The sequence below is a fragment of the Microcebus murinus genome, chromosome 18 (genome assembly GCF_040939455.1).
Source record: "Microcebus murinus isolate Inina chromosome 18, M.murinus_Inina_mat1.0, whole genome shotgun sequence".
Lineage (NCBI taxonomy): Eukaryota > Metazoa > Chordata > Mammalia > Primates > Cheirogaleidae > Microcebus > Microcebus murinus.
In genome coordinates this window covers 16,934,444-16,998,142 of record NC_134121.1, presented here as the reverse complement: position 1 = coordinate 16,998,142, position 63,699 = coordinate 16,934,444, and the positions used below count along the sequence as shown (strand labels likewise).

Genomic DNA, 63,699 nt, shown 5'->3' with positions numbered 1-63,699 from the left:
GTTTATGGCATTTTATTATAGCAGCCTAAACGGACTGACAGTGTACTTCCCAAAAGTTAAGCAACAAAATAACTCTAAAGACTGAGCAACAAATATTTGTCCAAGTCAGGTGATTTCCAATTTTTTGCTGCTAACAAAATCGGATGAGAACTTAACTAAGCTGGCAAGTGACACAACATTAAAAACAATATTCTATGATACAGCATTATGTGATTTTTGGTATATAACTTGGAAAACATTTGTAGAATTGAGAGATGCTGCTTTAAAAAAATCTTCTATTCCCATCTATTCATTTACATGAAGTTTCCCAAATTTTACATCTATAGCAGGAAATTGGGATAGAATCAATGCTGAGCTTACTTCCTCCCAGTAATAAGTAACATTCATCCAAATTCACAAAAGCCCTGTGAATCTTACTGAGTTGCCTTTCCAATCATATTTTACTTTTTACATATAATAATCATTTATAAATATCTATGTTACATTTATGTTGCTTTGGTCAAATGCATATTTAATAATAATTGTTATGATAACTTAGAGCAGGAGAAAATGTTAACATCTAGAGCCTTACTGTCTTAAGAAATCTTAAAACATTAATATTTCAATTTATACATAAGTTTTATTGCAGAAAAATATGATTGGAAAAATAGAAGACTTCAAATTAAAAAATATGTTAACAGAGGTTTTATACGTTAAGAAGAATGGAAATACAAGATAAATGTGAAAAAAATAACTACATAAAATTTTGGTCAGGGAAGAGTCTGTATTTCTTTTTTTTTTTTTTTGAGACAGTATCATTCTGTTGCCCGGGCTAGAGTGCCGTGGCCTCAGCCTAGCTCACAGCAACCTCAAACTGCTGGGCTCAAGCGATCCTCCTGCCTCAGCCTCCCAAGTAGCTGGGACTACAGGAATGCACCACCATGCCCAGCTAATTTTTTCTATTTTTGGTAGAGACGGGGTCTTGCTCTTATTCAGGCTGGTTTTGAACTCCTGAGCTCAAACAATCCACTCGCCTCGGCCTCCCAGAGTGCTAGGATTACAGGCATGAGCCACCTCGCCCGGCCCAAGTCTGTATATTTTTAAAGTGGATAATGACAAGTGTCAAATTACTGGATACATTTTGAAAAGTGAAGTGTTATTTTTTCATTTAAATTATATTATTTACAATAATCAGACGTGACACTCCTTTTAACTAATTAGTTTGAATCACATAAAATTGTCAATATTCAACTATTTTCAAACTTCGACTATGGCAATTTCCTATGTTTCAAATTAATGTTGAAATTTAAAATAAAAATTTTAGGTGCTAATTTTAAAATGTAGAAAGGGGCACATAATTTTTCCAAAATAATATTAGGGGAATATATGATCAAGGAAGTCCCAAGATCATTGTCCTAGAAAAAAAAATCTTTTCTTGCACATATGTACAAAGAGACATATGAAAGAAAGTTTATAGGAATTGTATTGGCAAGCACAAAAATATTGAAACATCCAATAAGAGGAGAATAGCTAAAGTGGAGTATTTTTATGCCAAATTTTTTCTAGCAGTAAAAATGAAGGAGTTAGAGGTGTGCACATAAATATGGACGAAGCTTTATAAATATTTGGTAATAGCTTTTTAATGTTTGGTGAAAGGGCAAGTTACAAAATAATACTTACAGCATGATAATGTTTCTGAAATTTAAAACATGCAACATAATACTCTATTTTGCTTAGGGTTACAAACACAAGTTGTGAAACTCTAAAGAATACGAGGATAAATAAACCCCAAATTGAATTTTAACCTTGTGGGGAGAGGCATGTGATTAGAGAGAGGGGGAGGGGTCCTTCAACTGTACCTGAAATGTTTTATTATTTTTAGCTGGGTATGATGCAGAGATGTTTATCATATTATGCTTCATCCCTTTAAAACATATATTAAATATCGCACAATAAATGTTCCTAACATTTTAAAGTCTCGCATACATTTGACACTAGAAAAGCATTAACAAGGCTCGAGATATAAGATGAAGGAAAACTGTCTCAGACAAAATAAGAAGAGCAAATGTCCCCCTTACTGCAAATTTAGCGCCCTCCAAAACCATCTATTTTTTTTTTTCCAGTCGGGAGAGTTGTTAAGTAAGAGAGAGGGCAGCTCAGGGATGAAAAGGCTATACTGTGTATTTTGAAGTTACGAAAGTTTCTTTTTATCACTGTGTATATAAATGACATCTCAATTAAAATGTTAAACTTTATTCTCTTTTCCAAATCAATGCTGGGTCCAAAGTTTTGTGTCACTAAATAGTATTAGCAGCCTTGACTGGCGAATCTGAAACCACAGATTCCTTTGAACTCAGTGAGGTTTCACATTTTCCCCTTTGCTCTGAATTATGTGGTTCCCGCCTTGCTGAATGGCACGTCGTTCTTAAGTCCCTTTTTCTCTAGATGCATCCATCAGTAGAAAAAACTGAAAATATTTGTGTGTGGGGGGGGATATCTTCCTATTAGTGAAATGTATACATTTTTATGGCACATTTTGCATATCATTGTTAAAGATGTCATATAAAGTTATCACCTTCTGAATTTAGATACAATTTTTAGGTACATATTTTTTTTAGATATTTTTAGATAATTTCTTAAATAAAGAAAGTTGTCAGAATCCCAAATCGGACATCTGTATTAGGAATGGAAGGAGGGGATTGGTGGGATCTATTTAAAAGAAAGACTCCCTAGGACTAATTTTCCCTCTTTACTGGAAGATTCTCAATAGTGCATAAACGCTCAGTAACACCTATCTCATCAAAACTCCTCTCTTCCTTACACTCCATCCCATGCCAGTCAAAGAAAGCCCTTAGTAGCTTTGCTCACGGCCTTAGTAGCAAAACTCCTAGAAAGAGCTGTCTGCACTCTTTCCTCTCATTCTCCCTGAAACCCATCCAATCAGGATTTTGTGACTCCATCCAGACTCTCTGTTAAGGTCACCAAATCACTGATTCAATGACCAACTCTCAACCCACCCTTGGCAGCATCTGGCACTACTGAACATCCTCTTTCTCACAACACTTTATCCACGTGCCTACCAAACACCACACTCCCTGGTTTTCCTCCCACCTTCCTGGCGGCTTCTTCTTAGTTTCCTTTGCTAGTCCTTTCCAAACTCCAAACATGGCAGTGTTCCAGAGCTCACTCAGTTCCTCCCCAATTGTATCCAGTCTCGTGGCTTTAAATACCATCACACGTAGACAGCTACCAGATTTATGTCTCTGGGCCAGTCCCAGCCTCTCTCCTGAACTCCAGATTTGCATCTCTAATGGCCTACTTGATAGCTCTACCTGGATTTCTAATGGACACCTCATACTCCTCCAGAATTCCCTTCCCAAACATAAACAACTCCTCTGCAGTCTTTCCCAGCTTAGTAAGTAGCACATTCATTGTTCCGGTTGCTTAGGCCAAAATACGTGGAGTTAGTCTTGACTTTCTTTCACACCCAGACTTCCAACCCATTGGCAATCCTCAGGACTCTAACTACTAAATATATCCATAATCCAATTAGTTTTATCACCTACATGGGAACCAACCAGTTCCAGCCCGACCTTGGATTTCTAGCTGGTCTCCCTGCATCCACATCTATCTCTCTTCAGTGTATTCTCAGCACAGTCCCCAAGAGATAACCTTTAAACCCATAAGTTGGATCATGTCACTTCTCTGCTCAAGACCCTTCGCTGACTTTCCACCTCACTCACCATAGAGTCAGGTCACAGCATCACATGATGTGGCCTCCCATTGCCTCCGTCCTGCGCCTTACCTCTGTGCTACCCTCCCCACCCTACTCCAGCTGCTCCTCGCTCCTCCTGGAGCCACTGTGCCTGCTTTGCAAATGCTGTTCCTTCTGTTCCTTGTGCTTTTCCCACAGATATCCACGTGGTCGGCTCCCTTACTTCTTTCAGATCTCGGAATAATTCCAGCATATGAAAAAACCTTTTCTGCCCACCCGGCACAAACAGCATCCCCAAGCATAATTCACAACCGCCTCCATGCTTTATTTCTGTAACTCTTACCACCACCTGACAAAGCAGAACTGCATTTTTGTTACAGTCTTCTCTCCCCTACTAGAATATGAGCTCTATTAGAACAGAGAGCATTTTGTCCAGTGCCATGTCACACCCATCAGCTGGAATTGTGTGTCGTACATAGTAGATGCTCAACAAACACTCGTTTGAATAACTGAAGGTGGGAGGAAGAGGGACGAGCCAGTGTCCAGTGTGACTTCCAAGTTTCTGGCTTGAATGGCTGGTGGTGTCATTTACTAAGACAGGGATATATGAGAGGGCTGGGGGTAGGAAGGGGTGGGGGAGTAAGCTGGTGATGTTTCATTTTTGATTGGTTGTATGGAGTCCACCTACTGTCTAGAAGGCAGAGAGTTAATTTAATCTAAAGTTCAGGAGAGTGGCCCTGCTGGAAACGGAGGGTCAGAAGTCACCTGACGATGACTCCTCCAGAGAAGATATACTCTGACAAGAGAAGGGGTTCTCTGGCAGAGCCCTGGGAAACAGCAACCTGTAGCAGGTGGAAGGAGGAATGGATGCTGATGGCAAAGACAAAAAGGTGCACGGATGGAAGAAGGAAGAAAGCAAAGGCAGAAGAAATTGATGGAAACCAAGGACTGGAAGGGTCAGCATGGAGGGAGAGTTGTGCAGTTCTGACTGTCAAGTGCACGAGGACTGGGCAACAGGGTTACTGACAGGGTGTGGCGTTCTGGGGCGTGGTAAAAGAAGGGGCCAGACTGCTGCAGGGTGCGGGCAGAAAGTGAGGGGATGTGCAGAAACAACAGCAGGTTAGATCGCCCCTTTCAGAAGACTGACTGTGAAGAGACAAATAAAAACTGAGGTGTAGGGCCGGGCGCGGTGGCTCACGCCTGTAATCCTAGCACTCTGGGAGGCCGAGGCGGGCGGATTGCTCAAGGTCAGGAGTTCAAAACCAGCCTGAGCAAGACCCCGTCTCTACCATAAAAATAGAAAGAAATTAATTGGCCAACTAATATATATAATATAAAAATCAGCCGGGCATGGCGGCTCATGCCTGTAGTCCCAGCTACTTGGGAGGCTGAGGCAGGAGGATTGCTTGAGCCCAGGAGTTTGAGGTTGCTGTGAGCTAGGCTGACGCCATGGCACTCACTCTAGCCTAGGCAAGAAAGCGAGACTCTGTCTCAAAAAAAAAAAAAAAAAAAAAAAAAAAAAAAAAAAACTGAGGTGTACTTGAAAAGGCTAGAGGGTCAAAGGAGATTTTCTGTTTATTTGCCTCTATAATGGGAGAGGTGTGTACATTTTTACATGCAGGGAAGGAGTGGAGAGGGAAGAGGCAATGGGAAGTAAAAAATAAACACTGAAGATAAGTAAGAAATAGGAATGGGAATGCGATGAAGGAAAGCCATGCAGGGTTGGACGGAATCGCCTTTGTTTTCTTTTTTTGAGACAAGGTCTCGCTTTCTTGCCCTGGTTGGAGTGCAGTGGTGTCATTGTAGCTCACTGCAACCTCACACTCCTGGGCTCAAGTGATCCTCCCACCTGGGCCTCCCAAAGTGCTGGGATTACAGACAGATGTGAGCCAATGAGCCCTGCCCGCCTTTCTTACAAATCTCTTGCAATGCATCGGATTGTCTACGTGAGACTCACATCTGAAACCCCCCGCTGCAAGGGGAACCACAGCGTGGGGCACCACGCCAGGAAGAGGGTGGGATGGATATTAAGTCTCAGTTTTCCATATCCGATCACCTCTGTTTTATTTATATATAGCTTATATAATTATATTCTACATAAAATAAAAGTTGTAAAATAGTATATAAAATATGCAAATATAAATGTTTAACATATATAAATATTTATATATAATTATTATTTTATTATAGAATTATAGCTTATATAACAATTATATAAGCTTTATTGAGTATATATCAGCTTCATTGAGTTTATATTTATATATTTTTATACATAAAAATTATATATTTATATATATATCAGCCTTTTTGAGATATAATTTGCATCTCATACAATCCACCCATTTAAAGGGTACAATCAATAGTTTTTAGTATATTCACAGAATTGTGCATCTACTCCCACAATCAATTTTAGAAAATTTTTTTTTTTTTTGAGACAGAGTCTCGCTTTGCTGCCCAGGCTAGAGTGAGTGCCGTGGCGTCAGCCTGGCTCACAGCAACCTCAAACTCCTGGACTCAAGCAATCTTCCTGCCTCAGCCTCCCGAGTAGCTGGGACTACAGGCATGTGCCACCATGCCCGGCTAATTTTTTCTATATATATTAGCTGGCCAATTAATTTCTTTCTATTTATAGTAGAGACAGGGTCTCGCTCTTGCTCAGGCTGGTTTTGAACTCCTGGCCTTGAGCAATCCGCCCACCTCGGCCTCCCAGAGTGCTAGGATTACAGGCGTGAGCCACCACGCCCGGCCAGAAAATTTTTATCACCTCCACAAAGAAACCTTGTACCCATTGGCAGCCACTGCCTGATCTCTTCCACCCTACTAACCCTGGGCAACCACTAACCTACTTTCTGTCTCTGTGGATTTGGCTATTCTAGACATTTCATATAAATGGCACCATACAATAGGTGGTATTTCGTGACTGGCTTCTTTCACTGAGCGTACTGTTTTCAAAGCTCACCTGTATTGTAGAATCTATCAGTACTTGAATTCTTTTTGTTGCCAGATATTTCATTACATAGAGAAACCACGTTTTATGTATCCGTTCGTCAGTTAACGGACAGTAGGGTTGTTTGCACCTTTTGGCTGTTATGAATAACGCCGCCGTGAACATTCATGGCACTAGTTTTAGTGTGGACATGTGTCTTCATTTTTCTCGTGTATATACCTATGTGAGAAATTGCTGGATCACATGGTAGCTCTATGTTTGACCTTTGGAGGAACTACCGGATTGTTTTCCAAAGTAGCTGCTCCATTTTCTACCCCCACCAGCTGTACACAAAGGTTCTCATTTCTCCACATTCTCACCCACACTTAGTATCTGTCGTTTTGATTCCAGCCATCCTAGTGGGTGCGAAGTGGCATCTCACTGTGGTTTGGGTTTGCATTTGCCTGAGAGCTCATGTCGTGGAGCATCTTTTTGTGTGCTTATTGGCCATTTCTATACCTCCTCTGGAGAAACGTGTATTTAGATCATTTGCTCATTTTCTAGGTGGGCTTTATCATCTATTAAATCCTCATTTGGAAAGATTTATTCCTGCACTCTCTAGTTTTATCCTATTTTTTTTTATTTCTAAACCAACACTATTCTGATTTGATTACAGTGTTCCCTTTACTGTTCATTCTTATACATGGTAAGACAAATCCCCCATCACTGTTCTTTTCCACATATTTCTTTGCAATTCTTGGGTATTTATTCTTTCACAGCACATCTCTGTACCATTAAAAAACTTTTGTAAAAATTTTCATTGATATTGCTATATATATAGAGAGAAAGAGACGTATCTGCACATGTATACATACCTGGCAAGAAATGACCTTTTCATGTTCAGGTCATGTGTTACAATATTGGGTAAGCTTTTGGGGTCCTTTCCAGGTAGCCACCATGCAGGTGAAGAGCACCAGCAGCACCCAGAAGCCTCCTTCGTGCGTGTTCCACCTAAGATAACCACAATACTGACTTCTATCACCGTAGATTAGTTTTTTTCCCCATCATCTTATTGTGAAACTTTTCAAACAAATGGAAACACTGAAAGAATTTTAAGTCAGCTCTTACATAACCACTACCTAGATTCCACTTGCTTTATCACGAATCTATCCAACTATCCATGCCTTTCTCTTTCTATCCACTTATCAATCTCCTTTGGTTGGCTGGTTGTTTGAGTTGAGGTATTTTGTTTTGTTTTGTGTTCTTCTTTTAAGCCTTTCAAAGTAAATTGTGTATCAGTAACTAGAGTTCAATATTTGTCAATAGCATTTCTTCTTGGGGGATACAATTTACATTCAGTAAAATAAAAATAATCTTGAGTATAGTCGACTGTTAATTAATGGCAGGATACGCTCTGAGAAATGCATTATTAGGAAATTTCGTCACTGTGTGAACATCCCGGATCATACTTACACAAACCTAGATGTATGGCCATGATGTACCTAGTGCTCCTGGGCTACAAACCTGTACAGCTTGTTACTGTACTGAATCCTGTAGGTAACTGTAACACAATGGTAATTGTTTATATATCTAAACATAGAAAAGGTATGGTAAAAATACAGTGTTATAATCTTACGGGGCCACCATCATGTTATATGGTACATGAGTGTATACATTCACTAAGTTTTTTTATTTATTTATTTTTTTTTTTTTTGAGACAGAGTCTCACTTTATTGCCCAGGCTAGTGAGTGCCGTGGCGTCAGCCTAGCTCACAGCAACCTCAAACTCCTGGGCTCAAGCAATCCTCCTGCCTCAGCCTCCCAAGTGGCTGGGACTACAGGCATGCGCCACCATGCCCGGCTAATTTTTTCTATATATATTAGTTGGCCAATTAATTTCTTTCTATTTATAGTAGAGACGGGGTCTCGCTCTTGCTCAGGCTGGTTTCGAACTCCTGACATTGAGCAATCCGCCCGCCTCGGCCTCCTAGAGTGCTAGGATTACAGGCGTGAGCCACAGCGCCCGGCCCATTCACTAAGTTTTGACAAATGTATACAGTTGTGTAACTCAAACACCTATCAAGAATTGAAACATTACCACTACCTGCAGAAAGTTTCTTCACGTCCCTTCCCAGTCAACACTTGTATCCCACTCTCCCCCCAAAGGCAATCATTGCTCTGATATTTCCACCATAGATTAGTTTTGCTTGTTTTTGAACTTAACATAAAGACAATCACACAGTATGTACTCTTTTTTTGCACGTGGCTTCTTTTTGCAGGTGGCTTCTTTTGCTTAACAAAATGTTTCTGAAATCCATCCACTCTGTTGCATGTAACAATACCTCATTCCTTTTTATTGTTGTGTACGTTTCCATTAAAGAATCACACCACAATTTATTTACCAGTTCTGCTGTTAATGGACATTTGGATGATTTTCCTTTGGGGGCGTTTATAAAGAATATTGCTATGAACATTCCTGTATATCCTTTTGGGGGCCATGCATATATGTTTCTGTCAGGTGTGTGCTTGGGCATGGAACTGCTAAGTCAAAGGTTTTTATAGGGCTCTTACGCAGATATTTTTAAAATGCATATTCTCTATTTGAGTGATACACAGTTCTAAATGTTTGTATATTAAATCAAGTTTATTGACTTAATATTCAATTCCTACTAGATCTTTCCTAGTCTGAAAGAAATGCACTGAAATGTCCCACTACACTTGCATTTTTCAGTCTAATGCTTTCCCAACTGAGCTGTTTCAGCCAGTGCTACATGTGCATTTTTATCAAGTTCTTGCATTTGTATTAGTTTTTTTCTTTATGTGCTTTATATTTTGCTGCATAATAGCTACTATGCATAGGCTCAACTGTCTAAATAATAATAATATTTCAATAATATATGCATATAATATATCATCTAATATCTAAATAATATCATCTTTCTAAATATGACTTTAACCATTGCATAATGACCCCCATCATTCTATTTCATGCTTTAAATCTCAAATTTTAACCTTAAATTCTATCTTGCCTGAAATATTGTCACTCCTTTTTCTTTTTGTTTGCATGTGGCCAACTCTATGCTGACCCTTTAATTTTAATTTTTCAAAACTATTTTAAAGCATTTCACCTGCATGGGCATATGGCAGAATTTACTTTATTTTATCTTGCTTTTTATTAAAGTATAACACCCACACAGATATGGGCCAAGTCATAACTGTGCAGCTTGATGAATTTTCATAAAGTGAACACACAGGGTAACTACCACGCTGGTCAAGAAACAGAACATAATCAGCTTTCTGGAAGCCCCATCTTATGCCCCTTGCCATTCATGTTTGACCTCTAACAAAAGAGAATGTTTGGCCTATTTGTTGACCTTGCATCCAGAAATTGCTAAGCTCATTTAAATTTTTAACAATTTAACTATAGATTTTTTTGTGATTATTTAAGCACATAATCACATCACCTGCAGATTATAACAGTTCATTGTTTCCTTTCGTTTATACCTCAGGGCTATGGTCTTAATGTATGAGTCTCTCCAAAATTCATGTGTTGGAATCTAATATCCAATGTGACAGTATTAAGAGGTTGGGCTTGGCCGGGCGCCGTGGCTCACACCTGTAATCCTAGCACTCTGGGAGGCCAAGGCGGGTGGATCGCTCAAGGTTAGGAGTTCAAAACCAGCCTGAGCAAGAGTGAGACCCCCTTCTCTACTAAAAATAGAAAGAAATTAATTGGCCAACCAAAAATACATAGAAAAAAATTAGCCAGGCATGGCGGCACATGCCTGTAGTCCCAGCTACTCGGGAGGCTGAGGCAGGAGGATTGCTTGAGCCCAGGAGTCTGATGTTGCCGTGAGCTAGGTTGACACCATGGAACTCTAGCCCAGGCAACAGAGTGAGACTTTGCCTCAAAAAAAAAAAAATGTTGGGCCTTTGCAAGTGATTAAGTCACGAGGACTTTGTCTAGTAATTCCAACGTCTGTGCTTCCTCAGAGAATGTGATGGTTGATTTTATGTGCCAATTTGGTGAGGTTATGGTGCCCAGGTGTTTGTTGAAATACCAGTCTCAACATAGCTATCAAAGTATCTTCTAGATGTGATAAACATTTATATCAGTAGACTTTGAGTAAAGCACATTACCCTCCATAATGTGGGTTGGTCTCATTCAATATTGGAGGCCTTAAGAGAAAAGACTGAGGTTTCCTGAAGAGAGAGGAATTCTGCCTCCAGATTGCCTTCAGATGCAAGACTGCGACATCAACTTCAGCTGGAATCTCCAGGTTGCCCGCAAGTCTTGGACTTCCCAGCCCCGACAATAACATAAGCCAATTCCTTAAAATCAGTATCTGTCTCTCTCTCTCCTCCTTGAATTGAAGGCTTAGGGTCTTCTAAGGTCTTTTCTGCATATGCACCCTGCCCAGGACACGCTTGTGGTTTTCTAGATGCCTCTGGTATAGGAAGGAACTTCTCAAAATCCTTATCTCTCAAAGTACCTCTCTCAACTTTATCCTCAGCATGACAATTTGTTCAAGTCTCTCCCACGTTTAAAAATCCTGCTTGATCTGGCCCCACAAGTCCACTAATGGCCATGCTACCTTTCTCCCACTCTCCAAAGTCAAGCTCCTCTTGAGAAGTGTCCTCAAGAGTTTCTCATCTCCAAGTTGCGTCCCAACTCATTGTCATCATACTGACATTTCCATAAAGAATAACTCTAAATTCTGGGAAAAGCACAAAAACTCTATACCTGAAGCCACTGGAGGGGGAAAAAAAAAAAAAACATATTCTGGAGGGAGTCAACACTTTAAAAAAGGGAATAGCACTACCAACACTTGGAAAAAGCCCAGCATTATTTGACACTTAGAAGAGCACCGGGTAAGTTTCCATTTGCACAGCTTCTAGTCTAAGGGCAGACCACACAGGCTACCTGAAGCTCCAATAGAAAAGTGACAGTCTTTCTAGACTGAAGGACCTGAGCACAAGCACAGCAGCTGGAAAGCTGTGGGGAAATCTCAGAAAGGACAGGGCAGAGAGGGGGAGCCTTAAATTCTATGTATAAACTCTTCCCAAATCCCTGGTTGATCCCTGAATAATACATGCATGAGGCAGATTTTAAGTAATGTAGCTAAGAATGAACTGCGATTGTAGATTCCAAGTTTTTATTTGTATCCAGTTATTTGTCTACTAAAATAAAAAATATTAAAAAAAACTCAATGCTTTTTAAAGGAATATAACAGAAGGAAGCACCTCTGCAACATAATATCCACAATGTCCAGAATTGAATTCAAAATTACTTGACAAGCAAAAACAAAAAAATTAAAAGCCAGGTAAATGTGATTCCTTCGTCCTTTCTCACAATCAACAGACCCCAGCCCTAGATGGCCCATATGCTGTAATTAGTAGACAGGGATTCTAAAATAGCTATTGTAACCATGCTCAATGACATAAAGAAAAAAATTATCTATAATTAATAAACAAATAAGAAATCTCAGCAGATAAATAAAAACTATATAAATAAACCAAATGGAAATTCTAAAGTTGCAAAACGAATACCTTAAATTAAAAATTGACAGCAGATAGAAGACAACAGAAGAGTCAGTGAATCTGAAGCTAGATTATAGAAATTATCTAATCTGAAGAAAAAAATTAAAAAATTAAACAAAATCTCAGGGATTTATAAGGAAATATGAAAATGTTTAACATACATTTAATCAGAATCCCAGAAGAAGAAAGAAAGAATGGGCAGAAAAAAATTTGCAAAATAATGACTGAAATTTCCCCAAATTTGGCAAAAGACATTAATTTACAGCCACAAAAAATTCAGCAAATCCCAATCAGGATAAATATGGAAAAAATAAACATGCTAGGCAAATTATTATCAAATTGCTGAAAATCAAAGATGCAATAAAAATAAAACCTGACAGAAGCCAGAGAAAAATGATAAATTACATATACATGGGAATTACAACTCAAATGACCAAGTACTTCTCAGATACTAAGGAGGCCAGACAACATTTTTAATGTATTAAAAGAAAAATAAATTGTCAACCCAGAATTTTATATCCAATGAAAATATCCTTCAAGAACTGATGTAAAATAAACACATGCTCAGATCAAAGAAAACTATAAGGATTCATTGCTAAAAGACCTATAACACTACAAAATAAATAAAGTACTTTAGGCTGAAGGAAAATTAAAGTATGTAGAGACTCAGATCTTCAATAAAACTATGGACACCGAGGCTCAGATGAGCTGCCTGATTAGTGAGCACACATCAATGTTCTGGGAAAGTGACAGATCCCTAATGATAAATTAAAATGGAATTCTAAAAAATATTCAAACAATCCAAAAGAGGATAAGAAAGGAGGAACAAAGGAACAAGAAACAGAGGACCTACAGGAAAAATGATAATAATATGGCAGACCTAAATTAAACCTTATCAATATTATATTAAATATTAATGCACTATATGCTCCAATTAAAATATGAAATTGGAAGCAGCTCCCTCAACTTCTTGCTTTCTCCGGGAAAAGGAATAGATCATCCATTCCCATTGCTTGCTATATCCATATAAAATAATTAGTGTGTATCTACCCAAACATAATGGGTTACTTCACTCCCATACACCCTACCGTTAGCCTACAATGTCCTTCCTATGTCACCCCACCTTTACCCCCAACATGAAACACACATACACATACCATACTCCCTCATGTCTTGCCTTTCCATGGAGATGATCTGATCTGACCACTCCCCCTACTCCAATTAAAATAGATCATATATATGCATAGGTCAGATTGTATCTTAGTATGTGAGCTCACTAAGAGCTGAGACTATTTTGTTTGTAATTGTAGCCCCTGATCCAGGTGTCTGTCAAATACATTAATCAATAAACAAAATTAAGTGGTGGATATGTAGACTATATCTTCCCTACTATAATTGGTAATAGCAAACTTGGATAGGGGAATAATTCAACCCAGACCATATTCTCTGCTTTGTAAATTAATATCCTGCCAAGTTGGCATGGCGCTGTATTGTTTTCCTGACCAATACTAACGTATTTGCTCAAATAAATTAATATTCCTTCCTTGATTTACTTTTTTGGAGAAGATAAATTCACATGCCAATGCAAAAGCTGACCCTTATAAACTCTCCTCCAAATACATTTTTACTTTTTTTGTTTTGTTTCATTTTTTGGAGACAAGGTCTCACGATATTGCCCAAGCTGGTCTCAAATTCCTGGCCTCAGGCAATCCACTCACCTCGACCTTCCAATTTTTTTTTTTTACATTTTCATGATAAATATTAATATTAAGGAACAATAAACTTTTCTTTAACTTTGTCTCTTCTTTCTCCAGTGACCTACCCCTGGCCTTCTGCACAGAACCTATTCTATGGAGATAGAAAAGCAATGGTGTGCTGCTAAATATTTAACAACCAACTCTGGGAGGTGGGGGGCAGGGGTGCCCTGATTTGTAGTAGTTGCCAATTTCCATGGTGCAAATACTTCCAACATGGCTGTTTTCAAGCGACCTACATGACCTCACGAATGGAATGTTGGGAAGACATGGGCACAGTACGATCTCAGAGCCCTGAGCTACTGTAGGGAAGACCATGGGATGCCAAGGACAGGGTAGGAAAAATGGTTCCTAGAGGCAAGGAATGGAAGAGGATGTTATTATTCAAGTTGTGAACACAAGCTTTCATTTTTAAAAATGAAAATGCTAATTATTCTCTAAAATGAGAGTCTGAGTGGCTGCGCATCACCACAACTTAACCATGCATGTTACGTTCACCCCAATTTCTGATCGTGAAAAGACCCTGAGGATCTGAATTATTTTTTCTTTCACCCCCCCCACTCCCAAAAGTAATAACAAAAACTTGATGCACATGGTCATTTATCCTGTGTCCCATGAGCCTTGGCAGCAATCAAGGGGGCCATACCATGATGGTGATCTACAAACAACACTGGGATGGGGGAGAAGGCCCTTCCCCTGACCCTGAAATGTCCTTGATCTTTGGGCTGTGATTGCAAATTGAATGGGGAAGAGGAGGTGGAGGGGAGCTACTTTAACCTCTACGAAGACTGCAAATGTATGCAAACAGACCCGTGACAGAAAGTCTGGGGAAGGTACTGGTCACCACCTACAGAGACAGAATGCCGCGGAGCTGCTGTTTCTTGCCCAAGAGTTTAATGACAAGGTCCCTTCACATGCCAACTAAGCAGGAGCCGGCAGGACATTCCCTGACTTTCCCACCCAGCCGGGCCTGAAGTCTGCCCCAAACACAATCACAGAAACCCCCAGGCTTGAATTGCATCCAGAGACTAGTCATCTGATGCAATTGCTTGTGGTCTGCAAAACAAACTCCCACCCAAACACGTTGTACTCAGGAAGGCTGCAATCTATGCGACCACGTCTCCCAGAGCTCAGGCCCACTCTGACCACAGGATCCTTCTGAAGGCACGACTGACAGAGGTGCGAGCGATTCCACTGTATAATTTCTGTCTGGGCAGTGAGATAACTCTGTTGTTACATCATTCTCCTTCGCATCCCTTGAAAGAGTAAAGTCTAAGTAAGATCCTTTCTCAAAGCCAACTATTAAAACAATCTTCTTTTAATATTCTCTCCTATTTTCATTTTATACAGATTTCAGTCAATGTTTCTCTTTTAGTTTAGCTCTCAGGACAATGCATGGAGGTATGGGTTATTGATGTCAGCCCTGCTTCCTGGGCCAGCCCGGAGTTCCTGCTCCCCCTCACCTCCTCCCAGTGAAGGTGACAGGGGCAGCCTGGCCAAATCACGTCTGAGGGATTGGCTCCCGGGGACAAACTTCAACACCCCCCCCCCCCCGCCCTGACCCACAGGCCTGACACAAGGGACTGCCGGAAACGCTTGACAACTGCCAGGCGGGTAGCCACAGTGTCCTGGAAAGGAATTCTAAGCCCACAACAGAGCGTTTCTCATCTAGATTTTTTTTTTTTTATGGGTTTGGGGTTGGGGAAGGGCTGGCGACCAGCCAGAGATGGGTGGCAGAATGATGAAATCATGCAAGCCCACAGCACTGATTCATGCTGTAGTGGGAATGGGGACGGGCTTTTGTGCTATCCAGAATGTTCCTGCATATACGCTCTGATTAAAAATAGTCATGGCTCAGGAACAGGCATGGCTGTATCTGGAATATATTTAAAAAAAAAAAAAGAAAAGAAAGCATATTTATGCATTAGTTGTGTCATCGTAAGTTATCTTGAAAACTCAAAAGAAAATGGCCATCATGGCTGCTTTGAGAGCCCTTGGGTTCTGGGGTGTTGTGTGTGTGTGTGGGGGGGGAGATTTCTAACATCCTGCTTAATTATCTCAAAACACATTGATTCATGTCCATTCGGGTCAGCTAGCATCCCACCGCCCAAGGTGCAAAACCCATACTCCACTCCCTGCTGGGCAGGAAGCAGGTGGAGTGATGGATCGGAAAGCGATTGCTTGCAAATCACCCACACCTGTGGTTTGGTGGGGACATCACCGGAGATACAGGAGGTGGCTCCTGTATCAGCTGTAGCACAGGCGTTGGTCTTAAGGCACTGCTGGGATCTTGGTAGGGAAGGGCTGGGTGGTGTCGGGTAGGACAATCGGCAAGAAGAAACATCTTGGAAGAAAATCAGGACGTAGATGAAAAACAAGTCATGGTCACTTCTATAATAATTCCACCCCCATGCCCCTGTCCCAGATTCCTGTCCTCTAGGACGTCCCACCTATACACCCCTCTTTTGCATCTCCCACCACCCTGTCCCTGGGCATCTCAACAGGAGACGGTGTGTAAAGCTCTTTGCTTTTCACTATTGCTGATGCTCAGACCGCCGGAGAGAGACAAAAGTGGGAAGCAAAAAGGTCAGAGCCATTCAGGGGCCTGCCCAGCTGACAAAGGCGTGAATGAGGATGCCAACCCTCATCTCTCTGACTCCCGACCCAGTGCTCCCCCCACCCACCAGCTGTCAATGACGTGGGTGGGGTTGTGGGTAGGTACACAGGCACCTGAGTCAGATCCACCCGGTTTGAAGCCCGGCTCTGGCATTCACTGTGTGACCTGGAGCAACTGACTTAACCTCTCTGTGCCTCTTCTATAGCTGCAAACTGAAGCTAATAATCCTTCCACCAGAGCTGTTAGGCGGATTAAAACAAATATAATGCTTATGAAATGTTTGTATAATGCCAAGGATGTAGAATGTGTGGAACCAGATGCCCTCTCTTACCTCCTACCATTTTGGTCATTAGTATGACCACTCACTGTCCTCATTTGGTGTTTGAATTTTAGAGTTTGTGCAGAGGCTAGAGCCGCTGTCAGGTCATTTTCCTTAATCCTAGTATCCTGCTCGGAGAGGCTGCTCCCACCCACTGGCAGACTTCACAAGAACTCCCTGGGCTGCTTGTCCGGGCTGCAGGTGGCGGTGCAGAGTCCTGCTGCTAGCGCGGCTGTCTCCGGGGTCTGGAAACTCTCAGGCCCCCACAGGGATACACACTAGAGTGGGTCTCCCGAGCCAGAGGGGAAGGTAAGCAGCTTCCACACCCTGTTCCCATATCCCAGTGGCACCCCAGCCTGGCGGCCACCACCTCTTCTCCCCCTGTGTGCTGCCCTAGGTCAGCTCGGATCAAGAGCTCGTCTGCAGCTTGGCTTAGGTGGGCTTCCCGCAAGCTCACCCCGAGTCACGAGAGCTGGTGCTCCCCGCATCCCAGACCCGCCAGTCCCACTTCTGGGGCTGGCTCCGCTCCGTCCCTGCTAGGTCCATCCACAGACGGGATGGAAGGAAGCCCAGGGCCTCCTGCGACTCCCACATGCTGATCCTGGCTGTCGTCTCTACAGCAACACAGGCCCGGTCTTCCCGAGTACCAAGGACTGTCCCCATGTAACTCATCTCCACGTCCAGGACAAAACTCACCTACTCCCATCCCTTCATTCTTCAGATGCAAAGCCCAAGGCCAAAGGCTTGCGTCTTCCAGCACTGGCCCGGAACTCTGAACGCCCGACTTCCACAGTGGCATCCTCCTCCTGGACCAGGGGCTCCAACTTCCCTGCACATTAAAATCACCTGGGATCTTTTAAAAAACTCCAAAGCTCAGGCCACATGTGGGACCAGCAAAAGCGCACCCTCCGGGGGTGAGTAAGGATCCGCAGTTCTCTTTTAGTTCCCCAAATGATTCCTACATGAAGACAAGTTTGGAAACCACTGTGCTCCCACCACCAGCACCCGCAGCCCCGTAATGGCCGGGCTCCCTGCTCAGTGCTTCACATAATTCCTACCCAGTCCCACCACAGCCAGCCCTTTTGGATTTCTGGCATTCTGAACATCATTTGAGGTGCCTGGGCGTGGTGGCTCACGCCTGTAATCCTGGCATTCTGGGAGGCCAGGGCGGGAGGATAACTTGAGGTCAGGAGTTCAAGACCAGCCTGAGCAAGAGTGAGACCCCCATCTCTACTAAAATAGAAAAAATAAAAATTAGCCAGGCAACTAGAAATAGAAACAAGAAATTAGCCGTGCATGCTGGCACATGCCTGTAGTCCCAACTACTTGGGAGGCTGAGGTGGGAGGATCACTTGAGTCCAGGAGTTTGAGGTTGCTGTGAGCAACCTAGGCTGATGCCAAGCACTCTAGCCTGGGCAACAGAGCGAGTGTCTGTCTCAAGAAAAAAGAAAAAGAAAATGAACATCATTCAAAGTTCTTCGTGCATTAGTGATAAGCTGCTATGTATTTGTCGACTATTGTAAAGCTGTGTACACAGTGTGCTTGCTGAAGTTGAGATGCATATGTACAAAACCACAATCAAAATTCTCCAAGTATACACTAACATCTTAATTGTGTCTATAAACAATAAAGGTGAATATATTTTTAGAGACACAATCTCACTCTTTGTCCAGGGTAGAGTGCCATGGCATCAGCCTAGCTCACGGCAACCTCAAATTCCTGGGCTCAAGCGATCCTCCTGCCTCAGCCTCCCAAGTAGCTGAGACTACAGGCATGTGCCACCGGCTAATTTTTTCTATATATTTTTAGTTGACCAATTAATTTCTTTCTATTCTTTTTAGTAGAGACGGGGTCTTGCTCTTGCTCAGACTGGTTTTGAACTCCTGACCTTGATCGATCCGCCCACCTCGGCCTCTCAGAGTGCTAGGATCACAGGCGTGAGCCACCGCGCCTGGCCAATAAAGGTGAATATTAAAGCTGATTAAAAACTGGCTTGATTTTTTTATGGATAAAATTTGGGGAAGCAGAAATATATATTAAACTCCCTTTTAAATATATATTAAATGTATATTAAATGTATTTAAATGTATATTAAATGTAAATGTATATTAAACTCCCTTTTAAAAAATTCAGCATGGAGTATGTATTATCAAAGTGTTCCTAATAGGGTTACAATTATTAGCAAATTTTTCCAATTCTCACTGAGCTGTTAGACACGCTGTTTTGTCACTTTTATCTATCTAGCTCATAACACCACGCTTCTTCCTGTGAAACAAAATGAACACAAGTAGACAAACTTGCAAATGTCTTAGATTCACTCGATTCAAGTATGCATGTATAATTTTGGACATATGTTGCCTTTAACAGAACTTGGTTTCTTTGGATCTCAAGGAACCAAAGACTTTAGGCCAACTGGTCTCTGTTCATAACTGTCTGGGGTCGTGGACCCCTTTTCGAGAGTCTGATGAAAACATTGGTGTCTCCTCAGGAAAAGGCACATCTTCACATGAAGGCAATTTCGCAGGCAATTTCTAGAAACCACTGGACTCCTAAAGTCCCCCAGGTCCCCAGTGTAGTCTCACGAGTGAGAAAGCCCAGAGAAGCCCAGAAAAGCCAAGAGGACTGAATCTGCCAGCTGATGACACTGTCAGGATTCGAACTCAGATCTCCTGACTGTGTGCCCATTCCAGGGGAGACACCAAGTGGATGTGAAACCGGATTCTGCTGCCCATTGGCTGTGTAGCTTTGCAAATTGCACAGCCCCTTCGTGCCTCAGTTTCTTCATCTGGAGGCGGAGTGATGATAATAGAACCTCCTCACAGTGCCTGTCACCTTAGCTTCATATTAGTATTTGTTGCAATTAATATTTTACAAATGAAAGAGGAACAGCTCGGGGAGATTGGCAATTGTCCCGGGCCACCGAGCTGCCACGTGGTATGTGACCCCACTCCCAGGATGCGACTCCAAGGCTGATAGTCTGGGCTCACACCACCCTGCATCTCTAGTTCCTCTGAGGACCCTGTTTTCAAAGTCATCACCGACTGGGACAGAGCAGGGTGCAAGAGGTCCAGGAGCTGCTTTTAGAGAGCAGCCCTCAAGTTCAAGGTGGCGAGTTCCCTGTTTCCTGCAGGGGAAGGACCAGGCAGGAGCAGGGGAGCAGGGACAGGGAGGTCTGTGGTTTGGGAAACAGGATGGAGACCCAGGCAGGGAGAAGCCAGCTGGGTGAGGGGACCGGCTGCTGCCCTGGGTAGGTCTAGCCTCTGGCTCCCAGCCTCAGGGTGGTAGAAACTGCCTGTGACAGCAGCACGGGGTGACAGCACAGGCCGAGGGAGATGGCAGGGCCTGGCGTGCTGCAGAGGGACTTCCTGGAAGTGTCCAGCCACCACGGGAAGCTTGCAGCAGTTTTGCGCTGAGCTTTCTGAGACTCTCCTCCCTCCCCGAGGCTGTGGGCCGGCCCACTGGGACACTTTCAGTTTTGTTTCCTTGTCTGCAAGAAACGAAACTCCACAGAACTACTCCAGAGACCAGAACATGGAAGGAGCCTTCCAGGTGTGCAGGAACTGGTAAGAAGGCGCTTTCTCCCCAGCGGCCAACAGTGAGAGGGCAGGCAGGGCAGGGCTGGTGGGACCCGGGAGCCCCTGGGGTAGGTGGCCAGCATTACCTTCCCCTCACTGCATCCTCCCCCCTTCCCCAGAAATCTCAGACTTTCTGGGACAGTCCTGAAGCCCAGTAGCCAGGCCAACTGTCCCTACTGGGCTACTCGCACTTGTCACATCTTGGGTCCTAATTTGGGGTTCTGATGATGCGGCCTTCGCACCAGTCTCTGAAAGGAAGGGGCTGACAGACCGCTCCCATCCTCAGCTGGAAGGGAGCACAGGGCTGGGCAGGGGGCACAGGACAGGGAGGGCAGGGTAGGGGCCGGGGTCACACCTCTGACTGGGGGGGACCTGGCCCCGTGAAGAGCCCCCTCTCAAAGCCCCTACCTGTGGCAAGAGTTAGAGGGGACCCTCCGCAGGGAACTTTGCTCCACCCAGACCCTTCTTGCCCCTGCGGCTCTCCCCAGCCCAGGAAGAAGGGCAGAGGAGGGAAGGGGCCAGGCCCAGCAGGGGGGAAAGAGCAGGGGGAGTGAGGGAGAAGCTGCCTGCACAGAGCAAGAGAAGCGAAGCTTTGACTGTCCCTCTCTGGCTGCGTCCCACGTGCCAGGGACTTGGGCATGCAACCCCCCAAAGGTCCTTTGTGCCTTCACGGCTGCAGCCACTGAGCCTCCTCTCTCCCAAGCACGAGCTGATGGAAAGGGAAGGAGGCATTTCTCAGTGAGGAGGATTTTTAGAGAAAACCGCCCTGCCCCAGGAAGTGGAAGACTCAGAAGCCTTCATTTATCGGGGTCGCCCAGAAGAGACTTGGGGCCTCTCTGCGGGTTAGCACAGGTGATCCTGAGGCAGGGGAGAGGTGGACATCCCCTTGCTCTCGGAGACTTGAGAAGTTCGTGCAGGAAGATTCTGGAAGTTGGCATTGCCCTGGCTGGCGGGAAGCCCGGGCAGGGTGGGGCTGTGTTGCCAACCAGCTGTGGGCCACGCAGGGGTGCCAGAAAACAGGAGAAAAGATTGGAAAGAATTCAATACTTGTTATTTCATTTCTAAAACTGCTCGACTGTTGTATAATTGACATAGAATAAACTGTATGTTTTTAAAGTGCACCATTTGATGAGTTTTGACATGTTACATGCACCCTTAAGACCATCTGCATGATCCAGATAACGAAGCCATACATCTCCTCTAGAAGTTTCCTTGTGTTCTTTCTAACCCCTCCCTCCTTCTCCCTGGGCACAGAGCAAGACCTTTGCAGAGAGTCCTTACACCTATTATGCAGTGTCGCATTGTCCCGATCTTGGATCAGCACAGGGAGCATCCGGGGGCAGCTGATGTCACCAGCACCATATTTTCAGTGCTGAAGGCTCTGTGGACCTAGCCCCGGTGTGAAATGTGGCTCCCTGTTTTACACCATGAAAATAAGTCCATTTTTCTTCCCCACTCTCAATCCTCCAGCAAAAGAAAGGTGGCCTCTGCTCACTTCACCCTCCATGAGGCCCACTGCCTGCGGTTCCTTGTCCCCTGCCCAGAGTGTGAGGAGGCCGTGCCAGGGGCGAAGATGGAGGAGCACTGCAAGAACAGCCACCAGCAGGTGAGGGGGAGGCAGGAGGGACGGGGCCTGGGGGGTGGGCGAGGGTCCAGTCCTCTCTGCAGCGACTCAGGGTGCTGGTGTGGGGAAGTCGTTTAGCCCCTCCATGCACAGCCTGGTCTGGGAAGAGGAGATGGTAATCCCATCCTTCTCATGCTAAACTGTGTCACCCCCCAGTGTCCCTATGTCCAGTTCTCTCCCTACAGGCTTATGGGGCTGGCCAAGGCAAGGGGTCCCTGTTTCAGGAAAGGTTGGATGTTCTTTGGAGATCTGTGAAGAGGAAAAGTGGAAAGGAGGGTTCTAGAAGGCAGTCAGGTTGAGCTGACTCTTTTGCCTAATTTTTCATCTCCATCCGTCCTGGGCCCCTTCTTCTGTCTTTCTGGAGATCCCCAAGCTCAGGCATCCATTTCAGCTCAACCTGGTCCAGCGAACACTTCTTGAGCACTGGGCTGGGTGCTAGAGGGAGGCTGAGGCAGCCGCACCTGATCCCTGTCCCCTAGGAGCCCACAGACTCAGACCCGGAACACCATCACCAAGGTGGACATGGAGAAAGAAAGGCCTTGGGTGCTGGGTGGAACCATGTCTCTCCTGTGTTTAGGTCGCGGGTGCCATGTGTCAGCAGAGAGTGCAGAAGGCCCTGCTGGAATTCCATGAGGTGAGAGTCACGTGTGAGTTCTCCTTTAGAGCCAAGCAAGCCAAGCTGGGAGGAGGAGAGGGACAGGGGAGGGGGGGTTTCCACCTGACCACTCTCTTCTCACCCCAGTAGGCTGGGAGAGTGGTGGAGAACTAGCCCACCACAGGGACACAGGTCCTCCTGTCCCCGGATGCTGGTCGGTTGGGCTGTCCCTGGACCACGAGCCCGAGCCCGAGAGAGTTTGGATTCCCCAGGGCAGTCCCCCACTCTGGCCCTTCCCACCTGCTTTCTCTTATTGGCTTCCGATCCCTGGGGGGATGGGCACCTGTCCCTGATCGGCCTACAGTCACTGGGGCCGGTGATCACGCCCTTCCTGCTGCCCCCCACAGGCCGAGGAATGCCAGGAGCGCCCCGTCCAGTGTAAGTTCTGCCAGCTGGCCATGGGGCTCAGCAAGCTGGAGGTCCACGAGGTCCACTGTGGCAAGCGGACAGAGCTGTGCCCAGACTGCGGCTGGTCCGTCACGCTCCGAGTGCTGGCCCAGCACAGAGACGTCTGTCGGGGCGAACAGGCCCCGCTCAGGAAAGGCGAACACACAGGCCCCCGTGGGAGAGGGACACTCCAAGGACCAGAGCCTCTCCCGGATGGGATGCGAGGAACGGAAACTCTCAGGAGGATGGATGACAAGGGTACGTGTTTTGAAGGCCGTGATTCATCTGGCTACTCCAGCTCTGAGCCATGTGTTAGAGTGGCCTTCTTGTGTGTCTGCCTTGGTCTTTCAAACGACTGGTGCAGGGGGACCAGGAGGCCAGGGGTGGGGCCTGGCAGCTGCACAGACAAGAAGGCCATGTAGGGGGCCCTAGAAAACAGGAGGCTTCTTTGAACTCCTCCAGCACAAGCCCAGCTTGGCGAAGTCCCCCTGCATCCTTTCACAGATGAGAAACCTACGCACAGCATGAAGCAGGGGTTTGCGGGAGGCAGAAATAAGAACGGACACCCAAGTTTCCTGGCGCCAAATCTAGAGCTTTTTCCTCTATCAGCAAGGGACAGAAAGGGAGCTAGCTGCAGCCCCTGGCCTTCCGCCTATGTGTTGGCTCCCTGGTACCATTTCACGTTCTTGTGACCCAATTACCTCTTTACGATGTGCATTTACTGAGGACACAGCCATCAAAGTGACAGATCTTTTGTTTGACTTCACTGGTTGTTTTGGGAACGTGGTAACATGGGAGAGAGACTAAAACCCCTGGGACAGTAACTCTCTCCTGGTAAACAATCTACCCAAGGTCTAAGTGGCCAGTGAAACACTGGGGAGTGAGTGATTCACGTACACTCCCCTCATTCTAGCATGGCTGGGCTTCAACACAACCAACACCGTCTTCAACACAACTTCATCAACACAGCATAACACGGCACTGACACCATCAACAAGGACGTGTGCAACCAACACCTGGTCTGATCACAGACCTTGGAAACCGGGCGGGTGAAGGAGCAGTCAGAAGGGGTAGGATTGGCATCCATGGCTGCGGCTCCCTGCATCTCTTTAGCGACCAGTCCTGCTTTAGGAATGCATCTCTCCATCAGGGCTGCTGCAGCCCTGAGTGCTCGTCTGTGGCCATGAAGGGAATGACGTGGGCGACTCAGCCAAGGGTTGCCTGTGTGGTCGGGGACGCTGGCAGTGCAGGGGACTCAAGGCCAGGCAGGCCTGGGGGCAGTTCATACTCATGAGCACAGGCCCTGCAGGCAGCTGTGGGAGAACTGGGCTAGCCATTGTCAAGGGCAATCATTTATGGTGTTGTTTCTGTGCTTATCCAGGGGAAGGAACTTCAGCTCCTGAAAGGGAAATCTCCTGTCATTACTGCGACCAGATGATTCCAGAAAATGAGTATTTGCACCATACGGTGAGTAGCAATTAGTCATTTTCTAACGGTGCCAGTAGCTAGACCACATTTCAAAAGGGCGATAGGGAAGGCAGATGCAGGGCCCGGTTTTACACAGCACAGATGTTAGAGGTTCCCATATTTATCATCTGCTTTGCTCGAAAAAGGGTTTTAGTGAGTTGCTTCCGGCTGATTTAGCATGGATAATCGATCTTCATTTGTGCTCACCCCTTCAAGGGGCCTGATCACCCCTGATCACCTCGGGCCATCTACGACCCTCTGGGCCAGGACGTTGCAACTTGGTCCTCAACAGGGCCTGTCTTTCCATCCCAGGCCCGTCCTGCAGTCTCCCTTGTTAGACTGTGAGCTCCCCGGCAAAAGTGAACGACTTGTTCCGTCTTCCTGATACCAGCGCTGGGTACAAAAAAAAGACTCTATAGAGATCCAGTGATGTGACTGATTGCTCCATTTTGCCTGGGGACATTCACAGAGTCTTCTCTTCACGGCCCTGAGCACCTTTCAGTGTGAGGCTGTGCCCAGCGGCCCCCTCTTTGCACAGGAGGGAGCATGTCCCCTCGGGAAACTTGCCAAGGCTTCTCTCCAGGGAATTCACCTCCTTTTGCCTTGAGCAGAGAGGTGTTTACCTTTCTTAACCCTTTAATTCCTAGAACTATAGAATATCAAAGCTAAAGAGATCCCAGCGATGATCCAGCTTTGTGGGGTTTTTTTTTAATTATTATTATTGAGGTGAAATGCGTATAACATAAAATTGACCATTACTGTAGTGGCAGTACATTCACAGTGTCGGGGCAATCTAGGTCCAGACATGTTCATCATCCTCAAAAGAAATCCCATGCCCCTTAGTAACTACTACGCACTCCCCCCTCTTCCCCGCCCCTGGCAACCAGACTCTGCTTTCTGTCTCGGCGGATTTGCCTATTCTGAACATTTCACATAAATGGAATCGTATAGTAGGTGGCCTTTTGTATCTGGCTTCTTTCACTTAGCGTAATGTTTTCAAGGTTCACCCATGTTGGAGTTGCACTTTCTTCCTTTTCTGGCCTTTTGATGGTCAGACCGCATTTTGCTTTCCCATCAATCTGCTGACAAACATTGGGATCGTTTCCACCTCTCGGCTTCTTGCTTTCTCGCGTGTCGTCTGTGGTTCAGCGGCAGGAGCAACCCCTGGCAGCCGGTTAGAGAAGCAGACTCCCAGGCCCTCCCTTTAGACATGCTCGATCGGAATGTTCAGGGTCCCGAGGTTTCCCAGATGTCTCAAGTCTGAGAAGTGCTGCACCAACCACGTGATTCTCATCCTCAGCCACACAATGAAATCACCTGTGAACTCGTTTTCCCTCCTTCCCATGCTTATTCTATTATATGCGTGGCCCCCGTGTCTTCTGATTGAATCAGAAGACACTTGATGAGCACCAAAACAAGAGTGAAGCTGACCACCCCCCTTCAAAAAATTGTCCAGACCAGCAACTAAGGTCACCAACACATTTATCTGAATTCAGGCTTCAAGCAGGCGGGGAGCTCTGATAAATATGGAACTGAATTTGTGGTCAGAAACCCTGAACTTTAGCTCTGCTCTGCCACTTACTGGCTGTGTAATCCCCTTGAGCTTCTTTCTTCTTTCGAGGACAATGGGGATAATGATTTATCTACTTCTTCATGAAAAGAAGGCACGCAACCCCAGGTCTACCCCCCCACCGACGTGCACGCTCACACTCACACACTCTGCCTTCCCCCCATTGCCACAGAGGAGCTTCCTACGTTCCTATCTTAAACCTGTCCCTCCCCGCCACTGGGGCACTACATCCCTTCTTTTTGCCTACACAAGGTCACACAAGGTCACTGCTGCATTGCTCCAGCAATTCTCCCCCCTCTCTCCTACAACAGGGATATGTTAAATGAGCTGTACGCGTAGACAACAAAAACGTCTCAAAACTGTTCACTTTGGGATGTTCTAACGTTTATTATTGATATCGTTTTCTAAGGAGTAATACTTCCAGATACTTATATCGATGGTACGACAGACACAGGAAAGTCATTCCTGATGCTGGGAATCGCTTAAAGTCCAAGTGGGTCCTTGGCTTAGCGCAAGAAAGAATTCGGGAGCAAGCCAGTGGTTTAACGTGAAAGCAAGTTTTATTCAAGAAATACAGAAGATCTACTCCACAGACAGAGTAGAGGCTAATTGTCCCTGCTGAGGAGGACAGCACCTGTGGGGTTTTTTAATTTCTTTATTTAAGCAATGGCTTAATCATAAGCTAAGCAGGGGGGGGAATATTCATATTCTTTCTTACAAAGGGGGTGTGATTTCCTAGAACTGGGACCCTTTTTATAAGGTCCCTCCTAGAACTGTCATGGTGTCATGCTTTCTTCTAGCAGCTCATAACGTATTATAATGAAGGCATAAAAAGCTGCAAGGTCAAGAAATGACCTATTTTTTTTTTTTTTTTTTTTGAGACAGAGTCTTGCTTTGTTTGTTGTCCAGGCTAGAGTGAGTACCGTGGCATCAGCCTAGCTCACAGCAACTTCAAACTCCTGGGCTCAAGCGATCCTGCTGCCTCAGCCTCCCGAGTAGCTGGGACTACAGGCATGCACCACCATGCCCGGATAATTTTTTCTATATATTAGTTGGCCAATTAATTTCTTTCTATTTATAGTAGAGACGGGATCTCGCTCTTGCTCAGGCTGGTTTCGAACTCCTGACCTCCAGCAATCCGCCCTCCTCGGCCTCCCAGAGTGCTAGGATTACAGGCGTGAGCCACCGCGCCTGTAATGACCTATTTCTTTGCCATCGTGGTTCCAATCATTGTTAACTTGTTCTGTTGCCACATCTTGTTTTGGGTTTTTGTTTTTGTTTTGTATATCAGGGTGATTAGGGGCTTTTTGATTCTGCATTAAGCAATGCCTACTAATGGTTCCCTATCTCAGTACTATCTTTGGACTTAGATGAAAAGAATTCTATTTCTTTATTTGAAAATTAGGGACTAAAATCATGTATACTAGGTGGTTTTATGGTTCTCAGTCTTTAACTTTATGTTAACATGACCCCAAAACAGAAAAACAAAAAATAACTCTCCTAATCTATTTCCTTCCAGCTACCATCTTGTTTCTTTGTTCCCCTTTATAGCAATATGTTTGAACTAGTGGTACACAGTCACCATCTATTTTTTCTCCTGTCTTTATCGGCCAAAATTTTGTTTCATCTTTTCATACTACTACTCTTTAGTGATTATTATTATTATGGCTATTTATGCAATTCATACCTTTTTGGATATACTCACAAGTTTACCCTTCTCTTTTGGATACCAAGCTTTCTCTCTAGGTAAGATTTTTCTTTTCCTAAAACTAATATCGCAGTAATTCATTTTAACAAGCAACCTTGGTTGCCAGTCTGAACCTAAAGTAAATCTTTAGTTGCCTGAAAATGTGCCTTTTTTCTCCCCTGCATTCATTTTTTTTTTTTTTATGAGACAGAGTCTCACTCTGTTGCCTGAGCTAGAGTGTTACGGCATCAGCCTAGCTTACAGCAACCTCAAACTCCTGGGCTCAAGGGATCCTCCTGCCTCGGCACCATGCCCAGCTAATTTTTTATTTCTATTTTTAGTTTCTGGTCTAATTTTTTCTATTTTTAGTAGAGACAGGGTCTTGCTTTTGCTCAGGCTGGTCTTCAACTCCCAAGCTCAAGCTATCCTCCCACCTCGGCCTCCCAGAGTGCTAGGATTACAGGTGTGAGTCATCACACCCAGTCTATTCTTAAATAATGGTTTAACTGGATATCAAATTCTGAGATAGCAGCTGTTTTCTCTTAGCATTTTGAAGATTATTCCATTGTCTTCTCACCTCTATTATAGCTGTTGATAGGTCTCCTTTCAGTCTAATTACCATTCCTTGGTAGATAATCTTTTTCTCTAGTTGATTTCAAGATCCTGTTTGCCTTTTATCTGTGATGTGTCTAAGAGTAGATTTATTTGTATTCATCCTGCTCAGAACAACGTGCTTAGGTAGTTTTTTTTTTTTTTTTTTCTCCTGCTCAGGATTCCTCCTTTCTGAATAAAGAGATTCATGTCCTTAATCAGTTCTGAAATCCTCATCTGTTATTCTTTGAATTCCCAACATTCTCCAACTGTCCCACATTCTCCCAACCTTCGCTCTGGAATACAATGGATGTGTATTAGGCCTTCTCATTCCAGTTTCACATCTCTTAACCTTTCACATTTTCTCTCTTATATTCTGGGTAATTTCCTCAAATCTATCTTCAAGTTGATTCATTCTTTCTTGGTCAAATCTCATCTGCTGTTTTCAACCTATCCTTTGAGTTTCATCATCTTTATTTTTCATCTCTAGAAGTTCGACTTCAATTTCTTTCAAATCTGCCTATTCTGCTTTTGTGGGATTCTATTCTTGTCTTTGTTTTGATCACCTTTAATTAGTTTGTTTTACAGTTTCTATTCTATTATCTGAACTTCTTGGAAGCTAATCCTGCTACTGGTGATGGATGGCTGTGGCCCTTACCTGAGGTGGATCGTTTCCCTGTGTTTGTAATTTTGGATTGTGAATCTCTATTTGGTGGGACTCTGTGAAAATCCTCTATGACCTATTTTGAGGCTATGTAACCTCCAGAGGAATTTTGTCATTTTTTTCCTGCCAGATATCCTAATTTTTATGTTAATTCTTTTGCTTGGGGATGCCTAAACCATGAGGCTAACGTAAATCTGAACCCCAAACACAGGAATAATACAGACTTGTGATTTTGAGTTTTCTGGGGGCATGAGTTTTTTCTTCCCCACACCTAAATATCAGCTCAAGGCAGAAAAGCTTCCTTGCCACTTGCCCTTTCTAATTAGCTGATTCTTTTCTCTGAGCCACCATAATTTAGCCTTTAAAGTTCCCAGCTTTGTGCAGGAGAAGTGGCTTCTTACTTCTACTTTCCCACTTCTGCGGATGGGGCATTTCTGTCATCCAAGCCCCTAATCACAAAACTGACCCCACATTTCCCACAACCAGTGTCAGCTCATGTGCTTACCTGGTGTCTTAGGCCATTTGTGTTGTCATAACAGAATACGACGGACAGGGTAATTATAAAGAACAGACATTTATTTCTCGCAGTTCTGGAGGCCGGGAAGACCAAGGTGCCAGTTTGGTGTCTGGCGAGGGCCTTCTTGCTATATCTTAGTACGGCAGGCAGAAGAGCAAGCCAGCCAAATGCTGTATGAAGCTTCTTTTATAAGGTCCTAATCCCACTAACAAGAAAAGCGTCCTCATGGCCGGCCTAATCACCTTCTAAAGGCCCTACCTCTCAATACCATCACATTGGCAACACCCAAATTTTGGAGGGGACACATTCAAACCGTAGCAACCAACTAGGCCTTCATTCCTGGAATGCAAAGTTTTCTTTCTTTCCTGCAAAATCAGCTATGAACTTAAATGGAATGTTTGTCATATGTTGTCCAGCATCCCTAAGTGTTTATAGTGGGAAGTTTTTGTGTTACCTAGTCTACTGTATTGTCCAACCATTAAAGCTGAAGTCGTTTTTTAATTTGCAGGGAAAATGCTGTCCAAACTCAGAGTTTGAGAAACATTTTCCACTTGGAAAGCCCCAGATTCCTCCTCCATCTCTTCCAAGTCGGACTGCTGAACATCAAACTTCCACGGCACAGCAAGATGTCCGTCCAAAGACAAAAAATATAAACAGATTTCCTCTTCCTTCTGAAAGTTCATCAAAGCAAGCACCAAGAGGCAAAAACAAAACTGTGGATCTGCCTTCACAGTCCGAGTTCAAGACCAGGACCGCGTCTTCTATAGAAGATGAGGCAGCCTATGACATTCTGAGGAGATGTCTTCAGTGTGGCATCCTACTGCCCCTGCCGACCCTAAATCAGCATCAGGTACGCAGCCTCTCTGTTCTTGTCGTTGCTCTCCTGGACAGTGTCAAAGAAATCCAAGACCTGCAGGATATTTGCAGATGTTGTGGCTGGAAAAACCCTTCTCTGTCTCCCCTTCTCCGTGTGCCCAAATGCACCCCCTCTTAGCACCCACTACCTGGTTCATTTGCATCACCTTCCAGAGACTGGGTCACTTTGAAGGTAGAGCCAGATCTCTCATCTCTGTGTCTCCAGCTTCAAACCCAGGCATTGACACACAGCAAGTGTTTAAAAACTGCTGAGTAGGCCGGGCCCAGTGGCTCATGCCTGTAATTCTAGCACTCTGGGAGGCCAAGGCGGGTGGATCCCTCAAGGTCAGGAGTTCAAAACCACCTTGAGCAAGAGCGAGACCCCTTCTCTAATAAAAATAGAAAGAAATTAATTGGCCAACTAAAAATATATAGAAAAAATTAGCCAGGCATGGTGGCACATGCCTGTAGTCCCAGCTACTTGGGAGGCTGAGGCAGAAGGATTGCTTGAGCCCAGGAGTTTGAGGTTGCTGTGAGCTAGGCTGATGCCATGGCACTCTGGCCTGGGCAACAGAGTGAGATTCTGTCTCAAAAAAAAAAAAAAAACAAAAAAACTGTTGAGTGAATGAATGAAGCAGAGAGTACCCAGACTATCTCTCTCGTGGTATAGATCTGGCAACTGAGATATCAGAAGTGTCTTGGTCAAGATCCTAGGTCAGTTGGTGGCTTGCCTCCAGCAGATCAAGGTTTGCTTCAAGCAGATCCGGGTTTGCAGCCATCTCCCTGACTATCCTGACTTTTACATCTTAGATTATTTTCTAGTAATAATAAGAATTGCATTAAAGGTCGTTAATCATTGTGTGCCAATTGCAATGCAAAGCTCTTTACAAATGGTTAATCTTCATTGTAAACAATAGCCATGTGGCTGGGCGTAGTGGCTCACGCCTGTAATACTAACACTCTGGGAGACCAAGGAGGGCGGATTGCTCGAGGTCGGGAGTTGGAAACCAGCCTGAGCAAGAGGGAGACCCCGTCTCTACTATAAATAGAAAGAAATTGGTCAACTAAAAATATATATACAAAAATTAGCCGTGCATGGTGGCACATGCCTATAGTCCCAGCTACTCAGGTGGCTGAGGCAGTAGGATGACTTGAGCCCAGGAGTTTGAGGTTGCTGTGAGCTAGGCTGACGCCATGGCACTCACTCTAGCCTGGGCAACAAAGCGAGACTCTGTCTCAAAAAAAAAAAAAAAAAAAATAAGCATGCATTTTATCCCCACTTTACAGATGAGGAAAATGGACAGAAATAGTAGCTTCCCAAGAGTTACATAATTAGAGAGTAGCAGAATCTAGCCTGGCATCCACATGTACATAGCTGCAAAGTGTGTGCCTGTAATCTCCAGACAGGATGCCTCACTTAAAAAAAATTTTTTTTTCCTTGAAATCAGTCCCTATGGATGAGAAAAAAAAAAAAATTTAAAAAAAAAAAAATTTTTTTTCCACTCTTTGATGTTTTTCAAAATACAAAAGTACTAGATTTTGTTGTAACTAGTTGATATAATACCACAAAAGGAAGTACAAAAGCTAATCATCCCCCACTACCACCCCATGTTCCCCAATCCCATGCCCCAAGACACCAATTTCAACAGCCTCATGGGCACCTTTTCAAAACTTTGGCTTTGCTCCTGCAAACCTGAACAAACATAAACAGGGTTTGAATTATTTCTTTCCCCCACATACTACCTACCTATGCTCACTACTCTGCCATTTACCTTTTTCGCTTAATATATGATGCACACGCCTTACAAAATGGTAGGCCCAAATCTTCTTTACTAACTTCTTTATGCATTTATATATGCACAGAAGCTTATAATTTTACAAAAATGGACTAATTTCAGGCTTACCAGGGGTGCTATTCGTGCCATTTTCCCTTGCCTCCCACAATTGGGTGTGTTTCCTTCCACACCCTTCTCCATCCTTATATAGTAGGGTTGCCAGATTTAGCAAATGAAACTACAGGACACCTAGTCGAATTTGAATTTTAGAAAAACAAAGACATTTTTTTTTAGTGTAAGTATGTCCCATGCAATGATTCTCTGTTTCACTAAAATTAAAATTTAACGGGGCATCCTGTATTTTATTTGGCAACTTAATTAAATAACCACACACAACCCTGTTACATACGGTTCTTTACGTCTTAATGTTATGATTCAACGACATCCACAGAAATCCCTCCAAGTCAGACTATGTAGCTCTCTCTCTCTCTCTCTCTCTCTTTTTTTAAATAGCTGCATAAGAGTCCATGGTGTGGGAGTGTGGGATTCTCTTATCTGGCCCTCCACCCCCTGAAGGTGACAAGCCTCCCATCCCCCTCCTGGCTCAGTGGGCTCCATGTCTTTCCTAAGCCATCACCCCTGGTTGCTGGGGCCCTGTGGCTCAGGGGCTCTGCAACCGGGGACAGCAATATGCAGAGATATTCCAGGAGCCAGCACATTCCACTTTAAACATAACAAACTTTTAAAATATGTTTCTTTAGGAGAAATGCTGGTGGTTAGCCTCATCGAAAGGAAAACAAGTGAGAAATTCCAGCTAGACTTCAAAAAGAAAAGGTACTACCCATTTAGATTTCCTTCCCAAAGCTGGCTTTCCTGCCTGCTTTCTGTGGTCTTGTGAAAAGGCACGGGTTTATTCATTGGGATTTAAAAGAAAAGGTTTGGACTAACTATTTTCCTTCTTTTGAACAGAGATATTGGTTTGCCCAAGAGCTGCACATAAACCCAGCCAAAAAAAAAAAAAAAAAAGGTTCCAGTTCTTCTGCCTGAGACTTCGGGTTAAGCCTCGGGGCCTCACAGCCCAGACACCTTACAGAACCCAGCTTCGTCCCTGCAAAATAAAATCGCCTCCCTGAAAGTTTCTTGTTGGCCTTTATTTGGATTCCACACTGGTTTTCCAGGCCAAGGGAGGACAGCAGAGCGCAGGGAAGGGAGAGCGACAGAAGGCAGGGAAGGACGGAGGGACAGAGAAGAGAGACTGTGCGGTGGGCGAGGGCCAGGTGCGGTGCAAAGGGCGGCCTCGACGGCCTGGGGCAGGGAGGGCGGCCTGGGGGACCCTACCTGTCTGTCTGGGCTTTGGGGAGACCCCGTTTAGGGCGCTGGCCTCTGCCAGGGCAGGGAAGGGCCAAGGAAGATGGGTGCGCCCCACCCTCCCGGAACTGGAAAGGTGGCGCGGTTCTCACGCTCTGTCTGTCGCGGGGCGAGCGGGGTCTGCTGAGGCTGTCCTGCGGGACCTCGTCTAAGGAGACGAAACCGGAGCCCACGGGCTGACCGCGCAGCGGCGGCTTCCAAAGGAGAAGCCAGGAGCCCCCAGGCCTGGGTCAGGACGGGAAAGGCGGAGAACTGAACGGGCCTGACCCCACGTTCCGCGCTGAACCTCTTTGTCGCACGCAGGGGGCAGGGCGGGGGCCGTGCCCATCCTCGCCTGGAGCGCAGGGGGTCGCGCCTCCTGCCTCCCAGCCCCTGGCCGGGGCGCCGTCCCGGACGGTCTGCGCGGGGCCCGTCTCGCCCTCCACGCGCGCGATCGACTCATCTGGCAACTCCAGGTTTGCGCCCCGGCGGCCGGTGCGGACTAGCAGAGTCCCGCAGGGGGCGGCGCGTCACAAAGGCGGCCCGGCGCTTGGCATCGAGCCTGGGCGAGGTCCAGGCGCGGCCCCGGGCGCTGGCGGAGTTGGCGTCCGAGCAGCAGCGGCGCGGGCGGAGCAGGCAGGCGCGCCCCCGGTCCCTGCAGCCCAGACCCCGCGCGGCCAGCGGGGCGCAGCCAGCGGGTAACGCGCGGGCGCAGGACGGGGTGCGGCGGGACGCCCGGGGGAGGGGCGGGCTGCCCTCCTCACCCGCCTCCTCTCGGGAGCATCTTTGGCTACGGCAGTTTCCCAGCTCCCTCCCCTGCCCCAGGTGTAGGACATCCTTAGGGTTCCTTGCCTGGGTGGCAGCTGTGCGATGTGGCGGACCAAGCCTAGGGGTGGGAGTCCTAGCCTGGGTTCTGATCTCACCTCCCTGCCTACTTCACGGTCCCACCGGGAAACTTTGTGAACCTTCCAGCATTCCCCATTTGTAAAATGGGCGTATTCGCATCATCCTGACCCGGATCTCGCAGAACGTCCCTGGCACCAACTTGCTCACTACTGGCAGCCAGCGCGCGCCTAGCACTGACTATGCGCTAGGCACTGCTCTGCTGCTTCCGGTATATCAGCGCCTTTAATCCACCCAACACTAGGACACAGGCGCAGCCTTTACCCCTGTTACAGATGTGAGGACTGAGACACAAAGAAATCAGCTTGCCTAAGGTCACACAACAGCAGCTGACAGAGCTAGGATCCAACCGCCTAAGCTAAGCGGCCTCTGATGAGTTCTGGGGGTGGGTGGGATTCCTGGGAATTGTGCATGACTTGGGGGCTTCTTGCAACAACCTTTCCAGCCCACCAGACCTATTCTACACCCCCCCCCATCCTTCCCTTTCTGCTGATTCTTTTGACTTCCGACTTTGCTAGAGTGAGCAGCTTGGTGGCGCTTTGGAATTGGTACAGCTTTGCTGGAGCACCTTGCAGGAGCTGTTCTCAGAGCCGAGTGCTGTGGGGGCCCCTCTCCTTGGGCAGTTTACAAGTGACTGAAGAGACATTCCTATTTCTGCATTTGTGAATTTTCTCCATTATTTAATTAAGTGCCTTCTCTTTTTCAAAAGCAGAATGAGGATGTCACTAGCCTCAAGGTGTAGGTAGGTCCCTTGGGAGAGAGAGGCAAGGACCCAGATAATCTAAAGGGGCAGGCGCCGGCCCAGTGGGGACAGACAAGGGGGCAGGCTGAATATGGCAGGGACCCGACTAGGGCCCTGTGTCAGGGGTGGGGCAGGCTGCTGTGAAATCCGTATGGAAGTCTGTCCAGATCTGCAGGTGGGAGGGCTGCCTGGAGACAGGAGCCAAACTGTTCAGTGGGTGCTGAGGGAAAGTGAAGGGGTAGTGGGGACAAAGTCCCTGGAGAAATCTCTAGGAAGACCTGCACAGCTGCTCGCTTGAGGATGCTTGTCACCATTGCAGTGTTGCTGGGAGCAGCAGAGAGAGGATGGGGACAGGAAAGATGCCCGCCATGAGTTCTACTCAGCTAATAAATGCAATGGGTGGAAATGTACACAGCGCCACATGAAGGAATCTTAGGAACATTAACTATACATTTGCCAAGTGTCCTTCCTCTGCTTCCCCACAGTGTCCTTTCTACACCTCAAGACTGACCACATCACTTCTGGGGATGTGACTTTGCAGTCCCCATGGCTCTCCATGACCCCAGCTTGGGTTCCCCACCCGTGTTCTGCTGCTGCACCTCCTGGATATTAACACAACCTTCAGCTCCACAGCTCAGAACGTGCCTCCCATCCAGGGAAGGGGGCAGGCCGCGTCCGAATTCCCAGCTCTCGGGGAGAGGGGACAGTGGGAATCCCTGGCCTCCATGACATAGTCTTCATCACATCACTCAGGGCCCCTTAATCCAGCACCTCCCACTACTCCCCCTGGATCCAGTTCCTCCACCACCTGCCCACATAAAAGTTAAAGTCCAGATAACTAAACCGTTGTTAGTTCCCTGTATGTGAGCACATCACGTACACAGTTCTGTGGCTTTGCACATATTGTTCCTTCTGTCCAGAATGCACTGGTCCCTCCACTCCCACTCCTAGGCCAACCTGGTCTGCCTTGAAAATCCTGCTCACCCTTCAAAACCCAGCCTGGTCGGGAGGCTGAGGCAGGAGGATCACTTGAGCCCAGGAGTTAGAGGCTAAGTGAGCTATGATGACTCCACTGTACTCCAGCCCGGGCAACAGAGTGAGACCCTGTCTCAAATATAAAAATAAAAACAAAAACCCCCAGCTTGGATGTCACCTCCTCCAAGCCACCCTCTCTTCTTCCCTTACCCAGACAGAATGAGTCACCCTCTATTTGTGCCACCCTATACTGTGAGTCTGCCTGAACCTTTTTCACTTTTCTCACATGTTGTAATTGACTGCTGGTCTGTGTCCCTGAATAGACCGTGAAAGTCACACAGGTGTGGACTGTATCATGCATTTATCATGGAGCCACCTGCACCTGTCACCGTGCCTAATACATACAAGATCGCAGAGAAAGCTAGTCCAATTGAGTCTAATTTCTATTTGGCAGGTAATGGCTGTTCATTTTTACTCCCCACAGAAAACAAGTGATTGCTTTTCTTCCCTCCTTTCTGGAAGCCCTGCCTACCACACAGCTGCACCGTCCCTCCCAGTTCCTTCATGGATGAAGAAAGCGAGCTGATCCAGCCCCAAGACCAGAGCTGCTGGGCCACTCTGCCCGATGTGTGCCTGCGTCGTGTTTTCTGGTGGCTGGGAGACAGGGACAGGTCCAGGGCCGCCCTGGTCTGCAGAAAGTGGAACCAGATGATGTACTCGGCCGACCTGTGGCGATACCGGACCATCACCTTCAGCGGGAGACCTTCCAGGGTGCACGCATCCGAATTCGAGTCGGCTCTCTGGTACGTTAAGAAGTTTGGGCGATATCTGGAACACCTGGAGATCAAATTCCTGAATCCTTACAACACCGTCTTGACCAAGAAGTTCCAGGTCACCATGCGGGGCCTTCTCTCGTGCCTGGGCAAGAGTAACAACCGCCTGAAGTCCCTGTCCATACAGCACCTGGAGCTGGACCGCCTGGTGTGGAGAAACAGCATCAGGAGCTCATTCATCAAGAGCTTGAGCTTCTTCTTAAAGAAAATGGGCAAACACCTGGATTATCTCAACCTGAAAGGGGCCAGGCTGACCGTGGAGCAAGGCTGCCATGTTCTCAACTCCCTGAGCTACCTGAGGAACGAGAGCCTGGCCTCGGAGCTCAACATCGAGGACTACTTCAGCCACCACCTGGCCGTCTACAGCAGCCCCCAGTTCCACAAGACCATGGGCACGTTCCGCAACCTGGCGGCCCTGACCCTCAACTACAACTGTATCTCCGACGAGCTGCTCGAGAACTTGTGTGAGAACAACGCCAGCACCCTCTGGACCATAAACATCAAATGCCACATTCATGACCCCCACGGACAGGTCATCTGGGGCATGTCCTGGGCCAAGCTGGCCAGGCAGGCCACCAACCTGAAGGTGAACTTCTTCTTCGAGCGGGTGATGAAGTACGAGCGCTTGGCCCGGATCCTGCTGCAGGAGATCCCGGTCAGAAGCATCAGTCTGAGAAGCTGCTACTTCAGTGACCCGGACTGGTCCATGCGGCCCACTCTGACGGATCTCCTGCCCACCTTCCGGCACACTCTGCAGGTGGGTGGGAAGCGAGGGCAGGGAGACTTGTGTGGAGTGACCGCCGCTCAGGTCACTGCCCCCTCCCAGGTGGTGGAGGGAGGGGGAGCCGGCTGCTCCCCACTGTTGGCTGGGCTCCCACGGGCTCACTCAATCTCAAATTGAGGTTCTAGGAGATGTTACCACACTCAGCCCCCTCTCCTCCCCCTAAGACCACACAGTAGATGACAAAAGCTGCGGCTCACTTACTACATGTAGGACACAAGGACTTTTCTGGTTGCCTGTCAACCAAGGAATGTCCCTATGTCCCCACTCAGAGCTGGGAAGCCTGAGCCAGGAGGTGCTTTTCAGGTGAATCTCGGGCGGGCAGCCCCTGCCTACCTTCCCACCAGGTCACGGCAGTACACAGGACACCTGGTGCCTCCCGTGGTCAGCTCTCGGCGGGGACCTGTCTGGTTACAGCAGCGCCTGGTAATTGGGAAGGTAGCGTGGGGAGGACCAGACCAAACAAAAAGCCAAATGTGACTTAGGCCACCGAAGAGCTCAGAGGTTTGAGATGTTCCCTAATCTAGCAGCTTTCCCAGCTAGCAAGTCAGAGCCACTTTGCCCCTCCGGAGGCCCTCACAGCAGTCGTGACGATTGATATTAACAGGTGTATATATACCGCGACAAACATGGGTGGACTGCAAGGTGCTAATGCCGCATTTGACACCCACATGACCCTGGGGTGGGCGGGACAGACAGCATCCTGATCGTTCCGTTCCGTGCTGCAGAAGGACTTGTGGTTTGGCAGCTGGCCCACCGCCACCCACAGGGCTGGGACCTGCACCTTGGCCTCTGGACTCCAAGCACACCACCTCCAAATTCCACGCTTTGCAGACTTGAATGAGATCACCATCATTCGTGAATCTCTTCCTCTGAGAACCACAGGTCCAGTGTCCCTTATCTAAAAAGCCCCCCGACCCCCAGACCACCATGGAAACCAAGGGCAGGGAAATATTGTGGGCCGACCCAGCCGGTCACAGCGTCTCTGCTCACACACACCTCCCCCTTCGCTGCTCTTCCAGAAATTAACTTTCGAGTTCAACAACAACCACGAGTCCCTGGACGAGGAGCTGCACCTCCTCATCTTGTCCTGCAGGAAGTTGTTTTACTTCAAAATCTGGGCTTTCCTCGATGTTAAGTTCGTGGAGCGGATCCTGAAGAGTCAGCAGGAGGGGCAGTGCGCCCTGCGCACGCTCAAGGTGGGTGCTCCGTGGCATGGAGCAGGGTGGAGCAGGGCTGTCCGGGGCGCTGCTCCGGCCCCGGGACAGAGGCCCGAGATCTGTCCACTGGACAGATTAGCAATCTCACAGGAGGGAATCTGGAGCTCTCCTCCTTAGTAGTTGGGTTTGGGCTCTTCCCGATTCTGCTGACATCTGTTCTTGTAGGGCATTTGGATTACTGTCGCGGGTCCTGAATGACGTAGTCACCATGTGTGTTGGGGGTGGGGGTGTTTCTCCGTTGGGCACAGGTGAGAATTTACACAAACAGATATGAGACGAATGAAGAGGACAGGACCCTGCGGGACATTTACAGAAAGTACCGAAAGCTGATCGATTCAGAGCTTAACTATTTTGTCATCGCTTACCCCATGATGTAACGAGCGCCCTCCAGAGGAAGCAAGCCAGGAGCACTTTGAACTTGAAAACCGGGTTCTTGTAGAACCACACTTGGAGCATCCCCCAACCCCCACCCCTTTTCCTTCTCTCTCTCTCTCTCTCTCCTTTTTTGCCAGTTCCGTACCAACATGAACGGCCCAGCAAAGGCTGGGACTGCTGGTGATACGAAGGCCCCAGGTGACTTTAAAGTGCTATCTTTACCAACTATCCAGGGGTGATCTTTCTTTTTGTCATTTGGTTTTGCTTTTTGACACCCTCACCGTGCTACAGAATTAAAAACTCAGACTAGCTTCTTGCTGGAGGATCCCGACTCCTGCTAGCCTGTGCATAACACCGAACAGGTGTGTGTCACTAGCCATTGAAGCACATAGAATCGAGAGTCTACTGACATTGTCGATTTGGAAATACTTTATACCCTGGCTGGCCTTGGAGTCAGAGCCTGCTGACGTTAACCTTGGCCTGTCCTGATCTCAGATGCATAGAAATCCACCAGCCTGTCCACGGGTGGGGCAGGAAAATCCTCACTTTTAGAAGGGTCCTGCTCAGAGAGGGCTCTCCCTCTCACAAAAGGAACCCAGGACGTATGGGCCTAGTGGATCCAGATCTCCTGCCTCTGCTTTCCTTGGGTCCCTTTTATTTTTCCATCCAGGCAGCATCGCACGCAGCCTGCTGGGACGACTCAGTCCTCAGGTGCGGGGCTGAACCGGAAGTGGCCGTGACAGTCACATTTACAAAGAATTTGTAATGTCGTGGGGAAATGTCCCTAATGCAAGGTTAAGTGAAAAAAGTAGGACACGAAACTGTATGTTGAGTATGATAGCGATCATGTAAAATGCACGCAGGGATTTTTTTCTAAGCATAGAAGACATGCACCCAAAATGTTAACCGTTACCTCTGGGTGGTAGAATTATGGGTGGTTTTTATTGACCTTTTTATGCTCCCCCATATTTTGCAACTTTTCTACAATGACAGTGTGTTATTTTTATAATTAGGAAAAAAAAATCTAGTGTGTTTTAAGTAAGGAGTAATTATACATTCCTGAGTCTGTTCCATAGCCATGTTTTGCTTCTGGCCCTTGGAGATTTTTGCACACAAAGTAGTGTATAGTTCTTTTTTTCAGTAGATATGAATTAATAAAATCCCAGAATACTTTCAACAAGTGACTCATTTCAGACTTTGTCTGCCTTGCTTTTTGCACGCTGCGTCCATATTTATGCTTAGCTTCGTGGCCCTTTGTTAAAAAGCCTAGTGCATTTATCTAGTGCTTTTCAATGTGCAAAGCACTTTCACATCCACTCTCTCATCTGAACCTCCCTACAGTGCTGTGTGGTGGATGTGGTTCCCATTTCACTACCTTTCAGGAAAGATCAGACTGGTGAAGGGAGGGGCCCCCACCTGCAAGGGAGCTTCCAGGTGTGATGGGAGAAGACACCTTAAAGTGTCACAATATGCTGGAAGCGGAAGGGCCCTTGGGAGCAATCTAGTGCTGTGTGGGCCAGAGAGGAGGTGACTTGCAGGGAGTGACAGGGGAGACTTGGCTGGCATCCAGACCGCTTGGCAGATGGGTTGATTGGTACAATGGTTTCTCTGTAATGTAGACTGGTGTAGATGACTCTTTCATGGAAAATACATTAACATAAATAAGTTTTTATGAAAATGCTTTCCATAAAAAAGTGAATGCACCTTACAGTTTTTTGCAAATCTGTGTCATGTCTGGCTCAAGAACAGATGGCTGAAGTCTCATCCTTGCTTCTGTATTCAGTCCGCTACAATGTCACCCACCACAGAGCCCCTGGGAAATGCCAGAAAGAATGAGAGCAAAAAAGGAGGTACATACCGTCTTGGTATTATTGTTAATATAGTTTTGACCTCATGGAGCCCTTGAAAACAGGGTCTCAGGGGCCCTCAGAGACCCCCTGACCACACAGAGAACTACTGCAAGGATATTCCAGTTCCCCCAAAGACCTGAAACAGGGTCAAGACCAGGGGAGTCCTAGTGAAAAAATGCAGAGCATGTCTCCAAAGCCACCTAATTTTAAACAAATATCATCCATTTTGTAAATTGCCACATTGAGAGACCCACTGGTAGATGGAGACGGCCAACAGACCTGTGACCTCTCTACTCCCCTCAAGTGACAGCTTCTTATTCATGCCTGTCCCCCTTCTCCCACACAAAGCAGGAGGATTGGGGGGCTGGCTCCCACAAGCCTCCCCAGGATGAGGGTCTGAAAAGAGCACCCAGCTCTTTCCAGAAACACACAGGTGCACCCCAGGGTTGTCCCTGTCCCGTGTTTATGAGCAGGAGATACATTTTGCTTCCCTGGGGCCTCCTCTCAGTTGTTGGCTAGAGCTGATGAAGCCCTGGTGACAAAGTGACTAGGGCCAAACCCCCTGAATGTCCAATTTGCAATGGACTGAAAGTTTATGTCCCCCCCCCCAATTCATATATTGATATCTAACCTCCAAAGCAATGCTATTCAGAGTTGGGGCCTTTAGGAGATGATTAGGTAATGAGGGTGGGGCCCTCATGAATGGGATTAGTGCCCTTATAAAAGAAACCCCTGAGAGCTCTCTCACCCTCTTTGTGCCATGTGAGGATACAAGGAGAAGATAGCAGTCTGCAACCTGGATGTGGCCTTCACCAGAACCCAACCGTGCTGGCACCCTGGCCTCGGACTTCCAGCTTCCAAAACTGAGAGAAATAAACTTCTGTTGTTTACAAGCCACCCAATCCATGGCATTTTTGTTAAAGCAGCCTGAATTAAGACACAAGTATGTAAGGAAAGTACGGCTATGACCAAACTAAGGTGTAAACCATACCTACCCACAGGCAACCTGACAATGCAAGTGCAGCTTTTTTGTTTTTGCAAAGACTCTCAGGGATGGACTGATGACTCTCTGAGCTAAAGGGGTCCTGAGGTCTGGGCTCTTGGTCCAGTTAGGCCACTAATTTGTATGACCCTGAACAATTTCCTTGTCTTGTTGAGGCCTTAGTTTCTGCTCTTTGCAAAATGGGCGGAGCTGAGCAGCCCCATATCACTGAGGTCCCTGAGACACAAATGTGTTGGGATGGGATCTTCAGTGCTGAACATAGATGTGAATGACCTCATTTCTTGGCCCTAAACCTCGCCTTTGTGGCCAGGCTGCCTGGGTTTGCATCCTGGCCTGCCACTTCTTACTGTATGCCCTCAGTTGAGTATTTAACATTTAGCTCATGCCAGACAGACAGTTAAAGTGATCACTGGTCAAGTGTTCACTGTGCTAGATATTAATTCACCTAGTTTCAAGGAATCCTCACACAGCTCTAGAAAGCAGAGACTACTGTTATCCCTCTTTGAGAGAAGAAGAAACTGAGACTTTGCAAGACTAACCTGCCCTGGTCACATGTGTAGGAAGTGCTGGAAGTGAGTGCCAAACCCAACCCAATGCCAGAGCTGTGTTCTTAGCTACTGCATGTCGTCTCCCACAGCGAGCAGATTTGGAGTCAATTGTACTGTAATTCCATTAAGCAAAAGAGTGAAAAAGAGATCAATGAAAACTTTTGTTTTACTATGTTTAGCTGAGAAATGCTGCTGTGTAAGAGGGCACTCTTAAGAACAAAGTATTTTGAGTAAAATAGAAAGATATGAATAAAATCTTTATGGTGTTTTTAGAATGACAGATGTCATTATTTCAGAAAAAGATGTCATCAACTGTAACTTGAAAGAAGCAATCTTTTATACAAACAAAATACCCTTCCTTTTTGACAGATATATACATATTACCCAAATATGTATAAATTACCCTTTATGCATATTACCCAAACACCAATTCCAAAGAGAGGACCCACAGGAATTTTTATTTGCAACTCAAAACCACAAAATCTTATTAGTTCATTGGCTGACTATCACACATGCAGAGAAATTGCGCTGTGACTTCCCTGGGTGGTGCCTAGAAAGTTAATGTGATTCCTGTTCCTCTATATTTGCAAAAGCACAGATTTTTTTTGCTTGTTTGTTTTGTTTTTTTCTTTTTTATTTATTATTTTTATTATTTTTTTAAAAAATTATTTAAAAATTTTTTAAAATATTTTTTATTTATTTAAAAAAAAGATGTTTTTTCCATTTAAAAAAATGATCAAGACACACACATACACAGTCTTAAATGCTCAAGTGGAATGTAAGTTCCCTGACAGCATGAATTTTTCTTTGTGAAATCCCCAGTTCATTGTGAATCCCCAGTGCCTAGAGCTGCACCCGGCACAGGAGAGGCCCTCACTACTTGTTTAACGAGTTAAAATATGATCTTGTTTGGAGATGATTCCACCTTTGTTTACAGTAAAAAAGTGTTTTAAAGTAATATATGCATTTTCTTGTGACCCATCTTACTGAGAATTAAGACAAATATGTCTTTTTAAAGCAGCCATTAAGAACAAGTTTAAGAACTCTGAGACAACTGTGCGATTAATTCATCCAACTTTACTGTGTGCTTTTAGACAAGAGGGCTGGTAATATAAGGCATTTTCAGCAGGCAGAAACGTTACAAATCACCTCACCAGCCCCTGTCACCCCTACACTTCAATGTCCTCTCTTCACAAGGTCCAGGGAGCGGAGGGCTACCATTCCTCAGGCAGTCACTAGGGAAGCTGACCCCAAGGTCTGCGAGCTTTGTCAGCCAAGGCCATCCCTCGGGAACGTAGCCAATCCCCCCTTCTCCAATCTGTCCCCATTGGGATCTTTCTAGATCACAGTCTGACCTTGTCACTCTTCTATGTCTTCGGCAGCTTGCCTGGGACTGAAGAATAAAACAACCCTAGAGAAATACAGATTCAAGAAGGAACGACAAGGCCGGGCGCGGTGGCTCACGCCTATAATCCTAGCACTCTGGGAGGCTGAGGCGGTGGATTGCTCAAGGTCAGGAGTTCGAAACCAGCCTAAGCAAGAGCGAGACCTCATCTCTACTATAAATAAAAAAGAAATTAATTGGCCAACTAATATACATAGAAAAAATTAGCCGGGCATGGTGGTGCATGCCTGTAGTCCCAGCTACTTGGGAGGCTGAGGCAGGAGGATTGCTTGAGCCCAGGAGTTTGAGGTTGCTGTGAGCTAGGCTGACACCACGGCACTCACTCTAGCCTGGGCAACAAAGTGAGACTCTGACTCAAAAAAAAAAAAAAAGAAGGAACGACAAAGATAGTTACTGAAGGACTGTTACTAACAGCAGAAAATTATAACCAACTAACAAGTCCAACAGCCTGAGAAGGGATGACGTAAACGCTGGTAATTCCGTGTCGTGCAGCAATTTAAACACTCGGGTGGATCTTCACCTCTTGACATGAACACCCTTCAAGACATACCAAGCGGGGGAGAAAAAAGCAAGTTGAAGGGCGATGCATATAAATTGACACCATTTATGTATCGCTGTGCAGCGATGCCCGGGAGGTCAGCCCGCCCCCCTCGTCGTACATCCTGCAGGACGCACAGACCGTGCACCAGGTCGGGGTCCCCAGGCGGCCGGTCCAGCCTTGACCCTCTCAGCAGAGGCAGCCGAGGCTCCTCGGGCCCGCCCGGCCTGCGGGGCTGCCTCACTCGTCGCCCGGCCCCCTCCCCAGCCACGACCGTCCCCCAGGAAAGCCATCCCGGCAGGTGGGAGCCAGCTCCGCCCGCCGCTCCGCGCTCCACGGCCACGCCGCTCCTCTGCGCTCGCGCGGGGGAGGCGGGTCGCCGGAGCATCAGGGACGCCTTTCGCGGTTGTCGGGGAAACCGGGGAACAGCCAATGCCATTCGAGGAGGCGGGGCTAGAACGGCGAGGGAGGGGCTGGGCTGCGGCCGCCCCGGACCCGCCCCCGGTTGCTCCCTGTGCTATGAGACCCCTCGCCGCTGTGCCACTGCCTGGAATGCCCTCTCCCTTCCCACCAAGCAAACATCGCTTTCTCCATGGAGCTCCCACTCGGGGGCAGCCCCGCTCCCAGCCGTCCCCTCGGCGAGCCCCCTCCAGCCAAGCAGCCATGGCCTGTGAGTTCCAACTCTCTCCACTGCAGCCACAGGAAACGACTGGGAGTGGGCGAGCAGGAAGTAGAATGCCCCGCGAGGATGCTTCAGCGTCTTGCAGGACCCAAGGGCCTCCGAAGCCACCTGGAGCAGAGGAAGGGAGAGCTGCAGGGGTCGCAGGGAGTCCCTCTTTGTGTTGATGCGTTGGCTTCCACTTTTCCTCTTGCTGCAAAAGGCATCTGGCTGTTTCCCACCCACAGTACAATGACTGTCATTCACGCTCCAAAGCCTGCGTCTCCTCTCTTCAAGAGAGCAGCCAGGTGGAACTGAATCTCCTTGTCCTAAGTCCAGATTCCTCAGGAGAGGGGCTCACGGGCCGACTTCCATGAGCTGCGCCCTCCTGGCCCAGGCAGCAGGGGCAGGGAGCGAGGAGGAGAGGGGCCAGGTGGTGCCTATGCCGTGTTCCCAATGAATTGTGTGGAGGGGGAGGGATAGTCCCTGAGAGGGGACTTACAGGGGACTGCAGGGGTTTGAGTAGAAGCAAGAAGTCACTCCGTTGTCTATTTAGAGCTCTGCTTCACATTCAAAAACAATGTCCCGACGTTCCCTGGTCCCAACATGGCCACTCACTGGCTTTCCTTCAACATATATTAGTTCAAGTCCTTCAGGGAGAAGTGACAGAGAAAAACTTCTGGAACCTTAAGCAAGAAAAGAATGGTATTGGGGCATCCCGTAGAAAGAGGTGGTTATTGAGCCCCAGGGCAGGGCAGCCCTGGGGACCCCAGCCACAGGAGTCTGTGGCCCTCCTCTCCAGAGCCCTCTGGCCACTCCCAGCCTCTGTTTCAGTTTCAAAATCCTGAGGCCCAGGAGGTGGACCCTGGACAGCCCAGCTGGGTCAATGAGCAGTGACCAGGGAGGGCAGGTCACATCATGCAGACGTGGTCACGGAGCCCTCTTGTGTATATTCACGTGTGGTTCTCAGAGAAGACATTCTCGGGGGCTGGGGAATTGGCTCAAGCCACAGGGAGAAGAGCCTTAAGCTTGGGGCCAGGAGTCCAACTTCGTCTGAAACTCTAGAGTGACCTTGGGCAAGAAGCTTTCCTTGCCCACTCCTCTCTGAACCTCTGTGTCTTAGCCAGCCTGGCTGCTATAACAACATACCACAGACTGAATGGCTTAAACAACAAATATTTATTTCTCAACAAATAAATATTCATCAGATGTTTAGTTCCGGAGGCTGGAAAGGCCGAGATGGAGGAGCCAGCGGGTTTGGTATCTGGTGAGAGCCGGCCTCCTGGTTCACGGATGGTGACTTCTCACTGTGTCCTCACGTGGTGGAGGGAAGAAACAAGCTCCTAGGACTCTTGCGGACACTAATTCCATTCACAAGAGCTCCAGCCTCATGCTCTTGTCTAATCCTAACCACCTCCCAAAGACCCCACTCCTAATACCATCACGTTGAGGCTAGGGTTTCAACATATGAATTAGGGGGGACACAAACATTCACTCCACAACACCCTGTTTCCTCATCCATAAGGTGGGAGCACTGGGCTGAATGACTACAGTGGTCCCAAGCACTCTGAGTCATGCCATCTGCCCACGCACACATTCTCTTCATCTGGCATCCACCACCCAGGGCCTAAAGCTCTGGGATTTTCCCAGAAGAGTCTGAGGTTTTCAGGAGTGAGACTGTCAGACAGAGGATCTGCAACTGTCAGAGACTTGGCCCCCTGACACCCACACATTCTACCACGTGGCACTGGCAGGTGACATTTATTCACAAACAGACCTCGAGGACTCTGAAATACTGAGGACTTCTCCATGCTATCAGGAGACTGTGAGGGGACAGGGTTTGCAGCAGCTTGAGCAACAGTCACCTTTTGATTTGGCTTGTCACTGACATGTTAACCTCCCTGGCAACACAAAGCCATCCTTTCCTTAACTCTAACTGTCCCACCAAATTTGAGAGATGCTGACTCCCCCTCCATAAAGAGTCTTTGTGCCTAACTGCTATCTTCCTTTTAAATGCCATTTAAGGCATGCAGTGGGAAGTGTTTTATCAAGAAATTGTCTTCTTGGCCGGGCACGGTGGCTCACGCCTGTAATCTTAGCACTCTGGGAGGCCGAGGGGGGTGGATTGCTCAAGGTCAGGAGTTCGAAACCAGCCTGAGCAAGAGGGAGACCCCGTCTCTACTATAAATAGAAATAAATTAATTGGCCAACTAATATATATAGAAAAAAATTAGCCGGGCATGGCAGCACATGCCTGTAGTCCCAGCTACTCGGGAGGCTGAGGCAGGAGGATTGCTTGAGCCAAGGAGTTTGAGGTTGCTGTGAGCTAGGCTGATGCTACGGCACTCACTCTAGCCTGTGCAATAAAGCGAGACTCTGTCTCAAAAAAAAAAAAAGAAAAGAAAAAGAAATTATCTTCTTTAAGGACTGTAAGAAACATACCAGGGGCTGAGAGCCACAATTCACGCAAGGATCAAACCAAGCTACCCTGTACTCTGCAATGACTTCATTACATAATTGGTAGAAACACGATAGACATAAATGAGACTTTAGTGTTTGCAGTACAACTAGGTCCAGCATTCTGCTACTTCCATTTCTGGGCTTCAGTTTTCCCAACTGTACAATGGTTAAGTTGGACTAGATACTTATTCACCGTCTGCATACACAGCTTTAAGGTTTACACCTTCATGACACACTCATTTTTTACTGCTATAGGCCAAGTTGAAAGAAATCAACTTGGAACCTTACAACGTTGACTGTAGGCTCACATGTAATAAATGGGGAGATCTTCCACCATTTCTTCTCTGACCTCGCAGATTTTCTTAGTCCTTGGGGCAGAGTCTGTACCAGCAGAGAGCAGAGGTTAGGATATTTCTTTTCAAAGGCAGCCTAAGCTAAGCTGACTCTCTGGAGCATTCGACCTGCTGGCCCTGTGCCGTGAAACATGGCATCCGTGACTCCATGCTTTCCTGGCTTCCTCCAGCCCGTGGATGCTTCACCCAACCTGGTAGTGTCGGTGGTTCCCAGGGCCCAGGCCAGACCGGCTTCTCCAAGCACTTCAACTCTCAAGCATTCCTGTGGCTTCTCCTCTGCCTCTCTGTAGACGTCTCCCAGCTCCTTTGCAGCCAGACCTTTCCCCACCCACAGGCTCCTCACACTCAGCGGGTGAGCTTGTTACCGAAAGCTCAGCCCTTGTCCTCAAGGCCACATCAGAAACACAAGAACAAATGATTTGAGGAGAAGGAAAGAGAAGCTTATTATTTTGCCGGCAGAGGAGGAGGATGGCGACTCCTGTCTGAAATGCCATCGTCCTAAACATAAGCAGAAATACAGAGCTTTTAAAGGATGGGTTCTCAGCTTCAGGCAATTGCTGTTCAAGTGGTTGATGATTCTGATCGCCCCATTTCCGCTGAAGACAATCGCGTGACCTCCACCCAGGACCTCTTTCCACCAGTCCAGTCAGGGCTGAGCCACCTCCTGCAGCACAAGTAACAAAAGACTCACCCAGGCCCCTCGCTGGCCTGAGGCAGGGATCCAGGCTTTAGTTCTCGAAAAGGAGTGGAGGATGTTTTAAAGAGACAGAAAATAGTTTTGCATTTGTTCAGGCCATTCCCTCTGTTACATATTCGCTACTGTCACTATTTCCCTTCCATGTCTACGGGAGGAGGGGTGACTACTCTGCTACAAGCTCATCACCTTCACTCCCCAGCCCACGCTCACTGTAGAAGCCCTTCTTCTCCCAGCAAATAGCACCCCCATTCACCCTGCTCCTCCACCCACAAACCTGGGGGCCTCACTTCTCCTCCCAGCAAAGAGCACCCCCATTCACCCTGCGCCTCCACCCACAAACCTGGGGGGCCTCACTTCTCCTCCCAGCAAAGAGCACCCCCATTCACCCTGCTTCTCAACCCACAAACCTGGGGGCCATCCCCAACTCTTCCCTCTCCCTCCCTCTGTGTAACTAACCCGCTACCCAGCCACCTGACCCCTAGACATATCTACGGGTTACCGTATTCCCATTTCATGTCTTAACTCAGTCTTCCATGTGCCTGGCTGGGTTACCAGGCCTCTTATACGGCCTTCGGGCCTCTAGGTCCAATCTCTGCTCCCCCCCCCCCCCAGCCCTCACCCCTCTGCACTTGCCCAAAAGCACCCCGCTTGTTCAAGCGTCTGTTTTTTGCACAGGCCCTTCCACCTTCCTGTAATGTCCTTCCTACTTTTTTCCTCAACGACCTGATTTCCACTCGTGTTCCATGGTAGGTGCTCACGAACTGGGAACGGTTGTTTCCATGAGATTGTCATTGTCCTTCGTGTCTCAGCTTAAGGGTGGTCCCTCCAGGAAGCTTTCCCTGACCACCCCCCCCCAAGCTGTCCTCACAGCCTCCTGTCCTTGCCTTGGTCACAGCACTGTGACACGGTCATCGCAGCTTCACCCATCTCCCCACCACGCCTGCTATAGGATGGGTGCTCCATTAATGTGGGATGAATTATTTTGAAATTTGTGCTTTTCTAAAACTCTGGTGCTGCTTTTCAATATTTTATCTTACATCACAGATGCTTTTCCTCAAAACATTACGAACTAATATTTAAAAAAAAAAAGAGGTAGTATTTTTTGAGCAACCTACTGTATCAGGCACTATATCAGATGCTTTACATACAATACCTCGTTTTATCTTCACCACAACCCAGCAAGAAGGATGTTCTTCATCTGATTTCCAGACTAGGAAAATGAAGATCAGAGAAGTCAAGGAACTTTCCTGAAGCCTCACAGCGAGTTCATGACAGAGCAGCAATGAGAATCTCCTACTCTCCCTCAGCTGTCCCACGTGCTGTGTGGCAGCTGAGGCAGCATCCTGGGAAGACACTGGGCTTTTTAGGAAATGGTGGTTTGGAATTTGACAATGGCCTTTAAAAAGCTTCAGTCTTAAATTTGGCAGTGACCTCCTTACCTGACATGCAGACAGCCCTACCTGGAGACGCACCCTGGCATGTACCTACACTTGCCGACAGGAGGAAGTCCCCCTGACATGTATCGGTCAGCTGGAAACCACAAGACTCTTGCTAACCTCCTTCCTCCCAGAGCCTGGGATGACAAAGCTCTGCACTGGGAAAGGGCATTGTGGGTCACAAGGACAGTGTGGGCAGTATGACTCTGAGATAAGAGAACAGAGGCACAGAGAGGCTGAGCAACTTGCCCAAGGTCATACAGTAAGTGTCAGAGTGAGCCAGGATTTTGGTCTATTTGATCTCAAGGCCCCCATCTCATCTATTAATATGAAATGGAGCTAGTGCTAATCTTTAGTTTCTTTTTGTGAGGATTTGATTAGCAAATACATGGGAAGTCAGCCTTTTAACCCTAGGTCACATCCTGGTGTGACAGGTCATCACTATTACTATCCATCAGTCGCTTACCTGGGATGGTCACACCTACATAAGCCACAGAATAACTGGGTCATGAAGGAATGAGGGTTGTACATAAATGAATACAAAACTACTCTGAAATGGAGCCCAGAATGAACGGGAACCAAAGAAATAGAAGCCTGGGATTTGGATCATTCATGCTAAGGAATCTTCCCTCTCCACTCCCTCTGGCCTTTAGGAATATTAGGAGCCAATAAGCAAAGAACCTGATTGCTCATACTTTCCCCTCCCCACTGTTTGGATGCATTAAGGGAATAGTAACATAGCCTAATTGTTCTACAGCACCCTATGCTTTCCAAATGGTTTTCATTGAACATTAACATCATTGGCATCACTCTGTAAAAAAGGATGGTTGACTTGCCTGAGAAATTGCATATGGTGTTTTTAAAATTTTTCTAATATTCATTTTTCACTTGATTATCTCTCAGGACTTTTTCTGGTGGTGTTTGAGACAATGACTGATGCTGGCATTTTCCCCAAGGTCTGGAAGCACACAAGTTTGAAAGCTGACTCCGTATCAGATCTTCCAACGAGAAGGACCAACAATGTAAGTGGCTCTCCAATTACAAAATTAACTGGGAGGGGAAAAAAAATCATACCATTAACTTTGGAGAATTAGCTGACAAGAGATTTATTTAGAGAAAAGACAACTTGGAAAATAGTCTTCTGAATTAACCTATATTAGTCTTCTCCAAGGATTAGCAAATAGAACTGACTGTGATCAAGTGCCTGTCTCATGGACCAAGTTCATTACCAATATTTTACAGGTGACGTTACTTAGACTGCATGCATGATGATGAATCTCTTAAAAGAGATTATTCTCTTTCTGTTAAAGGTGGTTTGCACTGCACTGATTTCTCAATGTATCTGGAACCATTATTTCAGCAGGTTTTACAAAGCCTTCACTCCGTGCCTTCTCAGAGTCAGTTGGATGCAGCAACCACATTTCATGTTTCATGTTTATGACAAAGTTCTCGAGCTCCTTGACATGAGCTGAAAAATATGATGCTTCTTTTGCAAGAATGAAGCCTTTAAGCCAGACCTTACACACTGTCAGTTTATCATGAAAAACATGTAAAGTGTGAGTGATGAACAAGGAATGCTTATACCTCGTTTCCTTCAGATCTGGTCTCCGTTGCCGAAGTTAAAGCTTAGCTTGTCCTTATCAAGGGGCCCCAGTGACTACTTCCCAACGGCAAAGCAACCTTTGGTAGCTAGAATTTCAACAAATGGTCTGGTGGTGGAATAATGGGAGCTGGTTGTTAAGTTCAGTAAGCAGAGTTGAAGGGCTTTCTTGCTTCGAGCTGCCTATTTTCCTGTTTGGGGGCTATTTTCCTGTTTGGGGGCTATTTTCCTGTTTGGGGGCTATTTTCCTGTTTGGGGGCTATTTTCCTGTTTGGGGGGCTATTTTCCTGTTTGGGGGCTATTTTCCTGTTTGGGGACTATTTTCTGCAGGCCAGAATTGGTTTGCCTCAATACTGCCTGTACCCTGTGAGGATAAATTCACTATACAAGACTGCTGGCTATGAGGCCGCCAGCCCTGCCCTGCAAGGCAAGTGACTCCCGGGAAAGCCTTTTCACAACCACAGAATCTGGGGCAGACACTCTCCTCCATTCCCCGTGTTTACCCTCCGCACACACAACAGGGACTGGCAGGTCAGCAGGCAGGTCTAGGCAGCAAGAGGATGGACATCTCTTTCACCCTGGGGGAGGGAGACAACAGCTGAAGTCACGATCAGCAGGGAGCTCAGAATCCAACGTCAGTGTTCCTATGTATTTCTTGTTAGTTTTGTAGCTTTGGGTAGCTGCGCATGCCGACAGTGGGGTGTAAGAACTCTTGCTCCATGACTGTTACCCAAATATGCTCCTGGTCTCCCGAGAGGGGTGGCTCTGACCTTACCACTCCCAGCCCTGGCACCCCACATATCAGGCTAGAGGGATGATAGCAGGAGATGACGGGACATGGGCGCGCTGGGTCAGGGCGGGTGGCAGCAGATTTCAATAGCATCCACAGGACAGAGAAGGACCTGGGTCGCACACTGGGAGAGGGCCGGCCTTCCTGACAAGTGTGCCAAATTTTGCACCACTTCAGGGAATTCTCACTCATTGCTATTTACCAAACCACCGAAAATGTAAAACTTTGATCCTGTGTTTCTTTTAATTATGTTGATTATAGACAAATTCAACTTTGGTTCTATTTAAAGAAGAGTCAAGTTTAAATGGCTACCAATTTAAATGATGGCATTTAAAAATAAATTCTTTTATTATCTAAAAATAAGGTTTTATTTTTTTCTCGGAAAGATATCTGGTTTGGGTGGGTCAGAGGGGGTGTGGAACAGAGTGGCCTCAATCGGGAGCTACAAAGGCGTTTGCAACTGTGGGCTAATTGTAAATGTCCTCCACGAAACATGGGTTAAGACAAGATTTCATTTATGAAACATGCTGATGCCAAGTAAGACCCGGAAGCATGTGAGCAAAGTTACCAACAAAACATTGTGTTCTTGAAATGCTGATGTTTCTGCATTTGGTGTCTGCATATTGAGAAATGGCCTTAACCACAATCACTGTAACATTTGCCATAAAAGCAGCACGTACCAGATACTGCGTTGAGAGTACATGTTATCTCACAGATGTAGGCTTTAGAAGTCTCATTTACAGATGAGGCAACTGAAGTGCTGGGAAATTTAGTAACTTGTCCTGGATCTCACCACAGGTAGATGATGGAGCAGAGGTGAACCATGTTTAACTGCAGAGCCTGTGATCTCAATTCACCACTGAGGCTGGTTGCCTCTCAGAGCCATATTCGCAAGAAAGGATTTTGCCCAATGTCTTCACACCCTCCTGGCCACATGCTTTGGGACAAGCCTCATAACGCTGTTTTATTTTGTTTTGTTTTGTGACAGGGTCTCACTCTTTCACCCAGCCTGAAGTGCAGTGGCATCATCATAGCTCACTGCAACCTCAAACCCTTGGGCTCAAGTGATCTTCCTGTCTCAGTCTCCTGAGTCACTGGGAATACAGGTGTGCACCACCATGCCTGGGTAATTTTTTTCTATTTTTAGTAGAGACAGGGTCTGGCTCTTGCTCAGGCTGGTCTCGAACTTCTGACCTCAAGCGATCCTCCCGCCTCAGCCTCCCAGAGTGCTAGGATTACAGGCATGAGCCTGTCCACATAACCCTATTAAGTTAGCACGAACCCTGAGGTCTCCCCTGTGAACTGGGGAGGAGTATTTGGACCCTTCCAGGCCAGGGCGGAAGAGCACCCAGAGACCTCCCAGGAGGCAGGGAGGGAGCTCCCACCTTCTTGGAGAATAGGAAGGGCTGCACGTTTGCCCAGCACTCTGAGAGGTGATACTGAGCACCTGGGGAGCATAGATCAGAATTAAGCTGATGCTTTTGGCCTCCAAGAGGGTTTCTCCCTCCCAGATGGGGAACACCCATTGCTGACAGCAAAGAATCTCTGGACCAAGAAACACTTAGACTGCAAACCTCCCAGGTGTTGGGCCCACATCCTGCATCGCCTTTGTGCCCCACGATACCACACATGGAGTGAGGCAGCCAGATTCCGGGAATGGCAAAGATGGGAAGGGTTCTGGGCCATCTAGTGTCCAATCCTTACATTACAGGTGGCCCTAAGCAGGGAGAGGAACTTTCCCAGCAGGTTGGAACTAGAAGCTAGGTCCACCGACTCCTGGCTGGTGCTCAGCCCCAGACCAGCAGGTGTCCAGTAAGCATTAAGGAACCGAATGTTAGCAGAGAGTGTGGGAGCAGCTCCACACGTGGAAGTGTGCTGAGATGGTGAGCCCGGGCTTGGAAGGTGCTCCTTCACTGTTAGCAGAAGGAATGAAAAAATGAACGGTTTCCCACACCAAAGGTCTTCCTTTGACAGTCGCCCAGCTCACATGTACTCCTGAGCTGCTGCGACTTGGCAGAAGGCAGACAGCTGTAAGCAGAGTTCTCTTTCGAAAAGAAACAGCAAGTATATGAAACTGTCTCGGTAAAAACTTTTAAAGAGTAGATAACCATTAAAATAGTTATAAAGGTGATACAGCAACATGGAAAATTCCTTGTGATGGCCAATGAAGGAATAAAGTAATAATGCAATAGAGTCTATGCCATGAGTACAACTGTGTAGAAATTATGCTGGTACAGGAGGGGGACAGGGGAGGGGGCTGTTCACAGTGGCCCACTTCCCCATGAGACAGCCGCATATGAAGCCCATACAGAGGCTATCTCATTCACCCCCTATAACCCTATAATCCTATGAGGTAGGAACTACTGGAGACCTTGAACTCTGGGATGCCTAATTTCAGAACCTACACTCTTAACCACTGATCTGAATCTGGGGCAGGAACGTGAATTTTGGCTTTTTCCTTTCCTTTATTGTTACCTGAGTATTTAAAGGCAAGAAAGAAAGAAAGAAGAAAGAGAGAAAGAGAGAAAGAGAGAAAGAGAGAGAAGAGAAGGAGAGGAGGGGAGGGGAGGGGAGGGGAGGGGAGGGGAGGGGAGGGGAGGGGAGGGGAGGGGAGGGGAGGGGAGGGGAGGGGAGGGGAGGGGAGGGGAGGGGAGGGGAGGGGAGGGGAGGAGAGGAGAGGAGAGGAGAGGAGAGGAGAGGAGAGGAGAGGAGAGGAGAGGAGAGGAGAGGAGAGGAGAGGAGAGGAGAGGAGAGGAGAGGAGAGGAGAGGAGAGGAGAGGAGAGGAGAGGAGAGGAGAGGAAAGAAAGAAAATACCCCCAATGATTACTAATTGGTCTGGAAAGAAACACCAAACTCACCTAGAACATGAGTTTACGTTCCGGAAAAGAAAACATCTAAAACCCTTCGCCGCGTGGTGGCGCTAAAGGACGCGCTACCGGTCTCTGGAACAGCTGCCGGGGAAGCCCCGCGACGTGGCCTGCTTCTCGACCTGGCGTTTCTGAGACTGCAGTTCCCGGGGTCTGCACAGAGACCGTGCACCCCCATCAGCCGCCTCTCCAGTGCCTGCCACCCGCAGCTGACACGCACGTCCCCCGGGTGCCCCTGGAGCCCTCCTCCAGCCTGTGAGCCAGAGACGTTCCCATCTGTGCCCCCATAACCCCAGACAGCAGCCTGGCTCACCCGCTCCTTGTCCCCTGCTGCAGGATTGAAACTCACTCAGGAGCAAGGCCCAGAGAGATGCCTACAGGCTCACAGGGACTGCTGATGGGGGCTCCTCTCTCCTTTGGTTTTTTATTTATGACTTGAATAGGCTTCCCGTGGACTAGCCAGGCAGGTCTAAGTCAGCAGTTCCCACATTGTTTTCTAGGGAAAAGGAATTTTGAAAGCCAAGGGAAAGGTTTGCATCCCATCTCCCCTGCTAGATGGGCATGGTCTGAGCAGGTGATCCAGCCCAGCTACTCAACTCAATTAAATCTGAACTAAAATGTCATGAACCCCTCCTCCCAAGGCCCCAGGTGCTGTGACATTGTAAGAGTTGGCCTGTGCTAATACACAGAATATAACTGTTAAACTGAGACAGAATAGGGACAGGACTCAGGCCCCTCACTCTTGACCACGGAATTCAATATAACCAAACCCAGCTATTCACAGAGGGCTGAGACAAATAGTTTTCTAAGAGCCAGAATTCAACCCATACTCATGTTAGAAACGGGCTAAACTGTCTTGTGAATAACGTTTTTTGAGACCATTGAAGCAAAACACTGACACGAGCTGATAAGACATCTGGCTACAAAGACACCAGACCTATCCAAATCTAACCACCTCGAGCCAGAATAGGCCCCCATACTGACCTTACCCCGATTTTTTCCTCATTATAATCTCATTTTAATGCTAAAAATCACGCTCAGGGATAGAGATTTAACATGCTGAGACATGCAACGCATAAAAAGGCATGTAACAGAACTACATAGATGCAAGAAATCCCCACCTCTGCATGCTTACACGGCACCCTTTCCCCACCTAACCCCCTTTAAAACTCTCCTGAACTCCTCTGGGAGAGCTAGACTAAGGACTTTTTCCTTGGTGCTGTCTCCCTTGTACTTGAGATAAGCCCCAATAAAGCCTTGCCTGGGACTCCAGTTTGGCCTCTTGTTAATTTCCATGGCATAGAGAGCCCAAGCGCTGCACTGGTAACAAAACAACCATGGCACCAGCCGCACAGGAAAGAAACTTGCACCCAAAACTCAGCCCCTGAGCGGCTTGGAATCCTGGCCAAGAGTTGTGGCAGGCTGCCTAGAAGTCCCGCCAGCCTGAAATGAGAGCTCTGTACTGCCGCCGTATGACACGGTTTAATGAGAATCAGACCGAGCCCAGCTATTAGCAGATGGCATCGGGGCGGATGCCCCCGGCCCAGCCCCCAGTGTCTTCCCCGTCCCGTGGTGGGATGGACTTCCTCATCTGCATGCACAGCACTTCGTCGATGTAGATGGTGTTCTCTTTGATGTGGATCTCCTCCTGCAGGGCCAGCTGTCGGCGGTGCAGCCCTTTCAGCTCTATCTGAGCTTGGGCTAAGGTGTCCTTTAATCTAAGAGAAGAAACAAACAGAAGGGAATGATTTCTCTCTCTGCATTGTACTTTCAGGGGGAAAAAATGCATCCAGGTGTTCAGTGCGGAAGCCAGATGGATATCTGCTCTTCCCCTCCCTCTCTCCTCTTTCAGACGGAGATTTCCAATTGGTGGCCACAGGCCAGACTCATGACACAGACACCTGTATGAAATGCCAACACTTAAAACTGCAGATTTCACCTAAACTTCTGGATTCGGGCTTCTTAAGAAACATTTCAACATTGGGATCCATCTCCTGTGTGGCAACAGTTGTGGCTGGAGCCAGTGGAGACTGCCCTCTAGGCGGGAATTCCTCAAACGTGATAGAGCAGGCGCCACACCCGTGGTCACTGCCTGGCCCCCGCCTGAGATCCAGGTTGGGATGGAGCCTGGGGCCCCTCTGCTCGCTGGCCGCTAGCCTACCTTGCAGTGTTGTGGGTGATCTCTTGAACCTCCTTGATCAGCCTATACTGTGCGACATCGCGACACAGCTCCACGTTAGGCCGGCATGTCCTGTGCTCCAGGCGTGTTTGGGCCACCTTGTGAGGCCCTTCTTGGTCAAGGATGGCTTTTTCAAGAGCTGCGATGTTTTTCTCCTGGGAAGCAATCTCTTCCATGACCTTACAAAAAAAATTAAAGTAGGTGAGACCAGGTTGTGCGCCTCAAAACTCAACAGCAGACGGCACATCTGTTCATGGCCACGGAAGTCAGGAAGAGGGAGCCTCGGATTTCTACTTAGGCAGGACCCCGGAATGAGTCTGATCTCTCTTCCCTGAAGCAGTGACTGCTAGTGGGTAAGGTGACTGCCCAACCTTAGAACCTCACAGATGGAAGAAACAGGACTGTCCATGGTTGCCTCATCTCCTGTGCCAAGGAGAATGTCCCCGGCAAAGGCTTGGCCAGCATGGGGGTCTCACTGCCTGTGTCCCCATCACTCCCACCCGCCAGCTCCAGTTCTGTCCGCTGCAAGCCTTAAGAAAGAGTGTGAGCAGTTCAGTCTGAGTTTGGTTGGTATTTTTGAGAGTGGCTCTGTGTACAGAAAATACTACTTATAAGTTACTTGGGGTTTTTTAAAATAATATTTAACTAGTTAAAAAAATAATTTCTTCCTAAAGCTTTTCTTTTCTTTTTTTTTTTAACTTTGTGCCATGGAAATTTCCAAACATACACAAAAGTAGATAGAATAATGAGTATCATGTTCCCATCGTCAGTTGAAGCAATAAGCAACATATGCCAAATCTTGTCCCCATCCCCGCCTATCAGTGTGGTTATTTTAAAGTAAGTCCCAGGTATTACATCATTTCAGTCTTAAATACTTGAGTATGTATTTTTAAAATATAAGGATTCTTTTTTTTTCTTTTGATATAACCACAGTACTTTTTATCACACTAAAGAGAGAGAGAGATTGATCTCTTAATATCATCTAATATTTAGTATTCAGATTTTCCCATTGTACCATAATTTTTTGTAAGAGTTGGTTCATTCCAATTAGAGCTCAAACAAGGTCCACATATTGCATTTGGTTTTCTTAAGCTTTCTTCTAACACTTTTTAAGCTTTTCTTAAGTTTAGTTCACAGATATACTATTTTTTAATTTAGCAAATATTAACAATCACTTTAAACTGATTTTGACTAATAGTTGCTCTCACTTCAAACTTAGTTAAAATCCTTTGAATGTTTATTTAAAGCAGCATATATAAATTTGACATATAGCTTTATTAAAAGACTTGTATTATCTTAACAAATAAGGCCTTTTGGAGTCCTTCAATAAATCTCATCAATTTAGCAAATTAAACTAAAAAAAGATGACTTAAATTATTTTAAGTCATTCTTATGCTGTCTCCAAACTTAAAGTTTCATCTTAAAATCATAAGGCTAGTATTGGGCAGGTGGGAGGGGGGAGGGGGGTGGGTATATACATACATAATGAGTGAGATGTGCACCATCTGGGGGATGGTCATGATGGAGACTCAGACTTTTGGGGGGAGGGGGGGAAATGGGCATTTATTGAAACCTTAAAATCTGTACCCCCATAATATGCCGAAATAAAAAAAAATCATAAGGCTAAATCAATTATTTCATTATATATTTTAAAGGATAACTTTTAAAAAACAGGCCAAATTATCTCAAATTTTACAAACACTTTAAATATCCAAAATACAAAGGTTCTTTAAAACAAAACTACTGCTACAGGTCAGATCAGGAATCAGCAAACTATGGCCTATGAGCCAAATTCAATCTGCCACTTGATTTTTGTGAAATAAGAATTTTTTGAGTAATAGATTTTATTTTTTGGAGTAGTTTTAGGTTTAGGAGCAGTTTTTTTTTTTTTTCAAAGAAAAACTGAGCAGGAAGTACAGAGTTCCCCTATACCCTCTCTCCCCCTCACATAGTTTCTCCTGTTATTAGCATGTTGCATTAGTGTGGCGCATTTGTTATAGTTGATGAGCTAATGCTGATACATTATTATTATTAACGAAAGTCTATTGTTTACATTAGGGTTCACTCTCACTCTTTGTGTTGCACGTTCTATGGGTTTTGACAAATGTGTAATTACATGTATCCATCATTACTATATCCTACAGAATAGGTTTCACTTCCCTAAAAATCCCCTGGGGTCTCCCTACTCATACCTCCTTCCCTCTTCCACCCACCCAAACCCCTGACAACCACTGATCTTTTTAGTCTCCATAATTTTACCTTTTCCAGAATGTCATATAGTTGGAATCATGATTCGTATCATACAGTATGAATTTCAGATTGGCTTCTTTTACTTAGCAATGTGCATGTCAAGTCCTTCTATGTCCTTTCATGGCTTGATAGCTCATTCCTTTCGAATGCCAAATAATATCCAGTTTCCAGATATACCACAGTTTATCCATTCACCTCTCTTGGTTGCTTCCAAGTTTGGGCAATTACTAAGAAAGCTGCTATAAACATCCATATGCAGGTTTTTGTGTAGACATAAGTTTTTTACTCATTTGGGCAAATATCAAGGAATGAGATTGCTGAATCCTAAAAGCATGTTCAGTTTTGTAAGAAACTGCCAAACTGTCTTCCAAAGTGGCTGTGCCATTTTGCATTCTCACCAGCAATGAATCAGAGTCCCTGCTACTCCACATCCTTGCCAGCATTTGGAGTTGTCAGTGTTTTGGATTTTCTGCAGGTGTGTGCAGGAGTATCCCACTGTTGTTTCTTAATTTGCAGTTCCCGAATGATACATGTTGTTGAGCATCTTTTTATATGCTTAACTGCCATGTGTATAACTTCATTGGTGAGGTGTCTGTTTAGATCTTTTGCCTGTGTTTTAATATTGTTTAAAGAGTTTGTTTGTTTGTTTGTTTGTTTGTTTTCATATTGTTTAAAGAGTTCTTTGTATATTTTGGATAACATTCCTTTATCAGTTAAGTATTTTGCAAATTTTTTTCTCAGTCTGTGGCTTGTCTTTTCACTCTTAAAAGAATGGCTTTTACATTTTTAAATGATTGAAACAAATCAAAAGCAGAATATTTCATGCCATGTGAAAATTACATAGAATTCAATTTTAGTGTCCATAAATAAAGTTGTATTGGAACACAGCCATGCTCATTCATTTATTTATAACTGCTTCTGAACTACCACAGCAGAATTAAGTCATTGCGACAGACTGCATATGATGATCTCATTCCTTTGTACTATTGCCCAGAGAACTACAAATCACAGTGACACAGTTGTAACTTGACAGTTATTTATCTGCGTATCACCATACAGTGACATCTTACTTTATTGCTTTATTACTAGTGTGTCTTTGTCCATCCCTGCTGCTATAACAAACTACCTGAGATTGGGTAATTTATAAAGAACATAAATTTCTCTCTCACAGTTCTGGAGGCTTGGAAGTCCAAGATCAAGACATCAGCAGATTTAGTGTCTGGTGAGGCTGCTCTCTGCTTTCAGATGGTGTCTTGCTGCTGAGTCCTCACGTGATGGAAGGTAGATGGGCAAAAGGGCCTAGCTAGTTTCATTAAGCCCTTTTATAAGGTGATAATCCCATTAATGAAGGCAAAGCCTTCATACCCTAATCACCTCCTAAAGACTCCACCTCTTAATACTGTTGCATTGGGGATTCAGTTTCAACATGAATTTTGGAGGGGACACAAACATTCAAACCATAGCACATTTCACATTCACCATGTTAAAACAAGTGGGCCTTGTGTGTTGCACTTTTAAGGCCCAGTGGAGAACAGGTTTGGTTAATCAACTGGGCGTCAAACCATTGTGTTTATCATGCGGTAACACTATAGCTGTGCTCAAAGAATACCGTAAACATGAACATAACCAGACTAAGCACTCATCACATTATTCTCAGTGCACAGGAAAGCAATGATCAGAAAAAGCAGAAAATTTAAAACAGTATCTCATTACTGCAGAATTTCTTCACAAAAAATGAAAATGAGACTGCAACCAAAGTAAGGTTCCAAGTGGCTCATTTGTTAGCCAAGCAAGGAAAGCCATTTACTGATAGTGAGTTAATTCAATCATGTTTGATTGTAGCAGCTGAGGAAGTGTGTCCAGAGAATATAAACTTGTTTAAGACCATTAGTCTTTTTGCAGAAAGAGTGGCTCAAGGAGTTAAGGACATAGGGAGTAGCATCAATAATTAATTTAAAAAACAAGGCAAGGCCAAGTGCTGTGGCTCATGCCTGTAATTCTAGCACTTTGGGAGGCCTAGGTGGGAGAATACCTGAGGCTAGGAGTCTGAGACCAGACCGAGCAACATAACAAGACCCCATCTCTACAAAAAATGGAAAAAATTAGCCCAGTGTGGTATCATGTGCCTATAGTCCCAGCTACTCAGAAGGATCACTTGAGCCCAGGAGTTTGAGGCTGCAGTGAGCTATGATGACACTATTGCACTTTAGCCTGGGCAACAGAGCAAGACCCTCTCTTAAAAAAAATGGCAAATGATTTTGAATGGTTCCCCTTTGCTCTTAAATGAGTTGACAAGTGTTCTGATACTGTTCAGTTGTTTATTCAAGAAGTCATTGCTGAGTTTGAAGTGATTAAAGAATCAGCCTCTGTGAATGATCTCCATGAAATAACTATTTTCTAAAAGCTGAGAAAATACTCATTTAGCACAACCTGAAGTGGAATCTACTGAGAAGTGTCACAGCTGATGGTGGTATAAATATATATTGAACAGGAAAAGGCATAGGTAAACAAATTTACAGTAATTTATTTAAAGCTTATGGTTGATTATTCATTACATTATTCATCAAATGGTACTTTGCAGAAAATATTGGGATCTATCATGTGTTATTGAACCAATATCATCACAATGAACTTCATTAGCTCTCGTGGACTTGACCATCATTGGTGCTGTGAATTTTTGTCAGGAATAGACACTGAATATCCCAACTTGCCCTACAGCAATTCAATGGTTTAGAAGTGGCAAAATTTTCTTGTGGTTTATTTTAGCTCAGAGCCAAGATAAAAATTTTGCTGAATAAGAACTACCTTAAACCAAATACTGAATGGCTTTGGAAATTAGCTTTTGCTGCAGACTTAATAATATTTTGCAATGAATCCAACATAAAATTACAAGGCAAGACAGCACATCTATGCAAAGCTTATATTGCAGTAAAGTCATTTCAACAACTAATGTGATTTTAATTACACATAACGTCAAGCTGCTTTATATACTTCCCGTGCTGTCAAAAGTCAAAACAAGCAGCAAGACCTTCATTCCCACACAAATTGGCGACGGATGCATCCAAATTCCAGCAGTGGTTTTGGACCTCAAAGCAAAGGCAATTTCCAAATTTCAAAATCCACATAAATATGCAATTGAAGAGTTTCTATCTAACTTTGAGCTGGAAGTGATTAATCTGAAATGTTATGATATTGGCTAAAAGGCAAATATCAGGAGAAAAATCTAACAGAAATATATAAATGCCTTCCAAGCAATGAATATGTTCAATTAAATTCATATGCTCATAGGTTGTTATGATTATTTGGTAGTACATATCTGAATACAAAGACATTTTCAAAGATGAAATGCTTAAAATCTCATTATGATCAACATTAACAGCTGAACACATGCAATAGATTTTGTAGGAAACACTAACTTGGAACCCCTAACTTGGAACTAAGCAAGATGGTATCCTCCCACAAAAAGAATTCCCTTTTCATTAGTAGACCTGGATTCCAAAAAATTATACTCGATTATTATTATGAGTTTTGTCAATGAAGAATCTGTGGAAAATTTTTCTACCTAATTATGTAAATATCTACAAAACAGCCTTGATTTTGTCTCTTGGCCCACAAAGCCTAAAATATTTGCTATCTGAGTCTGTATAGAAAGTTTGCTGACCCCTGGGTT

The 63,699-nt window shown here is 46.1% G+C and overlaps 3 protein-coding genes across 3 annotated transcripts in view; 2 read left to right on the top strand and 1 right to left on the bottom strand.

The window, feature by feature from the left end:
- Window positions 1–20,303: 20,303 nt before the first annotated feature.
- Window positions 20,304–33,353, top strand: XAF1 (XIAP associated factor 1). Its single transcript, XM_012779178.3, has 8 exons — window positions 20,304–20,414; window positions 21,897–22,032; window positions 22,628–22,684; window positions 23,053–23,350; window positions 24,474–24,559; window positions 30,097–30,438; window positions 32,980–33,052; window positions 33,188–33,353. The coding sequence occupies exons 1-7, from the start codon at window positions 20,383–20,385 to the stop codon at window positions 33,034–33,036; spliced, it is 1,008 nt and encodes a 335-aa protein (XP_012634632.2). The 5' UTR covers window positions 20,304–20,382; the 3' UTR covers window positions 33,037–33,052; window positions 33,188–33,353.
- Window positions 33,354–34,154: 801 nt separating this feature from the next.
- FBXO39 (F-box protein 39) lies at window positions 34,155–39,622 on the top strand. Its single transcript, XM_012779179.2, has 4 exons — window positions 34,155–34,263; window positions 36,670–37,775; window positions 38,822–38,998; window positions 39,268–39,622. The coding sequence occupies exons 2-4, from the start codon at window positions 36,750–36,752 to the stop codon at window positions 39,394–39,396; spliced, it is 1,332 nt and encodes a 443-aa protein (XP_012634633.1). The 5' UTR covers window positions 34,155–34,263; window positions 36,670–36,749; the 3' UTR covers window positions 39,397–39,622.
- A 17,441-nt stretch (window positions 39,623–57,063) lies between these two features.
- The window catches only part of TEKT1 (tektin 1), a 22,848-nt gene continuing 16,212 nt past the window's right edge, over window positions 57,064–63,699 (bottom strand). Inside the window, exons 7-8 of the mRNA XM_012779180.2 lie at window positions 57,762–57,958; window positions 57,064–57,318 (exon numbers count right to left, since the gene is read on the bottom strand). Of these exons, the coding sequence (XP_012634634.2) occupies window positions 57,111–57,318; window positions 57,762–57,958 (405 nt within the window). The 3' untranslated portion in view covers window positions 57,064–57,110. The remainder of the gene's footprint in view (window positions 57,319–57,761; window positions 57,959–63,699) is intronic.

Excerpts from the sequence above, each read along its gene's own strand:
- FBXO39 (XM_012779179.2), top strand. The coding sequence starts at position 36,750 with ATGGATGAAGAAAGCGAGCTGATCCAGCCCCAAGACCAGAGCTGCTGG. Across the intron at positions 37,776-38,821 it reads CCTTCCGGCACACTCTGCAG|AAATTAACTTTCGAGTTCAA; the intron begins GTGGGTGGGAAG and ends CTGCTCTTCCAG. Across the intron at positions 38,999-39,267 it reads GCGCCCTGCGCACGCTCAAG|GTGAGAATTTACACAAACAG; the intron begins GTGGGTGCTCCG and ends CGTTGGGCACAG.
- XAF1 (XM_012779178.3), top strand. The coding sequence starts at position 20,383 with ATGGAAGGAGCCTTCCAGGTGTGCAGGAACTG. Across the intron at positions 22,685-23,052 it reads CCCTGCTGGAATTCCATGAG|GCCGAGGAATGCCAGGAGCG; the intron begins GTGAGAGTCACG and ends TGCCCCCCACAG. Across the intron at positions 23,351-24,473 it reads CAGGAGGATGGATGACAAGG|GGGAAGGAACTTCAGCTCCT; the intron begins GTACGTGTTTTG and ends GTGCTTATCCAG.